Below are 70,010 nucleotides of genomic sequence, written 5' to 3' on the forward strand. Positions count from 1 at the left end.
CTCAGCCGCTAAAAGGTTCGCCATCACTGCTCTAGGGTATACGGTAGGTACCATTGAGACAGTCTAGGGTCTAGTTGCCGCATGCTCTTGGTGTGCAGTTTTCTCTTTGGAAAAAAAAAACACTTAAAAAAAAATAAAAGATGTTTAAAAAAAATATCATATAGATGTCGTAAATTATGGGTAAAAATGTCATAAATATATGATGAAAAAAGGTCAACAAATAAACGGCTAAAAAATATCCAGAATTTTTTTTCTATTTTTTTGTGCAAAATATTTCAGAGAAATTTTTTTTATCTTTAAAAAATCCATACAAAACCCAAAAAACAAAAGACATTTTGCTTACACTAATGTGATGCATCCCTGGTCATGAATTGGTTGAAACACGTCATGTGACACCCCCCCCACCCCCCGACACAACCCGAGAACGGGGTACAGTACTCTGAAGGCCTCAAGGGATTTTACAAAATTTATTTAAAACCCCTTTAAAGAAGGCTTACCCTTACTTGGTATTGCTCAAAAATATTCATCATGTAGAGACCTCAGGGACCTCAGGGCTAAAAAAAGCTTCAAAAAGTCGCTTTCCAATACACATATGGATTTGCAACTTTTTAAAAAAGAAATCTTGAATCAGATGATAACATTAGGAGGGGGGGTTTGTCTCAGACGCAAAAAAAAAAAGTCATATTCGCCACTAAAAGTTGCAAAAAAAAATGAGCATACATGTGCTCCATTGTGTGGTATGTAGCCATGTCCACTGTCCACTAGGAGTTTATGGTTGGTGGGGCCATCTAGTGGTGGATTGCTGGGTTTGTGCCAAAACACTCGCTCTACTGTTGACCCTCTGGTCTCTAATAAATGCTGTGGTCATGAAGAAGATGTATGAAATGTTATGCACGCCCAGTTCATTATTTATTTAATTATCCAACACCCACCCACATATAGAACATATAGAATATAATGCTATTCTTTTATTCTATGAAAAACTTTGAGAACTATTTTAATAATTCCTTCTGTATCAAAGCTCTCTATAGCTGTAAGGCAGTAACGGGATCCCTTAGCCCCCTGCCCATTTTATGCTATGGACCCAGCTCTTTATGGCTTCCTATTACCCTGAACCAGGGTCGTTCTGAGGTTCCTTAGTTCCACCAGATGAAATGGGTGTGGAGTATCTAACATCCATCCTAATAACCCCGAAATTGGGTTGCTCAATGCGGAAACTCTGGGGTCGATTATTGTGTTGGAGCTTGGGGCAAGCAGATGATCCTATGATTCCACGGTGGGCCAGTCCCTGACCATCTGCCAGATAAAATTTGAGAAGATCAAGAGGGAATATTGTTCCTCATAGGTAGATCTTTGTAACTTTGTTTGCTCAGAGTAGCACCCGCCAGTACTAGAAAGTCCATCTAATAATATATATTCTATATTTATAATGTATAAATGTATTTGCTTCATCGTTCCCATCATTTCTCTCTATATTACATATACAATTCTATGTTATCTAGAATAAACTAACCTGACAACCTCCATCCACTGGTCTTTAGTAATCACGGTTATTACTCAGTCCCTATCGCGGTACCTGATATATGAAGGTAATAAATAATCAGCACAATTCTGGGAATCAGCCGAGATTCTGCCTTCAGCCTTTATGAAGATGTGATGCATGACAACCATACAAAAACAATCTAAAACGTTGGTATAACAGTTACTTGGGCGATGACTCTATAATTGTAATATGATCCTAAAAATGCCTTTTTAAAGGGACGGGAAATCTAAATTATGAGACAACAGCTGTGTGTAGGAGTATTATATAAGTGCAGGATCAGGCTGTAGACACAAAGTAATAGACTATCATTGCTGAAAATAATTTGTTGCACATAAACATATTCATAGAATAACCATATTCATAGATGGAGGGCCATAGGGAGCAGTGGCAATGGGGGAGTAATGCTTTCAGGTCTGTTTGCATAATTCCAATTGATGACCATAGAGAGAGTCTACCTTTCTTCCTCCTTGGGGTTGCTTAGGGGGCCGGGCAGAGTTTTGGAAGTTCAGAGATGTCACATGACCCACTTCAGCCAATGAACCACCTCCTCAAACCTTGGGACAAGAAAGGAAGTTACCTCCCAAGGTCTAAAGAGGCTTCCTCAGACCTTGGGACAACAAAGGAAGTGACATCCCATGGTCAACGGAGACCACTTATTATCTAAGTTTCCTATCAGTCTTTGCTGTGTAGGAAACAAATAGAGTACCCAGAGTAAACTCACCCGTACATGGAGAGAACATGCAAACCACATTACATTAAGTTGGATTCAAACCAAGGGCCCTTGTGTTACAGGCAGCAGCTCAAGCCCACCGTGAAATTATTAGTAATAACATTTCTAATGAATGCAATAATAGGTCATAAAAACACCTAAAAATGTGCTCAATGGGCATTATATATACCTAGACCTTTCCATCTCTTTCTGTGGGATCACACCGAGGCAGCAGGCCCGCTGTCTTGGGGCTAGACTCTAACCTCTCCTTGGCACGGCATATTCAATCTATTTCTCGCTCTTGCCGCATGCATCTCAGAAACATCTCCAGAATCTGCCCATTTCTTACTAAAATGGTAATTATTGCTCTGATTCACTCTCAACTAGACTACTGTAACTCCCTACTAATTGGTCTTCCACTCACTAAACTCTCTCCTTACAATCTATTCTTAATGCAGCAGCAAGGCACATCTTTCAGACCAAATGCTACAGGGATGCCTACAGTTTGTGCCAGTGACTGTTCAATAAAATAATCACCTTCATCCACAAAGCTCTGCACGATGCTGCACCTCCCCATCTCTTTTCTCGCATCTCTGTCTCTTGCCCAACCCGTGCTCTGCGAGTGATGTTAGATTAGTCTCTACCTTTATTCAGACCTCTCAAACTGTCTCCAGGACTCCTCCTGAGCTGCACCAATTCTCTGGAATGCCCTTTCCCGGACTCTCAGACTTATACGCAATTTCCAAAAATTTTTTGGGCAAGCCTATAACACTCGCCAACAGCATAAAATTCCAACTCTCTTTACTAACCCATCCTGTGTCCTCCTCCAATCTGTTATCTGGCAAGCACCAGATACCAAGCTCCAGGTTTCTCCACAGACCTAATCACTTTTCGCTTTGTATATAAGATGGTGGCTGATTCAAGCAGCAGCATTTTAATTTATTAAAGGGCATCTGTCACCAGGATGAAGGATTGTAAACCAAGCACATTGTCATACTGAAGTGTTCCCCTTTGGCAGGATCTGCTCTTCTTTCAGCTTCTTAAGCCCTTGTTTTTGCAAAAAAAAAAATTAATTACGGAAATCAGCCTGAGGGGCTTCCCGGCTTCTTGGTGCACTTGGTTTGAGGCATGTCTGCTGGTGCCATGTTTTTTTCTTCCTACACCTACAGCAGAGGTGCTGGATTGTAGTGGGCATTGTAGAGATAAGATAATGGCCGCAGAAACGGGCACCCCAAGTGCACCGAGAAGATCAGCATAAGAATAAAAACCTAATTTTCTCTAAAATAGTAAAATGCTGAAAGACAGGAAATATATACCTGTTCAGCTTATAAAGTGCCCTTCACTGAGATGTTTCACGTGATTTGGGACCCCCTTTTGATGGCCCTAGGTTGGATTCGAACCAATGACTCCTGGTGTTTCAAGACCACCATTAAATTACTAAATGCAATTAAAGGTATTGGATGTAATCCCCAAAAATGCGTGGAATGCCCACTTTTAGGTCAATTTTGCCCAATTTGTGCTCGAGTTGGCATATGGCTTCCTGGCTCGCGAACACCCAATGATAGACAGTATTGATTTAGTATTCTCGGTGGCCCTCAACCTGCAGGGCCCCTTTGGAACCGTCTATATTGTCCAATGTTCTCAGCTCTGCTACTCACTATTTATTGGATCTACTGTGTTTCAGCTTCAATATTTTCTCATCTCTTTCCCCCCGCTGTAAATATTCATGTTCTCTTCATTTGCAGAACGTCTTCCTCCGCCGTATTATCTTCTCGTTCATGCTGACTTCTCACAAAGAAAGTACATTTAGAAAATGCAACAAAACGAAAGCTAACAGATAACCGGAGTATTATAGAGTAATATGAGGAAATGGAGCCGGCGCCTCCTTCACTCCAACCTCTCTGAGCGTTCATTTATTGCACATTTATGGCCAGAAAGCGAGATAGATGGACTAAAGCCGCTAAAATGAAGAGTATTAAACAGAATCCTGGAGCATCGCAAGTCCTTATACAATGGATGTATAATACAGGAGTGAATTGCATATGAATAGACCGGACTTGAAGGTTTCTAATGTAAAAAATGGTCATTTTCAAATATAAAGTATAATAGTAAAATTTCTTTGTACTAAAGTTTCTTTTTATTTTTAACTAAAAGTTTCACTTCAGTTCTATTAGGTTCTGTTCACATAGCGATGGTGGGTTACATTGACTCTGGTTACATTATCTCATCCCTTACCATAATAAACCCAAAATGGTGTTCCGTTACAGTCTTTTTATAGATCATAATAATGGGTCTGCCCCAACCAATATCATGGAAAAGCTGGTGCACAGATTTCTCCATTCACTTCTATGATAGCTCCAAGAAAAGCCAAGATGGAAGGTTTGCCAATTGGACTCATGGTTATGGAAGCCATACAATCCCCCTCTATGAACCAAAGTTGAGAGCCTCAATAATACCAGCTCTGGAGGACCCAGCCTTATATAGTGGACATGCTGTAATACTACATTCTACCACTAGTGGCCACTATAGTGCAGATGTCTTGTTGGCCACAACCTACCATTGATAATAGCTAATTTCCAGATGTGTCTGAATTTACACCCATGGTCAGCGTAAGGCACGTGAGAGTCATAGAGGAAGCCCCTACTTCACACTACGCCTGTATGAACCTTAATTGGGAACCATCAGTTCTGGAAGCAGTTGTCATTGTAGAGCAAATACAATGGATGACCAGCGCTATATTTTAGGGGTCTATGGTGAGCATAAGTTGTAAAGATATCAAAGTGGGGTGACCTACATCAAAAATTCCCCTCTATGAACCAGAGATGAAACCCAAAAGAGGAAAATCCAGCTCTGTATAATGGCTATATTATAATACTACCTGTTACCTGCAGTGGCCACTATGGAGCAATTAATTAGGGGTCACAAATAACAACTGATTACCCATGTCTCCCAAAAACTGGACCCATGACCAGTATATGGATTGCATAAAGGGGTCCCCTGCTTGATATTCCCCTTTCTATAAACGGTATGAGTTCCTGAGGACCCAACCCTTTATTATAGCTATATTGTAATACCACATTTCACCAGCAGTGGCCAGTGTAGAGCAAATGATTGACTCACCGCAGGTGATCACACCTGATCGATCACCAGGGGTCTCTGACACAGGACCTGTGGTGAGATGACTTGCACCTTCATGCCATATTGTGCAATTTGTATTTTTTCAAACAAAGGCTCAACAGATTTTTCTTTAAGAAAATGAAATGAAAACATTTTTAAAAGCTGTGAACAGAACTCATTTTCAGAATCTAATTGAAACTCTTTGCTCGTGTTGTTAATTCCCAGTGAGTGTGTGGGATACAGTGAATTATGGGTATTAGAATCCCTTAGTCTCTCAAGCCCCGGAGGAAGAAAGCAATAACAGCTAATATTTCAAACCATAGTGAGCTTTTGCTACTGGATATTAACATTTAAGCACTAAACATTTACTATAAAGCTAAAACTAATAATACACAACATCCTTCATCTAGACATGAACAGCATTTGCATGGGGTTTTGTGGAAAACCCTATTAAATTGAACAATGGTTTAACTTAATTGCGTTTTCCTTAAAAATTTTCCAGGGCTCGTGTTTACTTTGGATTTTTTAATTTATGTCTCTTTGGTTTTAGGTTGTTTACTAAAATCATTATCCTCTTGCAATATTTACATCCTTACAAAAGTCCGATTTCACCTACAATGGCTAAATAGAAAGACATAAACCTGGGGGACCCCTCATAGGGTGATAATAAAGCTTTGATCTCTAAGAGGGGCATGGCACCCATTGGTTGTTTTAAGACTGCCTTGGGCCCAGGGCTTTATGAATATTATAGCCCCTACAAGTCCAGAATCACTTCCGGTACTAGAATCAGCTTCTTGGGGAATGGAGGATGCGTCCAATCTGCCTGCTTTCAATCTGTGGTATCAGGACCTTTGGAGGACCGTCAGAGGTCCCGAAATGGTTCTTGAGTACATGTGCATTGAGAGCATGAACATATGCACGAGGAATTCATGGGTGAAGATCCTTTGCAGTATAAAATTTGGTGGGTGGTGTGGGTGGCCAGTGGCCCCCTAGAAGGCTTGGGCCCCGGGCTACTGCCCATTTTGCTTGTATTTTAATCCATTACTGATGGCACCCAAGACCTGCCACATAACTACAAACCCAAAACCCAATTACAGACTCTGACCATCTAAATACTGACTTTAAAGACCCCAGACCAAAGCCCTTTATAAAGACCACCTAAAAATGTAAAGACCCATGACCAGACCCCTATATTAAAATATAACCCTAAATATATCAACACTTCAGAAAAATACAGACCCTGCATCAGTCCCCAGAAAAATACAGACCCTGCAACAGTCCCCAGAAAAATACAGACCCTGCAACAGTCCCCAGAAAATTACAGACCCTTATCATCTAAATACAGACTTCAGACCCCAGACCAAACATGGTATTTACCGACCCACTGATGAATTACTGTCCCAAGACCAAAACCCCTAAATAAAACGTAGCCCTAAATAAATAATCACCCCAGACCAAACCCCCACAATACAGACCCACAAAATGATTACTGAGCCAAGCCCAGACCCCTAAATAAATATGCGCCTGAGACCTGATACATAAACCCAAACCCCATAGAGTTCAGACTAGAACACCTAAAACAAAACAGACCTTATTAATAAAGACTCCAAACCAGGACACCTAAATACAGACCTAAGGCAAGACCTGTAAGTAGAATATAGGTAGAAATATATACACACCCCATAAAAAACAAGCCTCACATCAGTCCTCAGGATAATTACAGGCCCTTATCATCATAATACGGGCTTCAGAACCCAGACCAAAGTCTATTCATAGAGACTTGCTAAACAATTACTAACTGAAGACCAGACCCCCTAAATAAAACCTAGCCCTAAATAAAAATGCACCCCACACCTGCTATAGAAACCTAGACCCTACAGAATTTAGTCTAAAACACCTAAAATAAAACAGTAACGGTCACCTGAACACAGACCCAATACCAGACCCTGTAAATAGAATGCAGGCCTAAATATATGCGCACCTCAGAATAATAAAGACCACCACATAAGTCCACAGAAGAATTACAGTCACTGACCATCTTGTTTTCTTTCTGCTCTGCAGCTTTCCTCAACTTGACTTCAGGACATCATCAAAGGTCCTTTACTCCATCTACTGGTCCCTAAAAATATTCCAGCCCCTTTAATTGGGGCTCCATTAGCATCTCATTGTTAGCTATACAAAGATCATCTTTCACTTTGGAGGACTTTCTATATTATTCTGCATAACATTATTATTCTGCGCCATGTAATACTTTATTTTTCCTGCGGGGGCACTGCAGTTTCTAAAATATTCTCTAACCGACCACTAGAAAAACCTGCAAAATAGGAAAATCCAATAATTCAGGAATCTAAAAATGTCTCATTTCTATTACGTGTGGATAGGATGAAGTATAACGATTGTGTTATTTTAAAATCGTATGAAATGCAACTTTCCCTCCAGAGTTTAGTAAAGGCCAATTTGACGGGACTGTAAATGTTCTCATTACAAGTGATACACCACCAATTATTCGGGGGAACGGCAGGCACTATAGGCAGTTGTCAATTTCCCTAGTGAGTAATTTCCTTGAATTGCGACTGTGAAGAAGATGTCGTCTATGGCCACTAAATGCTAAATTAACGCGTTTTGGGACTAAATCCCATCAGCTGGAATTTGTCTACTTATGGGATTTCTATAAATGGGAAATGCTTTCAGGCAAATATTGATTTTTTTGTAGCAGAGTAATAAATTTTTGAATCAGACGATCATACATCCAATTACTATATATCATTAATGAGCAGCAGCAGGACGGGTCTGTGTAAGAGATACTAAGGTGTTTTCTCTTGCCAGGAGTAAATGTAGGAATAGGAGCTCTGAAGCTAGTCTTGGCCTCTGGAAGTCCTAGATATTGGTCAACTGAGATTTTTCCATACCCTAGGTCATCCATAGGTTTGACTCTGTGACCTACATACTAACCTGGTATGTTAGTTGTATGAGCTCTGTCAGCCAATCACAATTTAGGAATGCTACAAACATATAGCGCCTTCTTATGGTGGGTGTTGTACGGTTTTGATAACTTCACCCCAATGACAAGGTCATTATGGGAGCTCCTTTATTCAATGTATCTCAGACATGTAGTATGTATGTGACCTTTCACTCCTAATAACGTCTCTCTATCCATAGAACGCTACGATCCCAACAAATGGGGAAAATTTCCACCATTTCCTGTTGCCTCACAAATCCTGAGTGAATTGGTAAGGTTGGCCTTTTTTGGTACCCAGAGAGCTACAACAAAGAACCGACTGGATAAATCAACCCCCTAGTTGAGTAATCGAATTGGCTTTGGGCTGAACCAGGAGGTTGGGGTGGTAGCCCGGGGGCCCAATCCTTCTAATGGGCCCATGGCCAACCAAACCACCCGCCATATTTTATACTCAGGCATGAAATCCTGGTACATTTGTACATGCTGTACACAAAAGTCATTTCAGGACCTTTGAAGGTCCTCCAAAGGTTTCTGGAACCGCTGATTGAAAGCTGGCAGAAGGGACACATCCTACATTCCCCGTGAAGCTTGATTCTAGTACCATTTGTAGAAGTGATTCCAGACTTGTAGGTTCTATAATATTCATACAGCCCAGGGCCCATGACTGTCTTAATCCGCCCCTGGATACAACATCAGGGTGGCAGCAGGGAGAGTTGAGCCAGTCGCTACTGCTTACGAGAATTTCGAGCAGAAATGTATTACAAGAGTGCCTGGCCGCTTAAATAGGCACCATGTACTTCTACTGTATTGGCCACTACAGGAAATACTATCCACCCAGTGATCACGATAGGGAAGTAAAAGCTCTCCTTGCATAGACTTTGCCAATTAAGACCACCTTGAAGTCTGTGGAGACTTATAGCCATTGATGCTGCACTAGGGAATTCTATAAAATATGCAAGATAAGATAAGAAAAACATTTACTCTTAGCTACTTTGTAAGGCAGACACCTTAACATCAAGCATGACTTCCAGGAAGCCTAATGACATAGTATAATATTAAAGCCAAACCAGTATATTCCCAACTGTAGACAGCGCTGTTTAGATGTGGTGGAATCTCTTCAGTACAGTGTAGGGAAATTGTGAAACACATTTGCTTTTGACTATTTGCATAACGTAGGCATCCTCTCATACTCCTCCCCCCATTGTGTAGGACCCCTTTCATATACCCCTATATTGTGGGACCCCTCTTATACCCCAAATATTGTGGGCCCCCTCTCATACCTCCCAAATTATGACCCCTCCTCATACTCACCTGTCCCGTTCCCCAACAGTTTTCTTCTTCCTATCTACCTCTTCACAGCTACAGGGGAACAGTGATGATGCAGAGAGCTAATAGTTCTCTGCACCATTCTGTTATTTAACTCTATCGGTGCCCTCTAGATAGAGTTGTAGTCCCAACGGCTGGTGTGGGTGGAATTAGCAGTAGTGGGGTAGGGTCAGCAAGCGACAGGGGGCAGAGCTAAAAGGTGTGGGGCCCACTGGTGTATTCACCGACACAACGGGGGGCCAGTCCGACTCTGCTGGTTTGCCTTTAATTCTACATCGTGTCATTAGGCTTCCTGAAAGTCTTGCTTGATGTTAAGGGGGCTGCCATACAAGAGGTAAGGTTTTCCTTATCCGATCCTGGAAAACGTATTTGCATACCACCCACAGATCACACAGCAATCAGATCGATCAGGTCTCCATTTAGAGGAGATGTGTCCAGGTGGAGCAGCTCTTTTAAGCATGTCTAATCTTTTCATTTTCTTTATCTATTAGATCATACTGACATTACACAGCTCTTTGTTACACAGCTCATTTATTAGAAATAGGTTTTAGTGAAATCGCATCTTAATGTTCCTTAAAATACCAGAAAGTCTAACAAGTTCATTAGTTCGTATTTTCCTCAAGGGAGAGGTCATTCATCAGACTACTCGGAGTTAAATCCATACATCCCATCGATCGGGAAGAGTCTGAGACTTACAACTCAACTTTTGTATATCGAAAACACAATATTTCTAACAGCGAGTTACCCGGAGGAGTTAACTGAAGGATTTTCCAAAGAAGTTCATAAGATCAATGCAATTAAGATAATTTACTTGATCTTACTTTTCTCTTGGTGAGATCCTATTCTTGTCCAGATACAAATTTTTTATAAATAAAGTTTAGTTTTGTCTAAGAGTTGTGTCAGGATCAAAATTAGAAAGGGGGTGGGGCCAAATTGACAGCATTTTGAATCGGTAACGAGAGGCCAGTTGTAGACCCACTTTGCTACCCAACTAGTTTGACTGTGGGCTACTCCCAAGAGAGTTGTCCGTCAGTGGTCCCTAACCTTTTTTGCCCTAGGGACCAGCATAGTACATGTTAATTTCCCTGTGGACCAGGGGAGGTGATGGGTGGTTGTATGGTTTGGGGGTTAACTGAAGTGCCAAAGCAGGAGGATGAAGCAGGGGAAGCTGCTAACTAAAGGTTCAGAGGTCCCTGGCCACCTGTATGAGAAGCAGAAGTGTTGTGCCTGAGGACCTTCACACCTTCAGATGCTTCTACTGCCTCATCCTCCTCTCGTGGACAAGGACTAAACGATCCCCGGCCTATGTTAGGGGACACTGGTCTGTTTTCATTCTTTAACCACTGTACAGGGATCTGGTGTTTGCTGTCATGTCTCTATATCTTCGTCCTACCAAAGCACCAGGGAATCATACTAAGGGTGGTCCAAGACAAGCCAAAGTCAGGGCCATTGTGGTTAAGGCAAGAGAGTTCAGGCAAGATAGTGGTCAAGGTCATATTTTTAAATCATTGGATTCGATAATAACATAGTATGCAGTGAGCTCCCTCTAGTGGTCAATGGAGGCAGTCAAAATTCTAGTAAGTAAAATATCACTTGGAGAATTAGCCAGGGTGTTCAGGCATAATTTGGATAAATCAGGCGGTCTATTACTTTTCTGAAGGAAGTAGTAAAACCATAAATCCATGATGACCTATGACCCTGAGGTCAATCACAAGGTAATCACTTCTGTCCCAACCGAAAGTGTGAACAAGCAACCAAAATGTTGCTCCAATGGATCGGGGACCTTGAGGAAGCTAAGTGCAATTTAGCTGTCTGCTTCCTGTTCCTATCTCGGTTCATCAGCTGCTATTATTTGTGGGCATATTGAATGTTATACCCCCAATTTTAAATTCATGTCCTAGCCTTAGGAAAAGTTTTCAATATTACAGCCTTGCTGGGGCTGGGTTCCTGGGTTCCCTCTGGGTCAACATCTGCAAAGAGTTTGTATGTTCTTTCTATGTTTGCATGGGTTTCCTCCAGATCCTCCAGTTTCCTCCCACACTCCAAAACATACTGGTAGGTGATTAGATTGTGATTGGGGACAGGGACCAATTTGGCAAAACTCTGTGCAGCGCTGCGTAATTTGTGTGCGCTATATAAATAAAGAATTATTATTAATACATTTATCCCTTTAAAATTGACATATCCTTTGAAAAAACGGTGAAATCAGACACAAAATAAAGGGTCGCAGTGACAAAAAAAACTAAAATATTGATTAAGATTAGTGTCATTGCCAATATTGGGCACCGTGGGCTCCTGATTAAGGTTTTCAAATGTCACATTTAATTACATCTAAGTCTAGGTATATGTATCATCTATAACATATATATATAATTTGTCTTCCGCTCGTTCCCATCACAAGTAGATGTATCACACGCTGCGTTGCATTATTTACATGATCTATCTCATGTGACGGATGATTTCTATTGGGATCCAGAATCCCAGACGTTTCATACACAGCAGCATCCAGTCCATTATCCTCCCTCCTCTCTCGCAGAGCTGACATCGCCTGTTTGCCAAGCTGCCGGAGTCAGGTCTATACCCATGTTCTCTCCCCTCCTATTTTTTTTTTTATTACATCAAGTGTGACAGTCTGGGATTGGCCGGCAACGTTAGGTTCCTGGAACAGAACACTATTTAAATAACAGTGATTTCACAGGCACGAAGATGCTGCGCTGCAAGCGAGGAGTTCACAGGCTCAGCTTAGGGATCCGCAAATGCTGGGTATAAGGTATGTAACCGCTCCTGCCTATATCTAATATACTGTATATGCACATAGGTTACTATTACTGCATTCCATTGGATTGAGATTTTGTCTATGTCTTAGCATTCTGGATAGGTTTATTCAGATTTTGATCATATGTTCGCAATGCGATTTATTACATTGCAAGAAATGATCTTCATCTGTGCTGCTCTATTGGTCATGTATGGCACCAACATATTCCACAACCCAGTAGAGTGTACAATATCCATATCTCAATCATACACTCGCGCACTGTGCTCATGCTGGGTTTTCCTTCACCTGGGGAAGAGGTTTAGTTCACTGCCTTTACTTTATATTTATATAATTTTTTAAACTATGAATATATTATGTATATATATATATATATATATATATATATATATATATATATATATATATATATAGACACTCAGTATATATATTGTATTTTTGTAGTGTATTATAATATATATATATATATACTTATGTTTATTGTATTTATTGTAGTATATTATAACATATATACATATATAAAGTATATATACATATATATTATACTTATATTTATTGTAGAATAATATAATATACTGATATGTATCACTGTATTATATTCATTAAATTATTATTTATTTATTATTTATAATATCTATTTAGTAATTTATTTATAATTTAATAATTAATTGTATTACACTATTCTTTTATATTTATACTTTGCCATATATATTATTCTAATATTTCTTAAATTTTTATTACATTAAACTTTGTGATATTTTATATATATATATATATATATGACATATTTTACTTACTGTATATATTATATTATTAAATTGCACTTGCAATATTATATAGCAGTAATATATTGTTTTTATATTGTTATATTGTATTAGTCATGTATACTATACTAATATTTATTATATTATTTGTATTATCACATTTATTAATTAGTTAGAATACATTGCATAGTATATATTATTTATATGTATTATATTATTATGTGATACTATGTTGTTTATTGTTATATTATTGTAATATACTATGTTGTTTATTGTTATATTATAGTTCTTATGCTTTATTATACTTTGTAATAGATATCACACTATACATAAAAGTGGCTTGTTGGTGCCTCTCTCCTGACAACCAGCACCCAGGACCCATGCCTTAGTTTTGCTATGTAGCTGCACATACAGACAGAATCACATACAGACTCCATAAAAATGTTACCAGGATTGAGAGTAAACTCAGGGATCCTTTTGCTATTAGACATTGGAGGTACTTAGTCATGTGTAAATGTGCTTGTAATGGGATGCACAGTCATATATCATCCTAATGATATTCATAATTATATAGATATAATGTGATAGAGGGATTGTACATTCTACAATCCAATAATAAAAACAGTAATATAAGCCTCTGCCCTATTGGTGGTCGCGGTGGAAAGTGCCCCTGGCTGGCGCATGCACAGTACTATCCCTGTGGCACAAATACACATGCACCATGAGCAGGGGTGAACCTAAAGTCTCTGCTGCCTGAGGCGACCTATAGAACAACACCCTCCTCCACCCCTCTAGTAGTACTATATCAGGATCCCCCATGCAGTTTCTCGCATCCATGCCAACATTGGGTGTCATAACAGCAGGTGACTTTGTCCCTGATTCTGCCGCCCATCTTGCTACAGGTGGTGCCGCCTGAGGCAAGAGGCTCAATAGCCTCTTGGTTGGTGCAACCCTTGTCCTTGAGTCCCAAAGCCAACAACAATGTAGAGGCTGTAAGTCATATGCCCAGGGTCAGCACCAGGTAGAGCTTTGGTTTAGGAGGAGGAGTCCATCAGTGCTCAAACACACCCCTTTTTCACTAGCCGCTTATTTTCATACTGATTCATATCACTATAATTCATACTGATTCTATCATTATACTCACAGCCAAATAAACATACTAAATAAAATCTAAAAATTTAAAGCACTATTTCCATCAATTCCATCCTCCATAAGATGAGTGGAGCAATTTTGTACAGCTTCTATGGGCCGGGGGGGAGGGGGGGCATACTGACAGTTCTGGACAGTTCTAGAGAACCAGCCAAGAAATCTTTTGCATTTATTCACCCGAGGGATTTTCCTCCGTGAAGACCTTTGCAGTTGCTTCATACACAAGCGATACTCGAGGTTAAGGGTTTACTATCAGTGGTTTATTTGATCCTGCAGATGATAGAAATCTGGTATTATATCACTTTGTACATAAAGTCTTTGTTATTGTGATACTTTAGTTTATATGAGGTTTTATGTTACTTTTTCGTGGCACAAAGCCTATAAGGAGAAGCTCTGTGTTCTGCATGTAGGTAGTCACGTCTACCATCATCAACGGTGCGCTGAGACTATCGCTTCCCTACAGTGTCAATAATAATATAATAATAATAATTCTTTACTTATATAGCGCACACAGATTACACAGCGCACAGAGTTTTGACAAATCGGTCCCTTTACCCATGGGGCTCACAATCTAATCAACCTACCAGTATGTTTTGGAGTGTGGGAGGAAACCGGAGGACCCGGAGGAAACCCACACAAACACAGAGAGAACATACAAACTCTTTGCAGATGTTGACCCTGGGACTTGAACCCAGGACCCCAGCGCTGCAAGGCTGTAAAGCTAACCACTAAGCCACCGTGCTGTATTCTAAAAGCTAACCCAAGTAACCCAAGACTGTCCCAAAGCAGAGTTTAAGGGAACGGAGCAGGAACACATGACTACATCTCTAAGAAGGGTCTTGTCTTACTCAGTTTTAAAGGGGTTATCAGTATGATTCTGTTTTTTTAGGTTATAGCGCAGATTGATGTGTAGTTTTGTAGTATAATCTTTAGTATAACTTGTCATAAATTAGTTGAAATTATTGTTCTCTGTGGGCTTTAGAGTTCAGGAGGTGATAACGCCCACTGGACTCATAATTCCATAATTTGAATTAATATTCATGCAGTTCCCTACTTAAGGACACCCGACTTACAGACGACCCCTAGTTACAGACGGACCCCTCTGCCCCCTGTGACCTCTGGTGACCTCGCTGGATGTTACTATAGTCCCAGGCTGCAATGATCAGCTGTAAGGTGTCTGTAATGAAGCTTTATTGATAATCATTGGTCCCATTACAGCAAAAAATTTTGAAACTCCAAAAAAATTTTTTTTGGAACTACTTATTATAAAATATACAGTTTTAACTTACATTCAAATTCAACTTAAGAACACACCTATGGAACCTATCTTGTATATAACCCTATGCCTGTATTGTTATTAACACAAATTGTATATATCAATCTCCTCAGCTCCTCCTGCTCTATAACATCTCTCCTACAGGTTGTATCACAGGTCCCTATTAAACCTGAACACGGATTTCCACCCACACTACAATAAATATGATAATCCAGTTATTGTCTTTGTATATAAATGGCTTCAGTCTATTTGTACGAAATAGAAAAACCAGATTATGGTTCTCAGCGGTGACATGGGATGTTGGGAGGGAAGGTATCCTATGTACGGCACCGCAGGATACGTCAGCACTATATAATTAATGTAGGGGAAAACAATTCTGTATAATATAACACATGGTGAACATATGCAGCGGTATAATACATTATCACCATGGGGTGTGAGTATAGAGCCCTGATTATAGGGAGCTGCATAAATAACAGCTGTAGTCTCTGGCAGATTTCTTACTTCGGGTTTATGGATCATTGTTCGGCCCAATCCTGAGTTAACAGAGAGGGTCTTGCAGCCATTTCATTCTTTGGAGGACCCGAGATGTAGAATTGTGTAATACCTTAAATTTCCTGTGGGGGCAGTGCAGGAAAATTAAATCCATTTTTTTGACTATACATACAAGCTTTTCAGTGCTTCATGGGTGCAGCTGTCCAGAACCTTCTGATCAGTCTTGGAGGACACTGTCCAGATCTACTTGAAAAAATGGGAGAGATAGGATGACCCGCACCTTGAAGCCACACCTAATGTACACCGGACAGGTAATTTGCAAATACATTAAAAAAAAAAGATTTTCTTGTTTTGAAAACATCTCAAGATGCAATAAATGTAACATCTAAAGCCAAATGTTTTGTTTATATACAACACAGATTGCCTTTTTGTAACGCTTATTATACTTATATAATATATCCTGCTGTACACTCCAGAGCTGCATGCACAACCCTGAAAGCTTTAGTTCTAACCCTCTTTAAAACACGTATCCTACCACATTATGGGAGCTTAGGTAAACTATAAAAACAACCAGCAGAATAGTGAGTGCAGCACTGGGGTATAATACAGGATGTAACTCAGGATCAGTACAGGATAAGTAATGTCATGTATGTACACAGTGACTGCACCAGCAGCAGAATAGTGAGTGCAGCTCTGGGGTATAATACAGGATGTAACTCAGGATCAGTACAGGATAAGTAATGTCATGTATGTACACAGTGACTGCACCAGCAGCAGAATAGTGAGTGCAGCTCTGGGGTATAATACAGGATGTAACTCAGGATCAGTACAGGATAAGTAATGTCATGTATGTACACAGTGACTGCACCAGCAGCAGAATAGTGAGTGCACCTATGGAGTATAATACAGGATGTAACTCAGGATCAGTACAGGATAAGTAATGGCATGTATGTACACAGTGACTGCACCAGCAGCAGAATAGTGAGTGCAGCTCTGGGGTATAATACAGGATGTAACTCAGGATCAGTACAGGATAAGTAATGTCATGTATGTACACAGTGACTGCACCAGCAGCAGAATAGTGAGTGCAGCTCTGGGGTATAATACAGGATGTAACTCAGGATCAGTACAGGATAAGTAATGTCATGTATGTACACAGTGACTGCACCAGCAGCAGAATAGTGAGTGCACCTATGGAGTATAATACAGGATGTAACTCAGGATCAGTACAGGATAAGTAATGGCATGTATGTACACAGTGACTGCATCAGCAGCAGAATAGTGAGTGCAGCTCTGGGGTATAATACAGGATGTAACTCAGGATCAGTACAGGGTAAGTAATGTCATGTATGTACACAGTGACTGCACCAGCAGCAGAATAGTGAGTGCAGCTGTGGAGTATAATACAGGATGTAACTCAGGATCAGTACAGGATAAGTAATGTCATGTATGTACACAGTGACTGCACCACCAGCAGAATAGTGAGTGCAGCTCTGGAGTATAATACAGGATGTAACTCAGGATCAGTACAGGATAAGTAATGTCATGTATGTACACAGTGACTGCACCAGCAGCAGAATAGTGAGTGCAGCTCTGGGGTATAATACAGGATGTAACTCAGGATCAGTACAGGATAAGTAATGTCATGTATGTACACAGTGACTGCACCAGCAGCAGAATAGTGAGTGCGACTCTGGAGCAATGGCAGATCTTCGTATGAGCGGGTGCCCAGGGCATATATGAAATTTATCTTTTACAATTCATTAGTTCCCCACAGCTGTTGGCCGTAACTTCTGTAACCATCCCTGGATTTTGTTATTTATTACATGCATTTCTTCTTTGTATTTTTAAATGAGCTTCGTTCATTGCCCGTTGAGTTTTTTTGGATAGGTTTTTTGATGCTTTTTTGTGTGTAGTGTTATGTCTCTACCTAAAATTTCATGGCTTGCATATGTTGGTATTAATAGAGTGGCACTTAAGTCCTAACATCCGGGCACATGTTGGTTTGGACACTGGGGGGGGCCCTGGCCGTGTGAACAGCCCGGGACTCACGGGACACTTAACTGCAGGGGAGTATAATACAGGATGTAACTCAGGACAAGACTTACAGATAGCAGTTTCCTTTAAAATCCTTAACTTCAGTATCTACTAAATAGAGTAAGTTATTGGAGCCCAGATAAACTGCAAAGACAAGCAGCAGAATTACGAGTGCAGCTCTGGAGTATAATACTGGATGTAGCTCAGGAAAAGACTTAAACCCTTCTGAATTCCTGACTTCAGTCCCTGTTAAATAAAGTAAGGTATAGGAGCGTGGGGTAGCTAGAAAAACAACCAGCAGAATTATGAGTGCAGCTCTGGAGTATATAAACTGGACGTAGCTCAGGAAAGGACTTAAACCCTTTTGAATTCCTGACTTCAGTCCCTGATAACTAGAGAAAGTTATAGGAGTGTGGGGTTAGCTAGAAAAACAACCAGCAGAATTATGAGTGTAGCTCCGGGGTATAATACTGGAAGTAGCTCAGGAAAAGACTTAAACCCTTCTGAATTCCTGTCTTCAGTCCCTGTTAAATAAAGTAAGGTATAGGAGCGTGGGGTAGCTAGAAAAACAACCAGCAGAATTATGAGTGCAGCTCTGGAGTATATAAACTGGACGTAGCTCAGGAAAGGACTTAAACCCTTTTGAATTCCTGACTTCAGTCCCTGATAACTAGAGAAAGTTATAGGAGTGTGGGGTTAGCTAGAAAAACAACCAGCAGAATTATGAGTGTAGCTCCGGGGTATAATACTGGAAGTAGCTCAGGAAAGGATTTAAACCCTCCTGAATTGCTGACTTCAGTCCCTATTAACTAGAGTAAGGTATAGGAGTTTGGGTTAGCTAGAAAAACAATCAGCAGAATTATGAGTGCAGCTCTGGGGTATAATACTTGCTGTAGCTCAGGACAAGACTTGCAGATAGCTGCCTCCTTTACAACTCCTGACTCTACTCCATATTAAATATAGTAAGTTGTAGGAGCTCAGATAAACTGTAAAAATAGCAGAATTATGATTGCAGCTCTGAAGTATAATCCTGGCTGTTGCTCAGGACAAGACTGAGACCCTTTAAAATTCCTGACTTCACTGCCGTCTAAATACTTTATGTTATATGCAGATGAAGTAAGCAGAGGGGTCACTTAAAGGTGAGAATTATTATTTCCATTTTTCAGCAAATCAGTTTGTATCCGCTGCCCATTACCCTTTCCACCTTGTACCAAATGTTGTATCGCTGACATTCATTTACCGCCGCCACTAATTGATGTGTGTAGAAAGCACCACTAATGGTTAATTAAAGCTCCAATAATAATTTAGTGGAAAATGCTGATGCAGACAAATGACTTCCCCGAAATTTGACTAATTAACTTCTCAGGTCCCGTGGCAGGTATTCCTGGCACCATGTATTATAATCTACTATGGGGCTTGTATCTTAGTGAGTTTTAGTCTAATTTCTCTTCTAATTTCCACCTATTTTTGGATTTGATGTGTTTTCTTGGCCAAATATGTGCAGTTCTATTATACATGTAGTCCCCATAATTATGGGGGTCTCAGCATTCAAGTATTTTAATGGGACTGGGATGGGAAAAACATACTTATCCCATTCCAGCTACTAGGATGCTGCATTCCTGCTGTACAGGTGGTCCCGACTTAAGAACACCCGACTTACAGACGACCCCTAGTTACAAACGGACCTCTGGATGTTGGTTATTTACTGTACTTTAGCCCCAGGCTTCAATAATCAGCTGTAACAGTTATCACATTTATCACAGTTATCACAGTTATCTTTATTGTTAATCCGGGTTCTTATGACCACCCAACATTTTTAAAATCCAATTGTCACAGAGACAAAAAAAATTCTGTCTGGGGTTACAATTGTAAAGTATACGGTTCCCACTTACATGCAAATTCACCTTAAGAACAAACCTACAGCACCTAACTTGTACGTAACCCGGGGACTGCCTGTACTTCCGGTTATGGACCAATGTTCGGTCATATGACCCACTATGGCCAATGAGTGGCCTCTTTGAACTAGGGGATGTCTCTTCAATTTACCAGGGGATGTCACTTCCTTTGATGTCCCTTGGTTCAATGGGGCCCCTCATTGGCTGAAGCAGGCTCATCAAATTACCAGGAACCTGGAGCTGGAACAGGGTAAGTATATTTTATTTTTTAGCCCCAACCCAGGCCCCTTGGGGTTTATCAGATTCCTGCAAAACCCCTTTAACTAACCCAGAATGTGTGACTCCAGAGAGGTATCAGAACAGTATCAGATCAAACAGCTCTCTACACCATTTACTGGTAAATATGGGGTATTGCCATCTGTGTCCCATTTACGTAAATAGGGCCTGAGCTGCAATACCACATATGGCCACTACAAAGTGTACGGAGCTGTCTAACTCTATGAATTAGAGTTGTTTTTTTTAATTCAACCTATAAATACTTAAAGGGGTTATACTTAAAGGGGTTGTACCAGCTTTTTAAGTCATCCCCTAATCACAGGATATGGCAAAACATGCTGATCGATGAGGGTCTGACTGCTTGGATGATGAGTGTTGGACCCCCAGCAATCTGTAGAATCTGTTCCCACTACTAGATAGAGCAGCAGGTCCTGATGTTCTATTCAATTATATGGATTGCAGAGCACAGTGCTCTGGTATCTCCCACACTCCCATAGGTAGCTGTTGTGATTGGTGGGTGTTCCAGCAGTCGGACCACCACCAATCAGATAGTTATCCCCTATCCTGTGGATCGGGAATAACTTAAATAGTTGGCCTAATAAAGAACCACTCTACCATTGAGGGAATCTGTCAATAAAGCCTCATCTTCCCCGGCCAAAGGAGTCTTATCTTCTGTACCACCATGAAGAATCTCTGCTCCTTTCCTGGCGAGCTGGGCAAGAAGCTGTTCCTATTGGCTTCTTTGTAATGATGAAAGGATAACAACTGTAGGGAGAGTGACTGAGCATGTGTGACCACCAGTACATTCCTATACAGGTTGTGAATATTGATATACACTGTGAACACCAGGTGGCGCCACTGTGTAAGTAAATATTTCACAATATCAATCCATATGGTATTTATGGTGGAAAAAACTTTGAATATTTGCTATATGTAACATGTGGAGAGATATTCTGCTGCTATTATGATTATTATGATGCTTTGTACTGAGATTATTAATCCCTGAGCTAATTTTCATGTCTCTTCTCATCCTCATAAACTCATTTAATAATATTGACCTGCTGAGGTTATCGCACCACTATATTATATCTCACTCCAACTTTACAAGGGAATTGATTACCTCCGTGCAGTAATAAGGGCAGGATGGAATTTTTTGCCATGCGAGTGTGAATGAGACAAGGAGATGTTTGTGATCAGTTATTGATCTGTTTTCCTTGGATAATAATCTGGTTTAATGGGATCAGGTGAATGTAACCTGGCTGTGAAGCATGCTGGGATTTGTAATTTACTAACAGCGGGGGACCCACAAGTTTCCAAACTGTGAATTCACTATGGGAATTGAAAAAGCGGCAGGAGGGTGTTTGGTGGTTAGTATTACATCTCAAGACCACTGGGGTTGAGAGATGATATAGTGCATGTAGTATATATATATATATATATATATATATATATATATATATTCATATATTCCCTATATATATAAGGCAAAGTGTCTGATGCTCGGAGGTTCCCCTACTTGGCAACCATCTCAATCATACTTCAGAGTTGGCCACCGTTCTGTTTACATGGGAGCACTTCTACCTTGCAGCGCTGGGGTCCTGGATTCGAGTCCCACCCAGGTCAACATCTGCAAAGAGTTTATATGTTCTCTCCGTGTCTGTATAGGTTTCCTCCAGGTACTCCGGTTTCCTCCCACACACCAAAACATACCAGTAGGTTGTTTAGATTGTGAGCCCAATGGGGACAGGGACCAATTTGGTAAAAACTCAGTGCAGCTCTGTGTGCACTATATAAATAAATAAAAGAATTATTATTATTATTATACCAATGTTCTCCCACTCTCATGATCATTGGGGCCCAGTGGTCAGTCTCCCAGCAATAAGATAAGACTACCCTTGGCTGTATGAAAGTCCTTTTTTTAAATTTATATTTATTGTCTACATATGTTTCTAGGACCAAGCTTCTAGGGAAATTAGGATGGTGTATTCTGTCAGCTTTCTGCGGTTTAAGGACCGTGGTACTACAAAGGTCTTGGAGTGGCTCTTGTATGCATATGTCCGAGGTTGGACTGGTTACTGTGCTTCGAAGAGGCAATATGAAAGCTACGAAGAGCTACGAAGAGTTTCTTCAATGAGGAACTTTACAGGTCCTGGAATGGCTCTTGAATGCATGTGTGTCCAGTGTTGGATTGGTCCATCTGAATTCCTGTGAATCTTCTGGGGGGCTCAGACTCTAATACAATAATGGGCTTCAGAGAACTTGCAATAAGCAACTTAATTTTAAGGGTGCAAGGAGTTCATGGTGGGTGGGCCACCACAATAATTTTATCTAGTGGGCGTAATGCTATGTGTGTCGAGTGCTGGAGGTCTTTATATTTATTGTTTTGGTAGGTGCTTTGAGAGGCAATGGGTCACCTTGGAGACACGGAACCCAAATTGCCACCTAAGCAATCCATGTATCACATGGACAGTCATTCATACAATTCTATGGCCAGAGGGGAATAAACTTATGGCTATGCTTCATGCTCTTCATGCTAAACATATGGCAAATAGTGGATTTTACTAGGGGTGTTGGCAAATTGGGGCACATTTACTTACCCGGTCCCGTCGCGATCCCCGCTTTGCGTTGTCCGACGAGGATTCGGGTCTGCCGCGATTCACTAAGATCGTGCATCCAATTTCCTGCATGTGTCGCTTCCCCGCTGAGGTCCACCGTAGTTCACCTTCTTCTTCCTGGTGCATGTTAGTGCTTGATCTTGTGACACAATTAAGTTTTTAAATTCCGCGGTTTGTCCTAATCAGTCAGGTTGTCCGACGGCACGCCCCCTGATTTGTGTCACATGCAAGCCGGCGCCGATGCACCTCAATCCGATCGCGTGCGCAAAAAACCTGGGGGAATTAGGCACAAAAAGAAAATATTCGGAAAACCTGACAGAATCACGGTCCACTGACCCTTATGTAAATGTGCCCCAATGTGTTAGTGTCTAGACCACCCATCTGCACATTAGGCTGTCATGTTGAGACCAGTAAATGAAATGGGCAGTGGGATTTCTTAAATTACTATAGTTGGTTGTTGTCCACTAGATTCTAGGTTCTAACTAGGGACTGTGACCCACTTTCTGTATACTAAGAATATAGAACAGACCCAAAATGACTATGGAAGCCCGATGTCTGATGTTTGCTAGAGCTCCTTCCCATTGCAGCATGCCAACCCCACCTGAATTGGCAGGTCCATCCGTACGTTGATGTGTATGGTCAGCTTTACCCAGATGGTTTCTCAACCAACATCTTACCTACTACATAATAATTTCTCCTCGTAGAGACAACTTGTCTCTGTGAAATATTTTCATGGCGGTTTGACCTGTTCTCTTGACGTACATCTGAAAGACCCTACAGACTAGAGTAGACCCATTAGACTTGTACAGAGTGTAGGCTTCTTCCCAGCGGAGAGTCCTAACCACATACTGTCACTAATTCATCTGAAGCAGTAAAATATGTTCTTCAGCACATCAGGCCAGGTGGGAAAAGTCCCCTTTATGGGTTACGTCCCTGTAGACCACCCACCATGCTCTGCATTCTTGTTAGAAGTCAATTAAAGGCCTTGCCCGGCGAGAATTTAGCGTAGATCTCACAAACCCAATACTGAGGATTCCTAGGACTGAGGATGCTCTCGCGAAGGAAAAAAAAAAACATTGAAAACCAAAAATATCTCTATTAAAAATAATGAATCCCATTAGACCCAGGAGCATTTCTCTGTGTGATTAATGCAGTACATGGGTCTTCTATAGATTTTGTCCCAGTTTTGCAACCAAAACGATGGAAGTAAATAGTCTCCCGTGTATCTTTAATAGCTCGGCGCTCGGATTAATGACGCAAGTTCTTTATATATTTGACCTCTTGAGTTTATGGGCAATAAGCTGACTTAAATCAAGCTGAACTGTGTTTTTATGCTTTGATCATAACTATTTGAGATTACTTCTACCATTGTAGGTCATTTAACGCTTGGTTTCTCATCCATGATGGAATTGACAGCGGAGGAAGCAACAAACATTTTGGCTAATGTAGATATTTACTGTTGGGATGTAGGATAAAAATGAGGATTTATTGTTGTCCTGTATGGGTTGGATCAATAATGATATCAAGTGATGACTCAAACATGGTCTCCTGCTACATTCACACCTGTGATGGAGGTTTAATGAAAAATCACAGACTAAAATAAATAACGGAGGTCGACCAACCTCAATGTTAATGAGGTCCATCATGACCTATTTGTGTTTTATTAAAGATTCATCCCTACCAGGATTTCATTTTTTGTTTCTATGTTTTGAAGTTCCGGCAAATCCCATCTTTGATCAGCTATTGCCTTCATCTGTATGAATTTAATGCCACCAGTGTGGGACTGGCCCACCGGAGGATCATTTGGTTCTCTGGTGGGCCAGTTCAACACTGGTGGTGTCAGGCACTAACTTAACACAAGACCCCAAAGGAACAGAAAAAGACAGGCTCATATGGAGGCCATCTTTGGCCACCTAGAAAAGTTTTATCTACACTGAAAACCACTCAACACTTTTTGGGGTGGGTTGGCATATTATATAATGGCTTGGTGTCCCACTAATGCTAAACTCTGTCCCTTAGTGTGGTGTGATTTAGTGTGGTGCATTTGATCCCATTCCAGTTCTCCTCCTCATTTAGGTCTTGGTTCGTCCTTCTACCTTGTATTAAAAGTTCTGCAGTAGTAAGAGTTGCTTTCCCAAACAGTTAGTCCAGAACCTACATGCCACCACTTTGCGGGCCCCTTCCAGTCACCAGGGCTCCATGCAGTTGTGTCTGATGCGTTGTAGGCAAATTCGAACCTGTATGTTGCCTCCCTCTTAGCTCATGATTTTTTTCACAACCCAAGTAGACTTCACAGAATGCAATTCTCCCTAAACTTGCAGAATGCTCTACCATGCCTCTTGACCTTACCTGGTGGCAAAACTATCTCACCCGTTACCCCCTAAGATTCAGAACTTGCTACCGTAAGACTTCAAGATACTCAAACTTTAAAGTAATGGGGAATGGTTGGTGTAAGGTATCCAACAGATAATGGGTCACATTTACTAAGGGTCCGACCGCTGCACTTTCACCGGGTTTCACGATTATTTCCGTTTTGCGCCGGAATTGCCCCGGGTTTTTGCCGCACTCGATCAGATTGTGCCGCATTGACAACCCGACGGATTCGGACAAACCACGGAATTTAAAAACGAATCACAAGATCAAGCACTCACATGCACTGGGAAGAAGAAGGTGAACTCCGGCAGACCTCAGCGCAGAAGCGACACATGCAGGAAATTGGACGCACGACCTTAGTGAATTGAGGCAGACCCGAATCCTCGTCGGACAACGCACCGCGGGATCGCGACAGGACGGGTAAGTAAATCTGCCCCAATGTTTTTGGAACTCTAATGCGTTTTGGGTACATGAAACCCTTTTTCCAAGCATAGACAGATGTACTCTTCAAATAATCAAATTGCAAGAAGCAACAAGAAGTCACTATAATAAGTCAGATCATCTTAGTCTTTCCAGGTCTTGCATTTGATCTACAGGTGACCACTCTTGTCAAGTGGCTCTTTTTTAAGAACACATTGGGGCAAATTTACTTACCCGGTCCATTAGCGATCCTGCGGCGCATTCTCTGCAGTGGATTTGGGTCCGGCCGGGATTCATTAAGGTAGTTTCTCCGACGTCCACCAGGTGGCGCTGCTGCGCTGAAAATCATCGGAACGCACTGGAGTACACCGAGCCGGGCTGAGTGAAGGTAAGCGCATGCCGAGCGACAATTTTTTTTTTTTAAATGCAGCGGTTTTTCCGAATCCGTCGGGTTTTCGTTCGGCCACGCCCCCCCATTTCCGTCGCGTGCATGCCGGCGCCGATGTGCCACAATCCGATCGCGTGGGCCAAAAACCCGGGGCAATACAGGGCAAATCGGTGCAAATCGGAAATATTCGGGTAACACGTCGGGAAAACGCGAATTGGGCCCTTAGTAAATGACCCCCATCATATCACCTACTGGACAATGACTTCACAAGTCCGATGTCATAAACTTGGGCTTTCATCCTCTTCATAAATAGACACGCCCTTCTGAATTCATAACCCACCAATATCCCCAATGCTCCAGGTCTGATAAATAACACAATCCATTTGCAGATCTACTTTTTTGATGGAGATTATTTCAGGTATTCACTAAATAATCAGGATTAACTGTGTAGTCAGCAGAAAACAGAACAAATCTCTTTTCCACCAGGACCACACACCTCCACCTAAACCCTAACAGATAAGAAAAAATCTATTGTAATAGTGATTGTACAAATTTCCGGAGAGGTTATGCCTGGGATTAATGAAAAAAAAACTTAATGAAAGGAAGGAAAAATCAGAAACGGTGCTAAGATTGCTAAATGAAAGAGTTCATTCTACTAATATTCCAGCAGCATCCAACAAATCTCGAGCAATCACCTTGTAAGTAATATCCATCGGTCATAACCAAAATTACATATTTATAGATTTAGATAGGATTTTAATGACTCCATCACTCACCTTCTAGAATGGAACAAGAGACAAATAATTGAATAAGAAGTCAAATATTTAAATGGATTTTCTGCCATTGTAACTTATGCCTTATCTACTGGTTAGACGATAAGTTACAATTTATGGGGGATCCGACCGCTACCTCGCCCCCTAGTTCGGGAGAGCGGTGACCGGTGCTTCCTTCGCTTCTCTGAATCTGTGCATGAAATGTTCCCTGCGGCAACATAGACGTGAATGAAGAGCTTATTCATAGATCTTACGTAGGGTGCAACCTCTTTTAATTGTAGGGCCCAAGAGTCAATGTTATCCTCTGAATTGGGACCTCGTTCCCCTAAAACAATGGAGCCTCCTGCTGTACCATTCATTCTCTATGGTGCCGTACATGGCTGTATCTATCGAGATCTATCATTTCTTCGGGATAATAGGACACTCAATCCCTTGATTGGTGAAGGGTTCTCACAGTTGGACTTCCACTGATCAGCAACTTTGGCCAAACCCTGTAGACCTCATATTATGGTCTGTAGAACCTTCTAGTTTTAAGGAATTGTAATCCAATGTCTATGAGGCTCAAATGTACCTCAATTTACCTCCAGTTTCATACACACGCCCAAAGCCCTTCTCTTGAGGCCAAATCACAATGAATATATACGTTTTGAGAATTTAATAATATTTGTAAAGAAAGTTAACCATATAGTGTCTCTTCGATTTCCATGCCCTTGTGCTTCAAACCCAACAAAGAACCTTTAATTCCAATTCCCTTACAGTTCTCATTTGGAATTCTGGATAATCCCTGTAGGCCAGGGAAGTGGTTCCACCTTTGAAAACTGTGCCTTGGAGAAATTCTGGAAAAATCCATACAATGCTAATGGTTCACTAGTCAGATTATTCAACCAGCCTTAAGTGCCGGGGTTTAGGGGACCATGAGACATCACTTGTGATGATAGTGGAAGTGATATTCCATGGTCTACTAAGGTCAACAGAAGGCCAAAGGAGATATTGAGAACCCCGAGCTCTTCCGGCCCAGTTGTCAGTACCGAGGAACTAGAAGATCTCAATGCTGGAACAGTAGTAGGGTAAGGACTTTCTTTTCCTTTTTTTTCTTACCCCAGCCCCAATGAGGTTTTTGCAGGATTTACGGAATACCACTTTAGTATAGAGTGTATGACCACCTTAACAGAAACGGACAGGGAACCCTGTGCAAGAATAACTAATGGGCCCACTTTCAACGGTGCACAACTGCCTTTTTACAGATGCTCCTTCCACTCTGGTTGATAAAAGAGTGGTCCTTACAGGGGTTGACCACATTACCAATATACATTTATTAATAGTTCTTCTGTTTTTTCTTGATACGTAAAGTGAAGCCTCCTGTCTTTTACCAGACATTCCTGACCATAAAATGGCCAGAGATGGAGGGTGTCCATCTCTGTCTTGTCTACCTGTCCATAGACAATCAGACCTTAATTTTATATACAGTACATGAATACTATCAGAAGGTCGTCGTCAGAGATCACATGACCCTCCATCTGCGCCCGTTTTATAGACATGAATGTCTGGATGATGAGGTAAAAGACAGGAAGCTTCACTTTACATATAAAGAAAGCGAAGAAGATATATATTGGTAAATTACCTAATATCCTGCTCCACCCTACACTTACAAACAGTGTAGTAGTGATTTAGGGTAATGAGTGACCACCTCTAAGTGTCTATTGAAACATAAGGGTTGATAGGGACATCTCTGGTGGCCGAAGGCGATGCTATAAAAACCTATGGACCCTTGTGTGCCGGAGCATCATAAACAAAAGGGCCTGGTTTGTACTGAATGTAATTTTTTTCACCAATTTTTACCTCCCTCCCTTAGTAGTGAATAATATATAGTATATAAACTCTCAGAGAAGCACTTTCATGTCGATGAGTTAGAATATTATCCGCGAGGAACGGCTCTTTCAAGTAAAATTTCGAAAAGCTGCGAAAACGATGCCAAATTTTCATCGAGAACATCTGAAGGGATATCGTTTGTTAGACGGGAGACAGACTGTGCACGGCACAAAGCAAATGAGCGAATTTGTATTCCGTCCTAAATTAGGCTCAATATGTTTATGTAAATCAATGATCAGATCAATGGATTGAGCGCTCTCCCTCAGCCATGGGTTCTGTAAATATTTAGCGCCAAAAATTCCCTCAGGATGGATTGTGGGAGATTAAACGTCCATACAAGGGGATTCTTAATTAACTCCCATCCATATCAAACTGGTTATTTCTCCGAGAAAGCGATGAATTGCAGTAAACGTGAAAAACTATTTTTCTTTACATCAATTTCTACGGCCCACGGCGGCTGGTCCCAGGAGAAGGTACGAGACGCCAGGATTGACGCTTTTTACTACGTTTTCATCAAAGTTAACGGGATTACATACACAGCTTCATCTATTACCAGTTAATGATAGTTTTAGGATATCCAGAACACTCATTTGTTATAAAAAAAAAGACAATTTAATAATCAATACATATAATTAACCCCCCCCCCCCCCCATCATTATCCCATTGGAAAAGCTCGGGCAAATCCATTATATTCTCACAGAAGATTGAAAATTTGATTACAGCTGCCAATTGGTGGGAAAGTTTATTACATGAGGATGTGTTATTCATACTTGGATTGACAATAGGGGCAATTATTTAGGAAAGAAGAAGCATGGTAATTCCATTGGGTTAACAAGTTGCAGATGTGCATTGCCAATAGGTAGGACCAGCCACTTACCATGTCTGACTTAACAATATCTACCTGTGTTCTTTTAGTTTGGTAATATGATATGGTTTTGGTTGTTTTCGAGGCTAGTGCTGATCTTGGCTGGTGCCTTCTTTTCTTCTGTAGGTTCTGGTCCAAAGCACTCATAATACCAGAATCTGTAGATTTGGGATGATCACATTAGGTCACCAATGGTCCACTATGACCCTAGCCTTTCCTGGCCTCCTGACTACCCAAGCTTAGTCAGGGCCGGATTGGGAGGGCACAGTGTCGGACTGGCCCACCAGAACAGCAGAGAATCCTCCGGTGGGCCCCATGTTCTAACACTTTATAACAGGCCCCACAGATCTTTATTTGGAAGTTAATAGAGTAATCATTGGATAATATGATTTATTTTATGTAGGATGATTCCGACATTATAGATTATTAGATCTTTTTGATGATACATCCTACTTGATATGATTTTTCAATGGTATATTATGGTTGAAAGGTGGGCCCTCAAGATCACCACCTCTGGTAGGCCCAACACATGCCAGTCCGACACTGGGAGGGCAACTCGGGTGCGTGCCCCAGGGCCCTATCAATGAGTAGGAGGAGGGGGTCCCCACCGTCCTCCCTGCCTTCACTCCTGCCACATGAACAGCAATATTGGTGTTCTGAGGACAATGTTAAAAACTACCAGTACAATCCTTGCTCCTGGTTTCCAGAGGGGGTAGAGCTTCATGGGTGAATGGGCAGAGCTACACAGGTGAGAGGTGGATCTTCCACCATGTATTCCCAAGACTATGGACATAGGAGCAGTGTCCTGAAGTGTAAGTTAAAAATTACGGTGTTTGCAAGGCATATTATGAGGTTCTGCAGTAGCTAAGGTGTGCATGAGGATGTTCTACGGCAACTGAGGTGTGTGTTTTGAGGTTATTTGGCAATTGTGGCATGTATTATTAAGTTCTGTTGCAGATGAGGTGTGTATTATGAGGTTCTTCTGTAGCAGCATGAGGTGTGTATTGTAAAAATCTCCAGTAGCTGAGGTGTGTATTATGAGGTTCTGCCGCAGCTGAGGTGTGTATTATGGGGTTCTGCCGCAGCTGAGGTGTGTATTGTAAGGTTCTGCAACAGCTGAGGTGTGTATTGTAAGGTTCTGCAACAGCTGAAGTGTGTATTGTAAGGTTCTGCAACAGCTGAGGTGTGTATTATGAGGTTCTGTTGCAGCTGAGGTAGGAATTATGAGTTTCTCGACAAGTTATTTGATGATGCTATAGATGTATTTATTTTGGTTTCATTATGAGTTTTCAGGCATTATTGTTACTCGTATTAATTATGAGCCCTGGAAGAGATACCAATCTCTTGGCTTCATCATTGAAGTTGCAGCACAGGACAAAACTTCCAGTTCCCAGGATGCCGGAACAGTCACAAATATCTGGGAGCTTTCCTGCTCAATCCAGAATGGTTGGAAGGAATGGAGGAGCCCATTGTATGGAGTGACTTTCATTTATGGTGGGTTCTTTAACAGGTGTCCACAACCCCCTGAGATTTAGATGCCCCATGAGGGTTTGTTTTGGGCTTATTTGCATATTCCATCATATATCATAAACATCCCTGTTTATCATGTTCCGATTCAATCCGCATTGCTTTATATCCATATCTAAGGAAGGGGCTAGACATGAGTGACAACAAACATCTCGAGAAGCGTGAAAATTATCTATGCATGAATACCAGAGCCGGCTGCATGGATGATGTTACAGCGAATGCATCGGATTAGGAAATGAAAAAAATATTTAAGTCTGTATGTGGAAATCCATCCCCGGCCCCCTACTATGCGCACTGCTGAATCCCATAATAACAGCAGAAGACACCCTGCAGCTCATGAAGCTTACAACAAACGCATCCAGCTCTACTCAAAGATTATTATACCCAACCCTATTTTAGGGGTCAAGACGCAGGAGAGAATTGTCCTGTGGGGGATGCGGAGGGTGCCGTGGTTGGGGGGGTTTATATTGAGCTGTAAGCTTCAAGTAAGAATATTCTGGGCTCTTCTTGCGCAGTGTGAATATAGGGGTCATTGTAATAACACTTATAATAAGTACAGGTTTTCAGCAGATGATTAAAAATGTTCTATCAATTTTGGATAAATGGATATTTGTCACATATTTGACCAAAATCCGGTATTTTGGCAAATGTGAAACTTTCGAGATATCTATAGACTGGAGAAGAGCTTTATGACCCTGGATGGCAGAACTGGGACCTAACAGGCTGGGGTTGTGTATAAAGTTTCCTGAAGTCAACCTGCTGAACATTCATAGACCGAGATAGACCATATTTCCAAGAATTGGTTTATCTAGCCATCGATCATTATGGAATCTTCAACGGGATGACTATGAAGAGCTAACCAGTTACTACTCTGAGGTTCACAAACATTAGTACTAGGTCCCAGTTCCAGTGACCTTGCCAGAAGCTCTAGGGTTTCCCATTCTATGGAGGATTCAGGAGGACAACCATGCACTAGCCCTCTGTGGTCTCAAGCTATAGGCAGCCATGACAGGTTCCTGTCCCTTTACCAAGGGGAACCAACTAGCATTGTGTTACACAGTGGCGTAACTAGAAGAGGCTGGGCCCCATAGCAGATCACTGCATGGGGCCCCCTTCCCCTTAAAAAAATATATAAATATATTTGTAAAATGACGCACATTTATATATCACACTAAAAATATATATATACACACGCATACCTACATTATATTCACACACATAAAGTATATACACATCAATACATTTACACGTACATTAAATACACATTTTATAAACACATTATGTATAGCACATATACATTATAAATACAGAGGTAGATTAATACACCGGCCACCATGCCCCTCTGTGCCCCCTCCACAACATGTGGCATATTCACAGTTTTAATAGCAAATTCTTGCATTGCGCAAGAATTTGCGATTATGTCACTGCTTGTACGCCAGAAAACTGGCATAGAAGCTACTATAAATCTTCCCCATATAGTATGTATACATAATATAGTTAGACATGCAAACCCTATTTATATTTACATTCTATTTATTACTGTCTGTGTGTGTGTATATATACATACAGTGATAATACAAGCACCCCCGCAGGGTAAAGGGGGTATTACACATTCCCTATATAAATCAATAAGTAATGCTGTGTTGGGTTCTCCACAGCAAGGGAGGCTCCTTATAGCTACTCTTTGCTCCAAAATGTGGGACCCTCATCCCATTATTATCTAGGAATTCTAGAAAATGAGGTTTTCATCCTGTATGACCACTTTAAGAGGTTGCCACGTTTTTGTTTTAACCCTTTCACGACCCGTGACGTAATAGCACGTCATGGGTCGGCCGCGAGTGCATGGAGAGGGCTCACGCGCTGAGCCCTCTCCATAGCCGGTAAGTCTTTGCTGCATATTGCAGCAAAGGCTTACCGGTAACACCCGCGATCGGTGCTAGCCGCCATCTTTTCGAGGATCGCCGCTCCCCGTGACGTCATCGGGGAGCGGCGATCCGTCGCCATGGTAACCTCGGGTCTCGCGAAGACCCGAGGCTACTTCTGGTTAACCCATGCATTACAATGTGCTATCAGCACATTGTAATGTATGAGGAGTAAAATCCCCATATACTGCCATACTGTAGTATGGCAGTATATGATAGGATCGTGCAGACCCCCTAGGGTTAAAGTACCCTAGGGAGTCTGAAAAGTACTAAAAAAAAAAATAAAAAAAAGTAAAAAAAAAAAAAATTATAATAAAAAACCATAAAAACTCAAATCACCCCCCTTTCCCTAGAACTGATATAAATATAAATAAACAGCAAAAATCATAAACACATTAGGAATCGCCGCGTCAGAAAATGCCCGATCTATCAAAATATGATAACGGTTTTTCACTGCGTTTAATCCCGTAACGGAAAATCGCGCCCAAATTTGAAAATGGCACTTTTTTTGTCATTTAAAAAAATTAAAAAATTCTATAAAAAGTGATCACAAGGTCGTACAGTCCTAAAATTGATAACATTGTAAACGTCATCAAAATCCGCAAAAAACGACACCTCCCACAGCTCAGTACACCAAAGTATAAAAAAGTTATTAGCGCCAGAAGATGGCAAAATCCCCAAAAAAAATTTTGTACAGGAGGTTTTAATTTTTTTAAATGTATGAAAACATTATAAAACCTATACAAATTTGGTATCCCCGTAATCGTACCGACCCAAAGAATAAAGTAGACATGTCATTTGGGGCGCACAGTGAAATCCGTAAGATCCAAGCCCACAAGAAGGCGGCACAAATGCGTTTTTTTACCAATTTCACTGCATTTGGAATTTTTTTCCCACTTCCTAGTACACGGCATGGAATATTCAATACCATCTCTATGAAGTGCAATTTGTTACGCAGAAAATAAGCCGTCACACAGCTTTGTACATGGAAAAATAAAAAAGTTATGGATTTTTGATCATGGGGAGTAAAAAATGAAAATGAAAAAACAAAAAAGGGCCAGGTCCTGAAAGGGTTAATGACCATTTCTTAGTATTACACATTGCATAACACATTTCTTATGGTCATTTACAAGCTGTGGATATAACATATGAATAGGTTGGGTGATCCAAACCTAAAGGGGAGCTTATAGGGGTATGCCCCTTATATTGATTTCATGTACTTAGGAAAGGTCATGAATATCAAGTTAGTGGTGGTCCCACACTAGCACTGTGCAATGTATAGTGGCTGTACTTGGTATAGCAGCTCAGCCCCATCCGCTTTAATGGAACTTAGTTGATAAAGACCACTTAACCAATGGGCAGGGCTGGATTATAAAGGCGCGTGCCTCGGGGCCCCCACCACTTTGCCCTTAAAGGGGCCCCCACCAAATGTGGACATTTCAGGCGGTCGCGTGACAGCCCAAATTGTCCACAGTGTGTTTGGGTCCGGGATCCCCAGGCCGTACCCAGCACACATCTGGCAAGAAAATATGTTTACCCCACTCCTGCATTGCTCCAGGAGTGCTGCAGACTACAAGTTCCAGGAGGTCATGGGACTTGCTTTAGCCAATGAGTGGTCTCCTCTGAAACAAGTGACAACCCTTGACATGAGGAAGCACGACTACGACTACAGGCCGTCTTGTTTAGACTCAAAACCCGTCATCATTTATTATACAATGCATAGATACTTTTTCATGGATTAAAGAATAAAAATTTGAGCGCAGTGCTGGATGAACACCCTTCGCTGAAATAAGTCCCAAGACTTCTACCCATGCCTAGGCCCGAAAAATGGAAGTCCAGGAGCAATGTGGGTTCTGGTAGCCGGAGCAGTGTATATAGGTTTTCGGGCTTTTTTTTTTTTCTAAATAGGTGATCAATATTCATATATTTGTTTTGATAATTTGCGTACAGCCCCTTTAAGACCTGAATTCACACACAAGCATAAACAGCAGGTAACTCTAATTTATTGATGAATATGTGAATGAGCTCGTTATGTGTTTTCCTTGAGAAGCGTCTTGTTTTCGCTCACAGAACCCCCCGCAGCTCTATGGACATATCCCGGGCGTCATCATGGGACGGATGAGCGTATGTTTCCTCCTCATTGAAGCCATCGCTTCTCCGTGTAGTGACGTTGATGTGACAGCTTGTGACACTTGGTGCTGGCGTGCTGCCCTGAGCCTTGTCCTGTCTTTCTATGGCGATGAGTAAACGCTGCAGCATAAACTGATTGGATTTATTTTTTTTAAGATGGTCTTATTGATCCGCTCCCGGAAATCAGAGATGGATATTTCTAACAGATTGTCGATTCTAATTTTAAGTTGTGACTAAGTTCTGTTCTAGCGAGTAACGTTCACGCTGAATCAAAGCTAAAAATGTTATGTGCCGAATTCGGGATGCCAACTAAACCCTTGGTAATAAATTTAAAGGGGACATTTCATCAACTTTCCCAACTCTAAACTCTTTGTATACTATAATAGTGACCAATCCACTGATTCCAATGCAGTTGGAATTTTTACTCTTGTCCCCACCATTCCCAAGAAATCAGTGCCATTAGTTCTACTGTCAAGTGGGCGGTACAGACTATTCCATTTACCTACAGTGCCATCACAGGTGACAAGTGGTATTACATGCAATAATGAGCTGGGTATGTAGTGTGGAGATAGACTGGGTCCTTCAGGACTATAGTTTCCTGCTGTGACTTATGAATGAGAATCCTGGATGCGGAAACCCTTGTAATTTCTTAAAGGGATTGTTCAGAACTGGTAATTTTGTGACATAAAATTACTAATGAGCCTATACTTGATGATGCACTGCCAGTCAAGGTTTGCAAACAGGCTTCAGTTGATGACACTATAGCAGGTAGTCAGCATTTTGTGGGCTTACATCCTCATGGAAAAGATCCCTTTAATGCAGGAACATGCGACGAGTTTTGATATGAAATATTGTGGCATAAAGAGTTATTATATAAATATTATATGTGCCCTGGAGGAAGGCCAAAGGTCGGAACCCAAGGTTCGGGAGCGCAGTGTGGAGTTCTGCATTAGAGGAGCCTGTTCTACTGTGCAGTATCTGTAAGTAGAAGATATTACATTGTACAATGTTCACTGGTCCTGTGGAATGATTCTATGAACTGAACTGAGCTGAACTGATTTAATCCAATAGCTGAAAATTATACTAGGGGTGTGGTGCCGATACCAGACCAACAAGGTGTGGAGGAAGATTAGTGTGAACGTGGAGCATTAAAGGTATTGTCCAAAGTTTGAGTATTATCCCTATCCAAAGAATAAGGGATAACAATCTGATCAGTGGTGATCAACCTGCTGGGACCCCCTCCAATCACCAGAACGGGGGTGTCATTCTCACCAATTGATGGTGTGCCAGGACCTGTGGTTCCAGTATTGTGACTCTGCTTCTTCTCACTTGTCTCTATCTCCAGCAATTCAGAGTTGATATCATCAACCAACCACATTGATCGCCTGTCCTAAAGATCATTTAGAAAAATCTTTTTTGAACATAGGGGCTCCTACATATTTAGAATCTTCTTTCTAGCCCCCACAGTTGTAGAGATATCAGTCCCGATATCTGACCATAATAATCCTCTGCACTGTCAGAGAGGAGGTGCTGGAACAGAGGAGTGTGTCATACTAATCTTTTCTGACAAGTAGAAGATTATCATAACACACACCCACCTCCTTGGCTCTATCTCCTCCTCTTGGACAGTGGAGAGGATTATAATGGTCAGATACTGGGGCTGATATCTCAGCAACCATTGGGGCTAGAAAGAAAATTCAAAATGTTCCTAAATCTTTGAAACAGCTCCTGCGGGTTTGGTGAAAGGTGGCGAAAGGTTCTCTTTAAATATTTACCCTGTAATACCACATTTATCCAGCAGTGGCCACACTAGGAGACATATGGTTTTGCAGAGGTCCTGTAAGGAGAAGGGGCTCTGGGCAAAGTATTGTATAAGGCAAGAGGGCCCTGGTCTCATTTGTGACTTTTTCAACACCAATAGGCTCTCATATCGAGAAGAAGGACAATCCCTTTAATTCCCAGACACGTTCCCAATAGCCATTCTTGTTGATCCTGTTAGTTTTGTTACCCGTGCTGTCGTGTTGTTAACCGATTGTCATGATCTTGGAAGCGAAACAGATGGCCGTGTAGTAATGATGAGCCCCACTGGTGCCCGCAGATAAGGTGGATCCCCCTGAAACCCCTTTGTCACACACGTAATTTTGATAAATGAGCCGAGCAGGAAATAAATATCTTACAGAGAACAAATCACTGAGGTTACTAAAGAGATGTCCAGACTGCAAATGTGAAAGTAGGGGGGAGGGGGGAGTGAAATGTAATTGGATTCTACAAAGTCATATCATCAGGTCTGGAACAGCGACAGTGGGGTCTATAAGGACCGAGATAATTATAACTAAGGAAATGATTTGTAAACAATATCAGAACAAAGAAACGTAAGGCAAGGAATGAATAATAATGCTGGGGGATAAACAGATCAACGACAATTGGGATCCAAATTATAAAGTCATTTGATATATATTACATAGAATTTAAGGCATGTTATACAGCTATACAGCCACTAGATGGCGATGCATGAAGTTAAGTTATGGATTAGTAGTGCAAAAGACAGCACCATCTAAAGGCCATTACTGGGTACTGTACTATAAATTACAATTTACCATGAAATTTTATTAGTTTTGAATAGTGGCTTGTTTGTGTGTCTACTCCTATACTGCATAAACAGTATGGACATTGCACAGTACTACTACTCCTATGCGGTATGGGCACAGCACAGTATTACTACTCTTACTCTTTCCTTTATATGTGGACACTGCACATCACTACTACTCCTATCATGTCTATATGGGCACAGCGCAATACTATTACTCCTATCCTGTATATATAGGCACAGTGCAGTACTACTACTCCTATCCTGTATATATGGGCACAGCGCAGTACTACTACTCCTATCCTGTATATATGGGCACAGCGTAATACTACTACTCCTATCCTGTATATATGGGCACAGCGCAGTACTCTTACTCCTATCCTGTATATATAGGCACAGCACAGTACTACTACTCCTATCCTGTATATATGGGCGCAGCACAGCACTACTACTCCTATACTGTATATATGGGCGCAGCACAGCACTACTACTCTTATCCTGTATATATGGGCACAGCGCAGTACTACTACTCCTATCCTGTATATATGGGCACAGCGCAGTACTACTACTCCTATCCTGTATATATGGGCACAGCGCAGTACTACTACTCCTATCCTGTATATATGGGCACAGCGCAGTACTACTACTCCTATTCTGTATATATGGGCACAGCGCAGTACTACTACTCCTATCCTGTATATATGGGCACAGCACAGTACTACTACTCCTATCCTGTATATATGGGCACAGCGCAGTACTACTACTCCTATCCTGTATATATGGGCACAGCGCAGTACTACTACTCCTATCCTGTATATATGGGCACAGCACAGTACTACTACTCCTATCCTGTATATATGGGCACAGCGCAGTACTACTAACCTCATATCCTGCCCCTTTAATTTTTTGATATATTCTTATCATTTGCATTACCCCAAAAATTCCCCACCTTTTTGGTGATATCTGATAACATTGCGCTCACTCCCTATTGCAGTGACAATGAAGACTATAATAAACTAGCAGGACACTTGTCCCTGCCACTCATCTTTATGTCTTTTGTTCCCTCGGAGAGGCGAGACTGTATTATTTTGGATTCTGGTGACAAGACACAACCCCCCCCCCCTTCCCCCGCACGCGGATCCTATTCATACATTGTTCCGTAAGATCTTATCACCTGCACCTTGACAGCTCATTCTAGAAATGAAATATGTCACCAGACGACAGAACCTGCGCCGACACAATAGGCCCCTTCTCCAGGCGAGACGCCTATTCTTTACTTTTTCGGAAGTCTTTTCATTGTGGTTAGGATTAATATCCAGGACAAACAAAAGTCTTTGTCGAATCCCGCTCCGGCGCTGCCCCCCGTCCTACTGGAGGACATCTGGAGTCCTTTAAGTGTCTTCAATTCCGATAGATAATTGTGATTATTAATCAAATCAATGGCAGTCGCTCTTAATGGCGCTTCCTTTCTAATCTGACATGTGGTAATTATTAGTGTATTCGTTCATTGTTAAAGGAAATCTACCACCAGGATGAAGGATTGTAAACCAAGCACATTGGCATGCAGGTGTGTGCCCCCTTTGCAAGGATCTGCTCTGCTTTCAGCTTCTTAAGCCCTAGTTTTTACGGGAAAAAAAATCTTTTTAAAAATATGCAAATGAGCCTGCAGGCTCCATTTCCGTAGATGTCAATGGAGCCTGGATCCCCTCAGGGTTATTTGCATAATTTTAAAAACCTTTTTTTGTAAAAACGAGGGCATTAGAAGCTAAAAGAAGAGCAGATCTTGGTAGAGGGGGCACACAACAGCATGTAAATGTGCTTGGTTTACAATCCTTCATCCTGGTGGTAGATGTCCTTTAAAGGGGATGGGGTTTGTTACTACTTAAAGTCTATATAAACATTCACAGACATTTTATTAAAAATATCCCCTTAATTCATATTAAAATTCGCAATAGATCTTTATTGCTTCTCCATTTGTTTGTATAATTCATCTGTGTCTCCATGGTAACAGACTGCAAAGAAACAATATGTAGTCTGACACGCCTTCTGCTTTGTAGTTTTCGAGGAAGTTTTGTGACTTGCATTTACTTTGGGAATTGGGTTTAGGATCAGTCTTCAATAAGGGTGTCTAATTTGGGTTGTAGTTATTTTGTTATTTTTGTGCTTTTGAGTGTAATTTATAATATTTTTTAAGCGTTTGGTTGTGGCCTGCAGTACCAAAATCTGGACTTTGAGTGTATGTTTAGGATCCCTGATCAAGGGTTTGCATGTGGGACAGGGGATTGTAATAGACTGGGGTATGTGTATATATTTACAGGGTCTCAAGATCTCCTTCCGATCCCTTTAAAAAAAATTGTAAACAAGTTTGTTCTACAGTATATTGATTTTATTCATTATTTTATCCATGTTTTCAATGTTCCCTCACGTTGTTTCATGTCCTCCATAGGAGCCGTGGACATCCCGCTGGAGCTATGTAAATTCTGAATGATGGAGTGTTCCTGGAAAGTCCTTGTGTTGATAGTATTTACATCCCTGGGAATCCAATACACGGCCATTAAGTCCCTCAGGATGAACTTCACGTCACCTTGCAGGAGCGCGACCACCGAGAATCGCTGTGGACACTTCAAAGGTGATAAAATGACATCTACGTTTTCTATCTAGCACCAACAGCTGGATGATGGTATATTCAGTATTAGATACCTGGTGGTCAGTGGTACATTCAGTATTAGATACCTGGTGGTCGGTGGTATATTCAGTGTTAGATAGCTGGTGGTCAGTGGTATATTTAGTATTAGATACCTGGTGGTCAGTGGTATATTTAGTATTAGATACCTGGTGGTCAGTGGTATATTTAGTATTAGATACCTGGTGGTCGGTGGTATATTCAGTGTTAGATAGCTGGTGGTCAGTGGTATATTCAGTATTAGATACCTGGTGGTCGGTGTTATATTCAGTGTTAGATACCTGGTGGTCAGTGGTACATTCAGTATTAGATACCTGGTGGTCGGTGGTATATTCAGTATTAGATTCCTGGTGGTCGGTGGTACATTCAGTATTAGATACCTGGTGGTCGGTGGTATATTCAGTGTTAGATAGCTGGTGGTCAGTGGTATATTTAGTATTAGATACCTGGTGGTCAGTGGTATATTTAGTATTAGATACCTGGTGGTCAGTGGTATATTTAGTATTAGATACCTGGTGGTCGGTGGTATATTCAGTGTTAGATAGCTGGTGGTCAGTGGTATATTCAGTATTAGATACCTGGTGGTCGGTGTTATATTCAGTGTTAGATACCTGGTGGTCAGTGGTACATTCAGTATTAGATACCTGGTGGTCGGTGGTATATTCAGTATTAGATACCTGGTGGTCGGTGGTACATTCAGTATTAGATACCTGGTGGTCGGTGGTATATTCAGTGTTAGATACCTGGTGGTCAGTGGTACATTCAGTAGTAGATACCTGGTGGTCGGTGGTATATTCAGTATTAGATACCTGGTGGTCGGTGGTATATTCAGTGTTAGATAGCTGGTGGTCAGTGGTATATTTAGTATTAGATACCTAGTGGTCAGTGGTATATTTAGTATTAGATACCTGGTGGTCGGTGGTATATTCAGTGTTAGATACCTGGTTGGTCAGTGGTATATTTAGTATTAGATACTTGGTGGTCGGTGGTATATTCAGTATTAGATACCTGGTGGTCAGTGGTATATTTAGTATTAGATACTTGGTGGTCGGTGGTATATTCAGTGTTAGATACTTGGTTGTTAGTGGTATATTCAGTATTAGATACCTGGTGGTCAGTGGTACATTCAGTAGTAGATACCTGGTGGTCGGTGGTATATTCAGTATTAGATACCTGGTGGTCGGTGGTATATTCAGTGTTAGATAGCTGGTGGTCAGTGGTATATTTAGTATTAGATACCTAGTGGTCAGTGGTATATTTAGTATTAGATACCTGGTGGTCGGTGGTATATTCAGTGTTAGATACCTGGTTGGTCAGTGGTATATTTAGTATTAGATACTTGGTGGTCGGTGGTATATTCAGTATTAGATACCTGGTGGTCAGTGGTATATTTAGTATTAGATACTTGGTGGTCGGTGGTATATTCAGTGTTAGATACTTGGTTGTTAGTGGTATATTCAGTATTAGATACCTGGTGGTCGGTGGTATATTCAGTATTAGATACCTGGTGGTCGGTGGTACATTCAGTATTAGATACATGGTGGTCAGTGGTATATTCAGTATTAGATACCTGGTGGTCGGTGGTATATTCAGTATTAGATACCTGGTGGTCAGTGGTTTATGCAGCATTAGATTCCTGGTGGTTAGTGGTATATTCAGTATTAGATACCTGGTGTTCGGTGGTATATTCAGTATTAGATACCTGGTGGTCAGCGGTACATTTAGTATTAGATACCTGGTGGTCAGCGGTACATTTAGTATTAGATACCTGGTGGTCGGTGGTACATTTAGTATTAGATTCCTGGTGGTCGGTGGTATATTCAGCACTAGATACCTGTGGTTGGTGGTACATTTAGTATTAGATACCTGGTGGTTGGTGGTACATTTAGTATTAGATACCTGGTGGTCGGTGGTACATTTAGTATTAGATACCTGGTGATCGGTGGGATATTCGGTATTCATTCTGCTTTTGTCAGGATTTTGATGTCTTTTCCGTCAGTCATTATCATGTTTTATATGCATCGTGTGGCTTCAGTAATGTTGTTTGTGGACATTATTTCCTCGCTGTATTGTTTTGTAACCTGGAGAGTCATTAAACATTTATAGGCTTTAACTCCACATCATAATACAATACACGGAGATCATAAATCCGGGCAGAAGAGATCCTCATTACACTTCCTATAAATTTCTGCTGGACACCTCCTGTTCTTCCCTATTGTTATACTATTTATAGACTTAAAGGGAACCCGTCAACAGATTTTTTTACCATTAAACTACCAGCCCGCTCTGGCCGGGGATGAAAAATCTTTTTTATGTGAAATCTCACCCATTTACCTCTAGAAAATCTTCTCCAAAGTCATGTGAAAATGAGCAGAGAACAGTCATTGTTGCCTGAGATGAGTCAAGTTTAGAGGTCACTTCAGACTCAGCTATCTTTAGTTCTGTAGCACCTGGGAACATGATTCTGGTGTCATTAAAAGATAAGAATCTCATCTTTCAGTTCACATAAAATAGGGATTTCTAGAAAGGACATATACCCAACGTGAGGGCACTGTAGTAAAAGCTTTTTTTTGGGCTTCCGTAGTCCTGGATAGAGAGTGGACACGCATGCGCTGGAAACTGTCCATTCAACCAGATGAGGAAAGGTGGTTGGTGGTGGTTTGAGTCTTTCCTATGCCAAATTGGTGGTGATAATTGGGTGGGAGTTGGATAATTGGTGGTGGAGTATCTAGAGATGTCAAGTCTTGAAGACCACATCTCTACCTTAGTAACTTTCCTACATGTGATTTGTTTTGTAGACAACCTATCAAGAGCTTTATGTGAAGACCTCAATGGACAACAGGGCAGGAAACACATCTTGATCCACGCCACTGCCAGAAGCGGATCATCATTTCTTGGTCAACTTTTTAACCAAAACTCAGACATCTTCTATCTGTTTGAGCCCCTCTACCATGTACAGAGCATGTTTACCAATGCCAACGGGCTGACCACCATAGACCGGCGATCCCTTCTCGGAGCCTTCAGAGACTTGCTCCATAACTTATACGACTGTGACTTCTATCTTCTGGAAAACTACATCAAACCGGCACCTAAAGATCACGTCACGTCTTCGTTTTTCCGAAGGGGAGCGAGTAAAGCTTTATGTTCTCCACCGCTCTGCAACCTGTCACAGGAGATCCAAGAAAGCCAATGTCTGAAGACCTGTCGAAAGGTAAACTTGACTTTGGCCTCGATGACTTGTCGAGCCTACAAAACCATGGCGATAAAAACCATACGGATTCCCGAGATCAATCATATGAGGACTCTAGTGGAGGATCCGAGACTGAATCTTAAGATTATCCACCTTGTCAGGGACCCTAGAGCAGTTTTGGCCTCAAGAATTAGCACTTTTGTAGACCAGTATAGATCTTACCAAATATGGAACTCTTCAGGCCGAAAGCCTCACAACATTGACTTGTCGTTGATCAGGAACATGTGTATGGACTATAGTAACTCGTTGGAGACCGCTTTCAGTAGACCTCCTTGGCTGAGAGGGAAGTATATGATGGTACGGTATGAAGACCTCGCCAAGGATCCTATCAAGAAGACCAACGAGATCTACAACTTTGTAGGCCTTCAGTGGAAGGAAGGTCTCTCTTCATGGATCGAGGAGAACACGAATGCTACAGTTTCTCCTAATTCTAGTAAATTTGCCACCGTCAGGAAATCATCAGAGACTGTGGAGAATTGGAGGCTACACTTACACTTCGGTATAGTCCAGACTGTCCAAGATGTTTGCAACTCCACCTTGTCCCAACTTGGTTATCAAGTGGTGGATTCCATCCAACAGCTGAGGAACCTCTCTCAGAGTCTTGTAGAACCAAGAGTATTTCTGCCATTTGTCTAATAAATAAAGCCAAAAAAAGCTAATTCTGTATTGTTGGAACAACAATCTCACACGGCTCGAGTCTGAACAGAGCCGTAAACTCAAGTAACAAGACACAAGGTGAAGAAGCGTTGGCATCTCCAGAAAATGAATTCCCAAATAATGTTCTGCTTCTTTCAACTCACAAAAAATTGCAGTAATTTTAGTAAAAGGGAACAAATTAGTTTTCTTTTTTTTAAATTAAATTTTTATTTCCTATTTCAGAGTAAGGCGCTTTCTATATAATGGATGTACAGATTTTACAGAATGGGTTCAAATAGGAATTAACTTCCAGTTCAGCAACAAACTCAACATATTTTACAGCGTTGTCAAGACCTCAGACGTCTAAGATTGGAAGAGAATGATATAGATTTTTTTTTTTTAGGAATAGCGCCACCCCAGTTTGTAGGTTGTGTCTGGTATTGCAGCTCAGCTCTGTTTATTTCAACAGAGGTGAAATGTCCATAGGTCTGGTACTACAAGTGGGGAGCAAATTCTGGGAAGAAAGAAGACCTATTTTTCTAATCCTGGACACCCCTTTTAAATTTTTCTTGGTCAAGTAACCAAAACGAAAGTGCAGCTAATATTTTTTATGGCCTTCTGCAATAGCACCACCTTGGTATGGTATGCCCTAATCTCTGCGACCCCGGCAATGTGGATACACTCAGCATAGAGCAGTGATGGCGAACCTTTTAGATACTGAGTGCCCAAACTAAGACCAAAACCCACTTTTATGTTGCGAAGTGCCAACATGACAGTTTGAGCAGTAACCTACTGATCTCTGCTGTATCACAAGTTTCAATCATATTGGCGTCCTGAGGACACCAATATAATAGAAAGCATTGCAGCTTCCCTCCAGGGTCCCCTGAAGAGGAAGCAGGAGCTCAAATTATAATCCATCTCTGTGAACACCTTCTGGCCTTTCCTGTAGTCCTGGCAGCCAAGTAGGTGTCACTTTAATGGCGTGTCATGGGCTGTCTTGGACTGCAGGAAGAAGCCTTGAGTCCTATCTGCTAAATTATATGCTGGGTGCCCACAGAAAGGGCCCCGAGTGCCACCTCTGGCACCTGTGCCATAGGTTCGCCACCACTGCCATAGAGGAAGCACCAGATCCATCAACAGCAGATTGCTTATGGTTCCCAATTAGCTTTTAAAGGGTAGTCCAAATTTTACCTGAATTCTCCTGAATTGTTGGCAGATTTGGAAAACCACAAGCCAAAGTGGACATTCTCACACAATATGTAAGTGGGATGTCTCACTCTTCCCCCTTTTAGACATTAATCCATTTTTTTGGGTAGGTCCGCGATAGCGGATCAGTGGGGGTCCACCACTCAGACCTCAGATTGGATAATATTCTACGACTTAACCTTTTTAGGGTGCATTCACACGATGCGTTTTTTGAGGTTACATGCTGAGGTTACATTGCGTTTCCACTGCATCTGCTAAAAAGCAATGTAACCTCAGCATGTGATCAAAGCTGAAGCCAGTGGAATGCCTCAAAAACGCGACGTGACGCATCGTGTGACTGCACCCTCAGGCTGGATAGGCCACTTGCCATTGAGTAATGTTCCCCTTTCCTTGTACACACACACACAATTCTTATCCATCACTTTCCCAATCATCCCAGATCAGCTGTACACATCGCAGCCCATCACAGCCGTCTAGTGAAGTTACCCAGTATGGGAGAATAATCCAGATAAATGCCCAGTATTTGCTGCAGACAACGGTAATGTCACTCATCAGTCATATTAATGGGGGATTCCACCTTTGGATGTCTGCAATCTGAAAATTTTCCTCCATCCAGAGGCCGCCAGACAGGTTTCAGAATGTATACACAAAGAACAGGCGGGATTATGGGAGGCAGAGATCTGCACAATAACCAAAAGTGGAAAAGGGAGAACCAAAGAGATTCTAGGGCAGGCAGATCTCTCCCACTATACTATATGAAACCTTTTGTTTGATCACTAATCAATATTTAGTGCAGCCTCGGAAACCCGGCGCGGTGATCGATAGTTGTTTGTGGGTTTGTGATCGCAACGGCCTCCGCAAACCCGCCCCCGTGATCGCAGCAGCCCAAGCAAAGCCGCCCCCGTGATCGCAGCAGCCCAAGCAAAGCCGCCCCAGTGATCGCAGTAGCCCAAGCAAAGCCGCCCCCGTGATCGCAGCAGCCCAAGCAAAGCCGCCCCAGTGATCACAGCAGCCCAAGCAAAGCCGCCCGCGTGATCGCAGCAGCCCAAGCAAAGCCGCCCCCGTGATCGCAGCAGCCCAAGCAAAGCCGCCCCAGTGATCGCAGTAGCCCAAGCAAAGCCGCCCCCGTGATCGCAGCAGCCCAAGCAAAGCCGCCCCAGTGATCACAGCAGCCCAAGCAAAGCCGCCCGCGTGATCGCAGCAGCCCAAGCAAAGCCACCCCCGTGATCGCAGCAGCCCAAGCAAAGCCGCCCCCGTGATCGCAGCAGCCCAAGCAAAGCCGCCCCCGTGATCGCAGCAGCCCAAGCAAAGCCGCCCCCGTGATCGCAGCAGCCCAAGCAAAGCCGCCCCCGTGATCGCAGCAGCCCAAGCAAAGCCGCCCCCGTGATCGCAGCAGCCCAAGCAAAGCCGCCCACCTGAACGCAGCAGCCCAAGCAAAGCCGCCCCCGTGATCGCAGCAGCCCAAGCAAAGCCGCCCCCGTGATCACAGCAGCCCAAGCAAACCTGGCCCTGTGATCACAGCAGCCCAAGCAAACCTGGCCCTGTGATCGCAGCATTCTCCGCAAACCCGGCCCCGGAGAGCGAGCTTTTTTAAAAAATGTATAAATCGAACATGAAGATCTGTGAGATGTGTCTCATTGAATTTCACCATTTCCAGTTATTACTCCTGAAAATAGACTAGTGTCTATCCTACACAACTGATCATCTCACGAGATCTACACATTGGGGCTTATTGACAAAGTGTCCACGGACGCACTTTCGTCGGGTATTCCGACGTTTTCAGGATTTGGACCACTGGGACTGGTATTTAACTGGCGACCGCACAATGGGACCATGGTGCAGCTGCGCTGGCTTTCAGGTGACAGAAATCGGGGGGCAGGCCGTCAGACGATTCGACTGATTGCGGGATTTAACATTCAAATTGTGTCGCAATCCAATGCAATTACATGCACCAGGAAGAAGATGGTGAACTCTGTCGGACCTGAGCGGGGAAGCGACAGATGCAGGATATCGGGCGCACAATCTTTGTGAATCGCGGCACAGTGCATTCTCGTCGGACACTTTCGTGAACTCCGCAGGACCAGTTAAGTAAATGAGCCCCAGTAAATCCACAAACCTAAGAGGGAGGTCTGTGCACTGCCTGGTAGTGTTAGCACTGGATGGAGTCAGTCTACAAAGCCACAACCAATTGTCAATTTCTAAGAGGAACAACAGAGGAATTCTGGGGAGTCAATATTTTTTTTTAGTACAGGTTTGAAGAAAAAAAAAATTGGCACCAAACTATTTAGGCACAAAGTTTATTTATTTTTTTTCTCTCTCACCATAATTCACAGTTTAGGTGGTGACTAAAGCAAATATCTGAAAAGTATAATAAAAGATACACAGGGACGGGGAGAAAGAAACAGGAGGGGAAAGCAAAAAAATCCTTACATTTCGGACCTTTCAAAGTCACAGCAAACAATTATAATCTATATAGAAAATAAGCTTCTTGCAACGTATAAAAATATGTAAACTACCACTTTTTTTTGGGAATGCTGTCCGATGGGGGTCGGGAATAAACAAAAACCCATCTTAAAGGGAGTGTTCAACCATGTGCAAAAGACCGAAGCGATGACTGTAGCTTAATGGGCGAGGAATCCACACTTAGCTCGTGTACCTGAGGGTTCTCTATAAGGCACTAAAAAGGGAGAGGCAGGGCCTAAAAATCTGGACCTGGAGGGCACCGTAACCAATAAATTAAGTATATTCGTCTTACCCTCATTCTAATAACAGGGGAGAGGGAACATAAAACACACTCACATATCCATCAAGCATAGAGGAAAATTATGGTGAAATAAACATGAGGTGAAAAAGAAGAAGACAACAAAAATGGCTGAAATATTTCGGACACATACGTAAAAAAAAAAAAAAAACTAATTTTGCTCAGTTTATGACAAATTGCATTGACACATCATATAAAGGCGTATGGCCGTCAGATAGCGTGTACTATACAAGCATTGGGCTGCAAATCCATGTGCAGTGATTTTTATATTTAAAAAAACAAAAAATATATCACAGAAAAAAGAAGGAAAAAAAAAAAAAAAAAAAAACTTATGAAAACACAGAATTCGGTGCGATAAAATGTAACATTTTCCCGGCAGCATCAATGAACCCTTCATTGTCCGTGTTCAATGTACGACTGCAGAGATCTACCCCCCCCCCCCCCCCGCCTCCGTTTGATCGATGGACTGCACCGGCGCTACCGAAACGAGTGTCTTATGTGCTGCGCAGGACCTTTCTGCAGACGTCCCCCCCAAAAAAATTTCGCTGCTGGGTCAGTTCTCGTAGACAGGTCAGGTATAAATATGGGTTCAGTCAGATTTGTCCTTCTTCTTTCCAGACACTTTACTCGAGACCACGGATCCCACGGCAGAGACGCTCCCGGTGACCGCCGACACTCCGCCTTTCACGATGCCGACCCCTATGCTGGGCACCGACGTGACTGCAGTTTTCGTCACTTCGTAACTCTTTCCTCCGATCCAGGCGACTCCTCCGATGGTGGCACCGACGGCGCCTTTGGTGATGCTGAAGATGCCCCCGGTGACGCGCGAGATCATGCCGGGCTGCGCTTGTGGGTGGTCTTTAACTGAGGATACAAAATTTTGTAGATGTACAATTATTATTCCGTTAATAGGGATTGTCCCACTGTCAGTGTTGGAATTTTATCTCTAGCCATTACCGTTCCTGAGAAATCCATATGGATATTTTCATCGTTCTACTGAAGCATAGACCATCTTTTTAAGGACCAGGATGAAAGACTGTATGCAAATGAGCCTCCAATAACAACTATGGAGCCTGGAGCCCCTCAGGCTCATTTGCATACTGTCCTTCATCCCGGTGGTAGATGCCCTTTAATCTCAGGACCACACATCTGACAGTTATAAAGCCCAATTAGCATAGTTTTACTACCTTTTCTGCCAATAAGGCTCTGTATTGTCAGATGGGTGGTCCTTGATTGAAGAAGACATCCAAGGCTCCGCCCTTCTGAGATTAGATCCAAGATTTACACCAGAACGGTAAAGAACAATATAAAGTATAGACTTTGTTTCTCCATCATAAAACATTCACTTCCATTCACTGTCCTTGGAATTTTCTCTCCAGCCCTCACCGTTCCCGAGAAATCCATATCAATATTGTTCTACCGATGGGCGGAGCCTAGGTCGTCTTCTTCAGTTCGGGAGCACCCAACTCACAGTTGTGAGCCCAAACAGCGTAGATTTAGTACTTTAGATCAGGCTTTCTACTTCCAAATGGGTGGTCCTTGATTAGAGAAATCAACCAAGGCTCCGCCCATCTGACCGTAGGGATCCAAAAATATAATAACATCAATTTCTAAGAAATGGTGGGGGGGGGGGGGGGTTAGAGAGAAATTCCAACTACTCTATAATCAGCACCTATAGGATGGGGGGAGGGGTAGATCCAGGACTACGTCAAGAGTGATTACATTCTCTTCTTCAGTGGGACTAATAGAAGCACTAGTCAATTTTATTTTTTTGGGGGGGGGGGGGGGCTGGGGACTTTGGACCCCCCCCCCCCCCATTCTCATGATAATCAGGGCCGGTTCTTGAGGGGCTATATGACATAGAATTGAAGAGAGCATTGGCTGAGCATGCACTCTAATCATGTGGGGCTCTATCAAGGACCCCTTGTCCCTCAGTACAGATCCCGTTACGGGGGTAAAATAAAATTTTAAAAATTCAAGTTTAATGTTAATTTTAAGCTTTTCTAAACTAATCCCCTGCTGAGCCACTTCACATTTTGCAGATTTCTAAACACTTCTCATTGGGAGAAGGAAGATAAACTTTCGGGTGACATCAAAGCTGCGAGTCTTGACTGGAGAGCGTGCGGCTGCGGTGACAATCCTTCTCCGCTCACCGCTCGCCTCTAGCTCCCCCCCCCCCCCCCCCCGCCCAAAAAAAAAAAAAACGTTTCATCTCCAGTTCAATCGGCGACGTCTCAGAACCTGCCGTGCCCAACATCTGTGGGCGGCCGCCCCGGGCTCCTCAAATTAGGTCCGCACCTGTCACATCAAATACTCCAGACCCCGAACTGCGATACGGGATGGTTCTGAGAGTGTCAGCTGCATCAGCTCCAACGTTACATCTGTCAGAACAGGGGCTTAATGATTGAGAGGCCTCACCTCATACCGGGAGCTATTCCTGGAGAACGTCACTAGTGGAGTAAAATCAGCCTACTTTCTGATCAGCGGGGAGGGGAACAGTGATGGTTCTTGAGAATGGGGGTCCATTGTACCCCATGTCGCGCCCGAGATGACCGAAGCAGCCAGTCATGTATGTGCTGGCAGCTCTAATTATCTCCATGACGAAGATTGCCAAGTACAGCGCTAGGTTATCTCCGCCAGCACCATAGAGGTGAATAGAGCATCTGACACATGACTGGCTGCTCCGGTCATGCTGGGTTGCAGCAGGGCTACAACGGACCCCATCACAGAGATCCCCACCGATCAGAAAGTTAGGATAGGAGAGGGCCTAACTTGCTATGACTGGAGAACCCCTTTAAAGAGATAATCTGTGGGGGTCTCAATCAATCTGATCTACACTGGCCAGAAAGTTATTCCCCTTTCCTATAATCAGGGGATAACACCGGACATATAAGAAAACGGACTCCATTCATGTAGGGCTCTTCAAGGACCCCTGTTTTTGAGCTTAGACCCTCCATCCTTATTGTCCCTCAGTACAGATGTCCTTTCTAAAATTCTCTCTTCTATTTTAAAACACAAAAAATCACATCCAAAGCCATAGGAGAAACGAGTCACTTTTAGAGACTGCAGGGATAGCGTCATTTCAGCTGCCCCAATCTTCGGTTCCATAGCACCCAGTAGCTTCTGGTGTCATATTAAAGATAAGAATCTCATCTTTCAAACTGCATCAGAAATGAACCAAATATACATGCAGTTAAAGAAATATTTGAATATATGAGATGCAGATAAAGGTTCTCCTTTTGCTGCAACTGCAAAATTTCCAGTCCTGCAGCTCACAGAGCCACAAGATGCGATTCAGAAAGATGACATGATTATCTTTAATGACCCAAAAATCATGTTCTCTAGGTGCTATAGAACAGAAGACAAGGGAGGCTGAAGTGAAAACCCCCCCTGCATCCTCTAAACTTGACTCCTCTCAGGCAAATATGACTCTTCTTTGCTCATTTTTCACATGATTTTGGAGGAGATTTTGGTTATTAAATAGGTAAAACGGGTGAAATTTTGCTTATAAGAGGGAATTCTAGAGGAGACATTGCATCCCCTACCTGAGGGCGCTGGGTTTAGTGGGGAGAACTCCCACAGATCACCCCTTTAAATCAGATTTTACTCCACTTGAAAGGTTCCCTTTAAGGACAACTACTGCTGAGTTGGTCCCGAGTTGGTCTGTGTCTATAAACCTCTGTAATGTCCTCTAGTGATGAGGGGAAAATTCGGAACTGATCCAACCCCCTTCTCATCATGATGCAGCCATTACAGTAAATCTCAGCTCCCGAAATAGCGCTGTCACCAGGATCGCCCTCACACCTGATACTGTATCTGGAGCGGAACAATCCGCCGTCTATGTAAAACACGGGTTATTTTCATATCCCAGACATGTAACGTCAGGTCAGACGCCCATGAATCCTGCCATAAGACCCACAAGTGGTGTCCCAATGAAGGAGACATCGCGATAGAGGTTAGGACCCACATAAAACTTCACTTCTGTCTTAAAGGAAAACTCACCAGATTTCACCCCTTTAAACCCCCAGCCCCCTCAAGTGGGGGGATGAAATGTCCTTTTTTTAAAATTCCCACTATTACGTAAAATTCTGTCTGTAAATGAGCAGAGAAGAGAATTATTTTCGCCTGAGACGAGTCACTTTTAGTGAGGCTACAGGGAGAGTCTCATTTCTTTGGTTGTATAGCGCTGCATTGTTTTAGACGCTCCATAGAAGCTTCTGGTGTCATTAGAATCTCATCTGTCAGATCACATCCTGTGATTCTGTGAGCTTCTCATGTTTTCATCTGAAAGATGAGATTCTTATCTTTAATATGACAACAGAAGCTAAGAATGGAGCATCTATCTAATGACCCACCAGGATTGTGACTCTTGGAGCTACAGAACTGGAGCAGCTCACATTCCCAACTATGGGGGAAGATTTAATCAGAAGTGTCTGAGGTAAAACGGTTCTAGTTGTCTATGGCCCCCAATCAGAGCTCAGCTTTCATTTTATTAACAGCTGTGAGCTCTGATTGGTTGCCATGAGCAACTAGAACAGTTCTGCTCTCTGATCGCACTTCTGTAGCTCCCAAAACTACAATCCTGATGAGTTCTTAAAGATGAGATTCTTATCTTTAATATGATACCAGACAATTTTTTTTGAAGCCTGAAGCCTCATCTTAAGCAAAAGTGACTCTTCTCTGCATGCCCCTTTGTAGTATTTCTTTTTAATATAAAAACAGGTGAGATTTCACATAAAAGAGGAAATTCTAGGAGGTATATAATTTCATCCCCTGCGTGAGGGGCGGGTAGTTTAGTGGAGTAAAATCTGGTGACAGGTTCTCTTTAAGACCCTCTAGTGACACCTCGGTGGCTCTCCTTGGAGTATAAGTGTAATTACCCTCTGGCGTCTCCTCCCGTAGATATGCGGGGACGTCTTCTTCAGTCTTCTCCGCGTGGTTCATTGCGCCTGAGGAACACAACATGTTTGTTATAATTATGCGGCAGTCGCAGAGACGCCATTATCTTGTATTATGCAAAAACACGCAACAGTGAGATGTGACTTAACCCAGCTTTCCCAGGAGCAGATATTTAAAGTGTAAAAGCTGTGTAAAGTCTATGTTCTCCTCCAGCATACCATCCCCCCACGTATGATCCTGTCACAGCCTGCCCGTGTTGTTCCCCGCCGGCCCCTGGGAAATCATGGAAGAACAGGAGGAAACCCTGAACATGTACAGAAGATATAGAAGACAGGGCGGATGGAGGATGTTGGGAATAGTAGTTCCACGTTAGAATCTACTGTAATAATTACAATGATTTGTTTATGTTCTACATTCTGGTACCCAGCTTTCCCAAAGCCCTAAACTGTATAGACAACATACATCGACCCATTCACCCTCAGAGAAGTCTTGTAAAGCAAAATGCGCTCTCAATACGTGGGAATATAGGTCGACACCCAGCTTTTCTACAGCCCTGAAGGGCTGTTTTGCATGATTAAAGAAGATTTGCTAAATGATAAAAAAGACACACAACTAGACATCTTTACCACTCTGGAGTCTAGGAAAGCTTGGTAAACACAATTAAATTGGACATATATCTCATCACTCAGCTTTTCTAGGGTCCTGAATTACTAAGGGTGCATCCATAGGGGGATTCATGACGCCCCTCTGACCTCATAACATTCAGGGGTTTAGTAAAGCCAAGTATAACCTCAAGCAGTGAATATATTGGCCGTCACCCAGCTTACCCGATATCCTGAATGGCTGTTATAAAGGCAATAATGATCCTGTGCATCCCATGAACTCATATGATAACAGAGCCAATTAGATTTGCCATTTAGGGGGAAAGGAAATTAGAACAAACCCAAGCAAGGACTACTCTGACTATCACCCAGCTTTCCAACAGTCCTGAAAAGCTATCATGTGTATAGCTGCTAAAGAGGTGAACAAGATCCAATATCAATATAACTTGGTCAATCTACCATTCAATAGTATGAGAAAGCTGGATCTAAGGCCCTTGAAGGGGCCATATCAGCTGACACCCAGCTTTCCTATTACCCAGGATGGGAAACCTATACAGTCAGGGAGGGACATGTGCAGAGATCCATCCAATGACAATACAAGTAAGCAGATTTACCATTCAGGAGTCTGGAAAAGCTTAAAGATTACCATAATGGTTGCTGTTTGGGTTATCATCCAGCTTTCCTACAGTCCAGACTGGTACACGTGTACAGTCATGCAGTTATAGAAGTGCAGTAACAGCTCCTATTACATAAGCAAGTTACGTAGATTTTACCATTCAGGAGTCTGGAAAAGCTCAGCGCTGATTTATACAGTGACTATATTGATTGTGACCCAGCTTTCCTACAGTCCTGAATACCACATTAGAACAGTCATACAGTCATGTCTTTAGATCCTGAATGGCAAACTCGTGCAGTCATGTAGAAAGAGAAGCGCAGATACTTGACCCATGACTCAGCAGACTTCCCATTCAGGAGTCTGGAAAAGCCTAATGATCACCCAAAGAGCAGCCATTATTTTTATCATTAAGCTTTCCCAGACTCCTGAATGGTAAATTTAGCTGGTTAGCGTCAAATAGGATCTGTCACTTCTATAACTGCATGACCGATGACCATAGTTTTCACTGTCTGGGTTATCACCCAGCTTTCCTACAGTCCTGAATGGCACATTTGTACAGCAAGGCAATAAGAGAAGTGCAGCAACACATCCTATTACATGATAACCAGGGAGATTTCCCGATTTTCAGGAATAGCTTAGGATAACCCAAACACTTATGGTTAGAACCCAGCTTTCCTACAGTCCTGAATGACAAATTTGAACAGTGCAGTGAAGCATCAATTAGAATATAATTAAGCAGAATCACCATTCAGAAGCGTGTGAAAGATAAAGATAACTATATGGTCACTGCATGGGTCATCACCCAGCTTTCCTACAGTCCTGAACGGCATATTTGTATGGTTTTAATTAAAACATCCAATATAAAATCCAATATACAAAATAAGATTTGCCATTCATGTGCCTGGGAGAGCTTAAAGAGCATTTATCACCCAGCTTTCCTATAGTCCTGAATGGCAAATATTTACAGTCATACGGTTACACGTGCAGCGATGCACCACATGACAACAGAACTGAACAGATTTACCATTCAGGACACAGGGAAAGCTCAATGCTCTACAGAGACCCTATTGGTTGTGACCCAGCTTTCCTACAGTCCTGAATGGCAAATATTTACAGTCATACGGTTACACGTGCAGCGATGCCCCGGTTGACAACAGAACTGAACAGATTTACCATTCAGGAGACGGGGAAAGCTCAATGATCAACAGAGACCCCATTGGCTGTAACCCAGCTTTCCTACAGTCCTGAATGGCAAATTTGTTCAGTCATTTAGTCAAAGAGTCTCCTGACACTATCACCAAGCAGATTTACCATTCAGGAATCTGGGAAAGCTTAATGATAACACATGCAGCGGCCACTCTGGGCATCACCCAGCTTTCCTAGACCCCTGAATGACGATTTTCTACCATCACGCAGTTACGCATGCAGCGACATATCCCGTAATGGTATAAGCATGGCGATTAATCATGCAGGACTCCGGAAAAGTTAGGTGGTTGTTACCCAACTTTTCTAGTTGGATTAGGATTTAGCTGGAAAACACTTACTACAGATGTAGCTTTTTCGAGTACTATTAATATCCTACTGTCCCGCCCGCATCCTGCACGCTCTAGGAGGGGTATAATGGGGCTCCGGGGCACAGCAGCGGGCGCTGTACTTTGATACGATGATGTTTTTGCAGCCACATAACAAAAGCCGTGCAGGAGGGAGGAGGCTGCGGAGGACGGGCAGGATTTTCTTCCCTCCTGTGACGTGGCAGAGACCTGAGCTCCGCCACGCTCTACAGCAGCGACACATCCAGGTCATCCCTGGGGGATGGAGAACAATTCACCTCTCTATCCATCTGCAGACTCCACCTCCGGATTAACCTCCGCTCTGCCACCACAGGCACACACAACCCTCCCCGGCTCCGGAGGGGTTAAGGGCGTACGTCATAGAAGCCATGATATAACGCAGAGCCGTGTGTGTGTACATAGAGCACCAAACAGCAGACACGTGTGTGCACATGTATCACATGGCAATCCCGTGTAATATTACTAATCCCAGATGCGGAGACAACAAGTGTTACCCTATGGGGATTACAATATCTGCATGGCCCGGACCACCAGAACTTCTACTAAACTGACCAGAACAGAACTCGGACATCCCGATCCCTGTCTACAATGTATCTGGAGGCGACCAACGCGCAAAAATGTTGCGCCGATATGAATTAATCAGTATGACACTACGGGAACTTTAATGTCCACCTCACCCAGAACGCCAGGAGCTCTACTAAACCAGAATCCGGATCGGAACAGCCCGATTCAACACGACTCTGACATCCCGATCCCTGTCTACGATCTGGAGGTGACCAATAACATGAAATCAATGGGAACTTTATTGTCTTCATCACCCCGCCCACCCTGGGTACCACTAAACTATACACCAATCACCCCACTACATCTGACATCCTGATCCATGTCTACATTGTATCTGGGGATGTTTAGGAATGTCACTTCGATACGATTAAATCAATATGACACTATGGGAAACTTAACATCCGCATCACCCAGGACACCGCGAGTTCTACTAAACTGGACACCAATCACCCCGATACATCTCCGACATCCCGATCTATGGCGATCATGTATCTGGATGTGACTCAGGCCGGTGGCACGTGTGGCGTTTTGTACCCGGTTTTTGGTCCGTTTTTTAAGCAGTCCATTAAAAAACTAATCCGCTTTTTCAATTAGCTTAATGAGGATAATTGGAAAACGGACAAAAACGTTCAAAAAACGGATGCGTTTTCAAAAAACACATGCATTTTTTTAAAAAATGCATGCGTTTATTGAAAACGCATACTTTTTTTCTACTGTTTTGGTCCATTTTCCAATTATCCTCATTAAGATAATGTAAAAGAAAACGGTCAAAAACTGATGCTTTTCAAAAACGCATGTGTTTTTTAACGGACCGCTTAAAAACGGCCCAAAAATGGGATCAAAACGATACGTGTGCCGCCGGCCTTACGCGGTGACATGTTGCTGCAAGACGAAAACAGTATGAACCAAATGAAATTTTAAAGGGAACCTGTCATCAGCAATTGGCCTAAAAACCCTCTTTCACTATGTTGTCAAACAATGCGACACCGTCTAGTTTTTGTTTCATTCATGGCCTGGTGGAGTGACATCATCCAGAAAGTCAACTTTGAAGTGAGATGTAAATTGGTTGTATAAAGTCAGGGAGGCGGAGAATTTAACACTGATTGACTTCAGTTTTTTAAATCTCCGCCTCCTTGACTTTATACATGTCACTATGAAGTTGATTTTCTGGATGCCACCACCACACTGAGTCATGAAAGAAACACGATCCGGAATGTGTTCAGCTGCTTGGCAAAATATTGGTAGTGGTTTATTAGGTCAATTTCTGCTGACAGGTTCCCTTTAACTTCAACATAACCACTCAGATCACCCTAGCCTGCTTCTGTACAACTCCGACATCCCAATCTATGTATTTGACATACGAGGAGTTAACAAATGTGAAAAAAATGGTACTTCAATAAGAGGAAATTGCCGTTACCCTATGGGAACTTTAATGTCCGCATCACCCAGGCCGCGCTGAATTCTGCTACACCCGAGTTGGAGCACCCTAGTACAACACTGACATCTTGATCTGGGTCTACCACATATCTGGAGGAGGGCAATGTGCCGAAATGCTGCTATAGTAAGAATAAATCATTATGGAATTTTATTGTCCGCATCATCCTGACCAAGTGGAGTTCTAACAATTTGGGCAACGATCATTCTCACCTACTTCAGCACAACCCTGACATCCCGAACTATGACTACGACCTACCTGGAGGTGAGAGATGTGCAAATATGTCTCTTCAATAACATGAGATCAGAGAGTTCCTATGGGAAGTTTAAAGTCCACATCACCCAGACCACCTTGATATCCAACCAAGTGCCACCCTGCCCTCCCGCTCTACGGGCGACCAAGTGCCACCCTGCCCTCCCGCTCTACGGGCGACCAAGTGCCACCCTGCCCTCCCGGCGACCAAGTGCCACCCTGCCCTCCCGGCGACCAAGTGCCACCCTGCCCTCCCGGCGACCAAGTGCCACCCTGCCCTCCCGGCGACCGAGTGCCACCCTGCCCTCCCGCTCTACGGGCGACCGAGTGCCACCCTGCCCTCCCGCTCTACGGGCGACCGAGTGCCACCCTGCCCTCCCGCTCTACGGGCGACCGAGTGCCACCCTGCCCTCCCGCTCTACGGGCGACCAAGTGCCACCCTGCCCTCCCGCTCTACGGGCGACCAAGTGCCACCCTGCCCTCCCGCTCTACGGGCGACCAAGTGCCACCCTGCCCCCCCGCTCTACGGGCGACCAAGTGCCACCCTGCCCTCCCGCTCTACGGGCGACCAAGTGCCACCCTGCCCTCCCGCTCTACGGGCGACCAAGTGCCACCCTGCCCTCCCGCTCTACGGGCGACCAAGTGCCACCCTGCCCTCCCGCTCTACGGGCGACCAAGTGCCACCCTGCCCTCCCGCTCTACGGGCGACCAAGTGCCACCCTGCCCTCCCGCTCTACGGGCGACCAAGTGCCACCCTGCCCTCCCGCTCTACGGGCGACCAAGTGCCACCCTGCCCTCCCGCTCTACGGGCGACCAAGTGCCACCCTGCCCTCCCGCTCTACGGGCGACCAAGTGCCACCCTGCCCTCCCGCTCTACGGGCGACCAAGTGCCACCCTGCCCTCCCGCTCTACGGGCGACCAAGTGCCACCCTGCCCTCCCGCTCTACAGGCGACCAAGTGCCACCCTGCCCTCCCGCTCTACAGGCGACCAAGTGCCACCCTGCCCTCCCGCTCTACAGGCGACCAAGTGCCACCCTGCCCTCCCGCTCTACAGGCGACCAAGTGCCACCCTGCCCTCCCGCTCTACAGGCGACCAAGTGCCACCCTGCCCTCCCGCTCTACAGGCGACCAAGTGCCACCCTGCCCTCCCGCTCTACAGGCGACCAAGTGCCACCCTGCCCTCCCGCTCTACAGGCGACCAAGTGCCACCCTGCCCTCCCGCTCTACAGGCGACCAAGTGCCACCCTGCCCTCCCGCTCTACAGGCGACCAAGTGCCACCCTGCCCTCCCGATCTATAGGCAACCATCTATCTGGAGGTGAGAGATGTGCAGACATGTCTCTTCAATAAGATGAGATCACCGAGTCCCTATGGGAACTTTAACTTCCGCATCACCCAGACCACCTTGACATCCGCTCCAGCATCCAGATGGTATCCAGTGGGCGACCATCTATCTGGAGGCGACCAATGCGCAGAAATTATTAATATTATATCAAACAGAATATCAATCTGAGCACCATCATCGCGAAACACGATCACGTGACCCTTAAGAATTTATCTAAAACATTCCGGAACATACCAGACACTATAGTTTAAAAAAAAAATTGCTCTCAATCAAAATTTTAATCTTATATTAGGGCTAATAATCCACTGTGCGTCTAATACCCACTACGCATCATCCGGGGGTCAATATCGCCATCTGCGTTTGGATGCATTCGATTTTTACCATCGGCCTAGTTGTGCCCAGGGGGAAATATTTACAAGTATTTTTCGTAAAGAATTTTCAATAATTTTTACCATGGTGGTGAACGATTAGAAACGGAGGACGCGGCAGTGGCGGTTACGTTATAGAAAGTCGCTGATATGGTTTTAGGGAGGCAAATGATGCAGTAAATATGTGCATTTTGTCAAAAAGCTGTAAGATTAACTCTTTACGGTGCAGAGCCCTATATAAGGGGGGGTATTCCTAATGGGACCCCGTTGAGCCCCCATAGCACCGGTGCAGATGTGCACCTGGGACACGTCACAGCTGCTGCACTGCTCCCTCATGCACTAGTCTATACTCCATCACATGCACGGTACTTACCGGTAGACATGGCGTATAACCCAGTCTGTGCACTAGCGGCGGCAGCGACCGTATCACACACCTTCACCTTTCGGATTGTGTCTCCCTCCGCCGCCGCTCGTCACCTCTCTGTCTGTCTCTCTCTCTCACTTCACTCGCTGCGGACGTGGCGCCTGACGCATCCTTCCGCTCGGCCAATGGGCGCGCTGCAAAGCCGACAGCCAATCAGCTCCGAGCTCCTGCAAGTCAGTGACGTGGAACTGCCCAGATGTTCCAAAAAAACTGTTATTAGCCGCCTGGTAGCGGTGTGTGAGGGAGGAGGTGGCTTGCGCTCCCGCAAAAATCACACATTACTGTATTTCCGAGGGAAATGTCACCAAAATGGTCAAAATAAATGCTCCTGTTGCCCATAGCAAGTAAAAATGAGATGATAGGGGCATCTTCTCCATGTTTATAAAAGAGCCTATATAAACGTTATTTATATGGCGCCATCATATTCTGTAGCGCTTTACATCTTCATAGGGGACATATAAAAAATAATAAAGACATAACAAGAGTGATATAAAACAATAGGAGCGAGGCCTCCTGCTCGCCAGAGCTTACAGTCTATAAATATGATGCTTATAGAAGGGAACTGCATGCGCAACGCTTCCCTGAGGCCGCGTTCACACGTTGCGTTTTGGTTGCGTTTTCACAGCGTTTTGAAATGCCTTACAACAGCTGAGGAGAGGGGATTTGCCTAATTACATTACTGTTAACACTTTTCTTTTACAAAACGCAATGCGTGAACGCGGGCTGAGGGTGCTGCCACACGCCGCGTTCTTGGACCGGTTTTTGGACCATTTGTAAATGAACTGAAAACGGTCCAAGAACGCAACGTGTGGCAGCACCCTCGTTTTGCACCGATTTTCCCTGAATCTCCCCGGGATTTTGGCGAACGCGATTGGATTGTGGCACATCGGCACTGGCATGCACGCACCTGCACCGAGCCTAGCTTGGTGAACTTCAGTGAACTCCGACGGACTTCAGCGCAGCAGTGACACCTGGTGGACATGGGGGAACTACCTTAGTGAATCGCAGGAAGACACGAATCAGCGTCGGAGAACCCACCACTGGATCGCGAATGGACCGGGTAAGTAAATGTGCCCCAATGTTCCTTCAACATATGATTAAGGCCTGTGCCACACGCACCACTTTGTCTGCATTTGAAAACGCAGACAAAGCCGCGCCTACCGGGACTGGCCGCGGCCCGATCGCATCGCCGTTTCTATGGAAACGCCTGCAATCGGGAACAAGCCGCTGGTGTTTTGCATTAAATTAACGCAAAACACCGTCTGCTTTTTCCTCTGCAGGCGTTTCCATAGAAACGCCGATGCGATCGGGCCGCGGCCTGCCCCGGTAGGCACGGCTTTGTCTGCGTTTGCGTTTTCAATGTGAGCACATTGGGACAGATTTACAGCGGCGCGTTCTCCGACAAGGATTCGGGTCTTCCGTCGATTTGCTAAGGTCGTGCGCCCGCTGTCCACCAGGTGTCGCTGCTGTGCCAAGGTCCACCGGAGTTCACCTGGTTCTTCTCGGTGCATGTAAGTGCTTGATTTTGCGGCACACTCGGTTTTTTAACCGGTTCGCGACTGCCCGTCGTGTATTCACGGCGGCGGTCGCGTTCCGATGCATGGAGAGGGCTCGCGGGCCGAGCCCTCTCCATAGCCGGTAAGTCTCTGCTGCATATTACAGCAAAGGCTTACCGGTAACACCCACGATCGGTGCCGGCACCGATCGCTGGTGTTTTCTTGCAGAACGCCGCCGGCAAAGTTGCCATCTTTCCGAGGATCGCCGCTCCCCGTGACGTCATCGGGGAGCGGCGTTCCGTTGCCATGGTAGCTTCGGGTCTCACGGCTATCAGCACATTGTAATGTATGAGGAGTAAAATCCCCATATACTGCCATACTGTAGTATGGCAGTATATGGTAGGATCGATCAGACAACCTAGGGTTAAAGTACCCTAAGGAGTCTGAAAAATAGTAAAAATAAAAATTAAAAAAAAGTAAAAGAAAAAAATTATAATAAAAAAACGAAAAATTCAAATCGCCCCCCTTTCCCTAGAACTGATATAAATATAAATAAACAGTAAAAATCATAAATACATTAGGTATCGCCGCGTCCGAAAATGCCTGATCTATCAAAATATGATAACAGTTTTTCACTGCGTTTAACCCCGTAACGGAAAATAGCGTCCAAAGTCAAAACTGGCACTTTTTTGCCATTTAAAAAAAAATTAAAAATTCTATAAAAAGTGATCAAAAGGTCGTACAGTCCTAAAAATAATATCATTGAAAACATCATCAAAAGTCGCAAAAGATGACACCACCCTCAACTCCATACACCAAAGTATGAAAAAGTTATAAGCACAAGAAGACGGCAAAATAAAAAAAAAAATTTGTTCATGAGGTTTTAATTTTTGTAAATGTATGAAAACATTATAAAACCTATACAAATTAGGTATCCCTGTAATCGTACTGACCCAAAGAATAAATTAGATGTGTCATTTGTGGCGTGAAGTGAAAGCCGTAATATCCAAGCCCACAAGAATACGACACAAATGCGTTTTTTCACCATTTCACTGCATTTGGAATTTTTTTCCAGCTTCCCAGTACATGGCATGGAATATTTAATACCATCACTATGAAGTGCAATTTGTTACACAAAAAACGAGCCGTCTCATAGCTTTTTACGTGTAAAAATAAAAAAAGTTATAGATTTTTGAAGGTGGGGAGTGAAAAATGGAAATGAAAAAATGGGAAAAGGCCCGGTCCTTGACCGGTTAAATTCTGTGTTTTATCCAAATCCGTCGGATTTTCCGTCGGCCACGCCCTGATTCCCGACGAAAGTGCGGCCGCGGAGCCCTTAGTAAATGACCCCCATTGTGTGAATGCACCCTTAGGGTGATGCCACACATGGCGTTTTGAACCCATTCTAGGCAGTCCGTTAAAAAACGCATGCGTTTTTGATTTGTTATAATTAAGATAATTGGTAAAAGCAGTCAAAACGCATGCCTTTTTTAACGGACTGCTTAAAAACGGGCCAAAAACGGGTTCAAAACGCCATATGTGCCATCACCCTTAGTGAGGAGGATTCGATTTTTAGAATCTGGCATGTGTCACGATAATTGGTTATAACTCCGGACGCTTTAACATATCCAGGTGATTTTGAGACTGTTTTCTCATGACACATTGTACTTCAGGATAGTTGTAAAATTTAAGTGATAAGTTTAGCGTTTCATTCTGAACAAAAAAAAAAAGAAAATTTGGCAAAATTTTGGAAAAAATCTTCATTTTCAAAGTTTGAAATATTCTGCTTTCAGTGCACATTGTTAAACTACCCAAAAAGCGAGATAACTAACATTTCCGGAATGTCTGCTTTATGTTGGAATGATATTTTATGCGTCATCTAATTTTTATAGGATGGTAAAAGGCGCAGATCTTGAGGTGCGATTTTTCAAATTTTCATGAAAATTGCCAACCTTACATTTTGAGGGACAACTCAGCTTTCAAGTGACTTTGAAAGGCCTAAATAATTGTAAAACCCCATAAATTACCCCACTATAGAAACTTCCCCCCTCAACGTATGTAAAACAACTTCTATTAAGTCTATTAACCCTTTGAGTTTTTCACATGGCATCAAACAAAATGGAAGTGCGATTTAGAAACTTTTGAAATTTTTGAAAATTACATTCCTTTAGGCCAAAAGTTACACTTTCATAATGAATAAAATGATGAAATGTTTGCAAAGTTTGATGCCCAATTTCTCCCGAGTACTGATACCCCCCCCCCCATATGTGGTGGTAACTGCTGTACAGGGGGCCGCACAACCGGGCATAAAATAGAAGCAGCGTCATTCACAGCAGATTTGTATTGTCACAATGTACAGGCTATAAAATTTAAATTTTTTGGTAATGTGAACATATGAGGGCTTATTATTTGCGGGATGAGATACAGTGTATAGATAATTCATTTTGGGGGGTCTATAGCTTATTCATGAGATTTTATTAACTATTTCAAGGGGGACACAAAAAAAAAACCAATCAATTTTTACTTTGGATTTTTAGCACTTTTTTTTATTTTATTTACCGTATATACTCGTGTATAAGCCGAGTTTTTCAGCACAAAAAATGTGCTGAAAAACCCCACCTCGGCCTATACACGAGTCAATTTTAAAAAAAACCTTAATACTCACCCTCCGGTGTCCCCAATATTCGTCACGGCTCCCAGCGGCTCCCGATCCCCATGTCTCCTCTTCTATCTTCTCTAGCTGGCAGAGTCGCGTCCATGCGATCTGCCGGCCCTCGCACACTATGATGCGGTGTCATCAGCGCCGACAGCACCGCATCGTAGTGTGCGACGGTCGGCAGATCGCAAGGACGCGATTTTGGCAGCTAGAGCAGTTAGAAGATGCCGCCGGGAGCCCGCGACGAGGAACGGGAGCCGCGATGGGATCGGGAACTGCGTCGAACATCGGGGACACCGGAGGGTGAGTATTAAGTTTTGGGGGCAGGCTTGTTCATCCAATCACTTGTTCAAGCCCTTAGGCCGCGGTCCCCCGTTCCACTAGCGTTTCGTTCATAACGCGACGCTAGCGCACAGGGGGCGGGCCTCGGCCCGATCGCATATGCGTTTCTAGGGGTTTCCGGGAAACCACCCACCCACCCTGTGCGCAAGCGTCACTTTATAAAAAGCGACACTAACGGAACGTGGAACTGCGGCCTTACACTGCAATACACTTGTATTGCAGTGTACAATGTAAGTAATTGAACATGCAAACACACCGGGGGGTCCGATCCACGGGGGACACATGCTTGACCGCGGCGTGTAAGGGTGGTGGCACACATGACGTTTTTAGTCCATTTTTGGGCCTTTTTTAGACGTTTTAGATTATTGTTTTTTTTAAACGCATCCGTTTTTGACAGGTTTTACCAATTATCTTAATTAAAAACACATGCAGTTTTTAACGCTTCCATTTTTGAAAACGCACAACTAAAAACGGCCCAAAAACGGCCTGAAAACGCCACGTGTGCCACCACCCTCAGGGTGATGCCACACGTGGCGTTTTGAAGCCATTTTTGGTCCGTTTTTAAGCAGTCCGTTAAAAGACACATCCGTCTTTGAAAAACACATTTTTTGACAGGTTTCACCAATTATCTTATTTAAAACTGGTCAAAAACGGATGCGTGGCTATCTCGTGTATTTTTATGGCCTATTTCCTCAACCCCGTTTATGAACCCCGTGCCCCTGAGGTAAAAACTTAGAGCAGGTCCTATTCCAGCCCGAGTTCATGAAGTCTATGGGAATGTGAAAAGCAACACTGATCGTATTTGCGGATGAGTTTCTAGGTAAAACAATCTTGCGACTCCCAAAAGCCTGGGACAAACTAATGACAATGGACAATCATCAGCTTGTTAAACTTGTAAAACCACCATGATTATAGGGTGTTAGGCCATCCTGATTACCAGGCATTGGCCTATATTCAGTCATTGTGCTGCTTTCTTATTTAGTCCACATTCCTATTGGCCGGTGTTCAGACTGACAGTCACGTTTTTCTGATTCTTTTTATCACCCTATCCTTTATCATAGATTATTATTGTGGAACTTCCTATTTTGAGTTGATTTGATTCTATGCCTTCGATATATTCTGTATTATGATGTATTATAATTGTAAAAATTGGTGGAAATAATGTTTGTTCTGTTTTGCATATTAATGAGGCAGTTACGTGGTGTCTGTTATATCTATCTCCATGGGGTAACTTGTTATTATGGAATAAGGGACCACCTTTTTCCATCTACCTGGATCCTCCTGGATTGCTGCTTACTTAAAGGGCATCTACCACCAGGATGAAAGACTGTATGCAAATGAGCCTGAGGGGCTCCAGGCTCCAATTACACCTCAGGCTCATTTGCATACAGTCCTTCATCCTGGTGATAGATGCCCTATAATGACAATAAAGTAAAAATAACCAACCCACCAAAATTGCCCACCCCTTTAACTCCTTCAAGACCAAGTTCTTTTTTTCAGTTTTTTTGCGTTTCTGTTTCTCACCCCGCTCCTTCGACAAGCTTTAACTTTTTGGGTTTCTTACAATCCTATATGTAGGCTTGTTATATATGAGACAATTTTTTGATATTCTGTATTCTCATGTACTGGGAAGCTGGAAAAAAAAATCCAAAGGTGGTACAAAAAAAATCACAGTTGCGCCATATTCTGATAAGCTTTATTTTTACGGCTTTTAATTTGCGGTCTAGATGACGCCTCTCAGTATGATCGCAGTGATACCAAACTTATATAGTTTTAGTTATGACTCCATACCTTTAAAAAATGCTCAATTGCATTGCTTCGCCATACTCTGACATCCGTAACTTTTTCATACTTCAGTGTACGGAGCTGTGTGAGGTTTCATTGTTTGTGGGATGGGATGATGTTTTCATTGATACCATTTTATATGACTTTTCAATCACTTTTTATTCAAATCTTTATTGGAGGCAAAATGGTGAAAAAGTGGCGATTCAGACATTTAAGTGCTTTCCGTTACAGGGTTCATCGTCGGGAATAATTGTTTTTGTGTTTTAATAGATGGGACATTTTGGGACGAGGCGATACGTAATATCTTTATGATTTTACTTGTTTATTTATTTTTATATGTGTTCTAGGGAAAAGAGGGTGAATTTTTAGGTTTTTTAAAAAAAATTTTTTAAAGCTTTTATTTTATGTTATTTTACTATGCACCCCCTAGGGCAGTTAAACCCTGGGGGCCCTGATCACTTATACAGTAGACTGCAATACAACTATACTGCTTCTATATTGCATCTGTCGTCAGTGCCAGCTGACTATATGGAGTGCGCTCCATCCGTGAGCCCTCTCCGTACTTCCCTTCATGATGATGGGCGATCTTGAAGAGGTTAAAAAAAAAAAAGTTAAATCACACACATTTTGTACTTCCTTCTCCGTAGCAACCCAGACTATAATACTATAATAGTATTTATCCTGTACGACAAAAAACTTTAAAAAGTTTTTGCAAAATAGTGCTCAAATTGATATTTTTTTTAATCATCCATCACACAAAAAATTTACAGGATGTCCCCTACTTAAGGACACACGACTTACAGACGACCCATAGTTACACATGGACCCCTCTGCCCACTGTGACCTCTGGTGGAGCTCTCTGGATGTTACTATAGTCCCAGACTGCAATAATCAGCTTAAAATTGTTTGTAATGAATCTTTATTGATAATCCTTGGTCCCATTACAGCAAAAAAATTTTGAAATTCCAATTGTCACTGGGGCAAAAAAAAAAAAATTTGTCTGGATCTACAATTATAAAATATACAGTTTCGACTTATTCAACTTAAGAACAAACCTATGGACCCTATCTTGTATGTAACCCAGGGACTGCCTGTATATCAATCGCAATTAAAAAAAAACGTTATCAACCCCAAATGTGTACAAATAAAATCTACAGACTCTTTGCAAAAAGCAGGCCCTCACATGGCCACAAAAATTTCAAACATGGAAGGTGACAATTAGAGATGAGCGAACATACTCGTCCGAGCTTGATGCTCGTTCGAGCATTAGCGTACTCGAAACTGCTCGTTGCTCGGACGAATACTTCGCCCGCTCGAGAAAATGGCAGCTCCCGCCGTTTTGCTTTTTGGCGGCCAGAAACAGAGCCAATCACAAGCCAGGAGACTCTGCACTCCACCCAGCATGACGTGGTACCCTTACACGTTGATAGCAGTGGTTGGCTGGCCAGATCAGGTGACCCTGGGATAGACTAGCCGCTGCCCGCGCTGCTCGGATCATTCTGTGTCTGGATGCCGCTAGGGAGAGAGCTGCTGCTGGTCAGGGAAAGCGTTAGGGTGTTCTATTAGAATAGTGTTAGGCAGGAGTGATTCTACAAGAACCCAACAGCCCTTCTTAGGGCTACAATAACGTTATACTTTTTTTTTTTTTGTTTGCTTGTGGCTGGGCTTGCTGGCACTAGTAGTGCAGCTAGTACCATATTGTGAGGAATTAGCAGGGGGACTTGCTATCGTTGTGTTTAGCTCTTAGTGACGCACATATCCACCTCAAACACCAAAGTGGGAAAATTTATTAGGGGTTTGATTTCAATTAGGCACAGTCTGCCATTTCCTTTTTATTTTACGTTTATTTTTTCATAACTCAGCGTCATCTCATCAGTGTGCTTTCATACTTGGCTAGAAAATAGCCATAGGAGAATCCAAACGGCTTACTTACGCCTACAGTAGCGTTATATATATTTGATTTCTGGTTGATCTGCTGGTGGCTGTCCTTGCTGCAGTGCATCTACTAGCCAATTGTGAGCAATTTGTAGTGAGACTTGCGACCGCTGTGTTTAGCGCTTAGTGACGCACAGATCCATCGCAAAGACCGAAGTGGGAAAATTTATTAGGGGTTGTATTTCAATTAGGCACAGTCTGCCATTTCCTTTTTATTTTACGTTTATTTTTTCATAACTCAGCGTCATCTCATCAGTGTGCTTTCATATTTGGCTAGAAAATAGCCAAAGGAGAATCCAAACGGCTTACTTACGCCTACAATAGCGTTATATATATTTTATTTCTGGTTGATCTGCTGGTGGCTGTCCTTGCTGCAGTGCATATACTAGCCAATTGTCAGGAATTTGGAGTGAGACTTGCGACCGCTGTGTTTAGCGCTTAGTGACGCACATATCCATCGCAAAGACCGAAGTGGGAAAATTTATTAGGGGTTGGATTTCAATTAGGCACAGTCTGCCATTTCCTTTTTATTTTACGTTTATTTTTTCATAACTCAGCGTCATCTCATCTGGCATAGCAGTGTGCTTTCATACTTGGCTAGAAAATAGCCATAGCAATAGGATAGCATTGTTTGGTTTTAAAAACTAAAAAACACAAAAAAAACTAAAAAACACAAAAAAACACAAAAAAAGTAAAAAAAAAATTAAAGTTATAACTTTCATTTTCAAAATGTTTAACCCGAGGGCTAGGGGTAGAGGACGAGGGCGGGGACGTGGGCGTCCAACTACTGCAGGGGTCAGAGGCCGTGGTCCTGGGCGGGGTGAGACACCACCTGCTGATGAGGGAGCAGGGGAACGCCACAGAGCTACACTCCCTAGGTTCATGTCTCAAGTTACTGGGACTCGTGGTAGAGCACTGTTGAGGCCAGAACAGTGCGAACAGGTGATGTCGTGGATTGCCGACAATGCTTCGAGCAATTTGTCCACCAGTCAGTCTTCCACGCAGTCCACCCATGTCACCGAAATCGGCACTCCTCCAGCTCCTGCACCTCAGCCTCCTCCCCCCCAGTCTGCCCCCTCCCAGGAAAATTTGGCATTTGAACTGGCATACTCTGAGGAACTGTTTTCTGGACCCTTCCCACAGTCACAAACCACTTGTCCGGTTGCTGCTGAGCAATTTTCCGATGCCCAGGTTTTCCACCAGTCGCAGTCTGTGGGTGATGATGACCTTCTTGACGTAGTGGAAGAAGTGTGTAAAGAGGTGTCCGACGATGAGGAGACACGGTTGTCAGACAGTGGGGAAGTTGTTGTCAGGGCAGGAAGTCCGAGGGGGGAGCAGACTGAGGGATCGGAGGATGATGAGGTGACAGACCCAAGCTGGGTTGAGAGGCCGGGTGA

General features: G+C 43.0%; 2 protein-coding genes across 3 annotated transcripts; one reads left to right on the forward strand and one right to left on the reverse strand.

The window, feature by feature from the left end:
- The first annotated feature begins 12,179 nt into the window (after positions 1-12,179).
- On the forward strand, positions 12,180-44,594 carry LOC140128885 (carbohydrate sulfotransferase 1-like). The gene is made up of 3 exons (XM_072150585.1): positions 12,180-12,424; positions 40,235-40,417; positions 43,270-44,594. The coding sequence occupies exons 2-3, from the start codon at positions 40,273-40,275 to the stop codon at positions 44,355-44,357; spliced, it is 1,233 nt and encodes a 410-aa protein (XP_072006686.1). The 5' UTR covers positions 12,180-12,424; positions 40,235-40,272; the 3' UTR covers positions 44,358-44,594.
- Positions 44,595-47,846: 3,252 nt separating this feature from the next.
- Positions 47,847-60,542, reverse strand: TMEM263 (transmembrane protein 263). 2 transcript variants are annotated; one of them, XM_072145444.1, is made up of 3 exons: positions 60,349-60,542; positions 53,205-53,273; positions 47,847-49,188 (listed from the first exon to the last, which is right to left on the reverse strand). In XM_072145444.1, exons 1-3 carry the CDS (start codon positions 60,356-60,358, stop codon positions 48,914-48,916), a joined length of 354 nt encoding a protein of 117 aa, XP_072001545.1. In that variant the 5' UTR covers positions 60,359-60,542; the 3' UTR covers positions 47,847-48,913. The 2 variants fall into 2 exon arrangements, with proteins under 2 accessions (XP_072001545.1, XP_072001547.1); XM_072145446.1 differs by lacking the exon at positions 60,349-60,542 and adding an exon at positions 55,986-56,189.
- Positions 60,543-70,010: the final 9,468 nt, after the last annotated feature.

The sequence above is a fragment of the Engystomops pustulosus genome, chromosome 4 (genome assembly GCF_040894005.1).
Source record: "Engystomops pustulosus chromosome 4, aEngPut4.maternal, whole genome shotgun sequence".
NCBI lineage: Eukaryota > Metazoa > Chordata > Amphibia > Anura > Leptodactylidae > Engystomops > Engystomops pustulosus.

Excerpts from the sequence above, each read along its gene's own strand:
- LOC140128885 (XM_072150585.1), top strand. The coding sequence starts at position 40,273 with ATGATGGAGTGTTCCTGGAAAGTCCTTGTGTTGATAGTATTTACATCC. Across the intron at positions 40,418-43,269 it reads TCGCTGTGGACACTTCAAAG|ACAACCTATCAAGAGCTTTA; the intron begins GTGATAAAATGA and ends TTTGTTTTGTAG.
- TMEM263 (XM_072145444.1), bottom strand. Across the intron at positions 49,189-53,204 it reads ACGGGAGGAGACGCCAGAGG|TTAAAGACCACCCACAAGCG; the intron begins GTAATTACACTT and ends TTGTATCCTCAG.